Source organism: Engraulis encrasicolus, chromosome 21 (assembly GCF_034702125.1).
Source record: "Engraulis encrasicolus isolate BLACKSEA-1 chromosome 21, IST_EnEncr_1.0, whole genome shotgun sequence".
NCBI lineage: Eukaryota > Metazoa > Chordata > Actinopteri > Clupeiformes > Engraulidae > Engraulis > Engraulis encrasicolus.
In genome coordinates, this window is record NC_085877.1 from 30,573,942 (window position 1) to 30,646,030 (window position 72,089).

General features: G+C 43.1%; 3 protein-coding genes and 2 long non-coding RNA genes across 6 annotated transcripts in view; 2 read left to right on the plus strand and 3 right to left on the minus strand.

Annotated features, from left to right (window-relative positions):
• Positions 1–2,868: 2,868 nt before the first annotated feature.
• Positions 2,869–13,557, minus strand: gltpd2a (glycolipid transfer protein domain containing 2a). The gene is made up of 5 exons (XM_063186847.1): positions 13,003–13,557; positions 11,153–11,223; positions 5,007–5,179; positions 3,340–3,693; positions 2,869–3,171 (listed from the first exon to the last, which is right to left on the minus strand). The coding sequence occupies exons 1-5, from the start codon at positions 13,079–13,081 to the stop codon at positions 2,898–2,900; spliced, it is 951 nt and encodes a 316-aa protein (XP_063042917.1). The 5' UTR covers positions 13,082–13,557; the 3' UTR covers positions 2,869–2,897.
• A 5,766-nt stretch (positions 13,558–19,323) lies between these two features.
• Positions 19,324–28,696, minus strand: LOC134437355 (proteoglycan 4-like). Its single transcript, XM_063186848.1, has 6 exons — positions 28,679–28,696; positions 27,924–28,101; positions 27,112–27,261; positions 25,982–26,131; positions 23,418–23,621; positions 19,324–20,470 (listed from the first exon to the last, which is right to left on the minus strand). The coding sequence occupies exons 1-6, from the start codon at positions 28,694–28,696 to the stop codon at positions 20,265–20,267; spliced, it is 906 nt and encodes a 301-aa protein (XP_063042918.1). The 3' UTR covers positions 19,324–20,264.
• Positions 28,697–36,580: 7,884 nt separating this feature from the next.
• On the plus strand, positions 36,581–37,604 carry LOC134437814 (uncharacterized). Its single transcript, XR_010032484.1, has 3 exons — positions 36,581–36,683; positions 36,922–37,145; positions 37,222–37,604. It is a non-coding gene; the product is annotated as an uncharacterized LOC134437814 (long non-coding RNA).
• Positions 37,605–46,836: 9,232 nt separating this feature from the next.
• On the plus strand, positions 46,837–59,225 carry LOC134437815 (uncharacterized). Of its 2 annotated transcripts, none has more exons than XR_010032485.1 (3): positions 46,837–46,958; positions 57,317–57,416; positions 58,937–59,225. It is a non-coding gene; the product is annotated as an uncharacterized LOC134437815 (long non-coding RNA). The 2 variants fall into 2 exon arrangements; XR_010032486.1 differs by lacking the exon at positions 46,837–46,958 and adding an exon at positions 57,194–57,210.
• A 4,400-nt stretch (positions 59,226–63,625) lies between these two features.
• plod3 (procollagen-lysine, 2-oxoglutarate 5-dioxygenase 3) overlaps positions 63,626–72,089 on the minus strand; it is a 50,003-nt gene continuing 41,539 nt past the window's right edge. The window contains exons 18-19 of the mRNA XM_063186570.1: positions 71,943–72,068; positions 63,626–67,255 (exon numbers count right to left, since the gene is read on the minus strand). Of these exons, the coding sequence (XP_063042640.1) occupies positions 67,100–67,255; positions 71,943–72,068 (282 nt within the window). The 3' untranslated portion in view covers positions 63,626–67,099. The remainder of the gene's footprint in view (positions 67,256–71,942; positions 72,069–72,089) is intronic.

Consider the following 72,089-nt stretch of genomic DNA (forward strand, 5'->3'; position numbering starts at 1 on the left):
ACAGAATGTCGTTTGGAAAAATGTCAAGAAATTAGCCAAACCACAGAGGAAATTGTAGCATACATAGTTGTAAAATCATTTTCTACAAACTAGTACAGTTACAATATCATCTGGCCTGTTGAACACTGTCATGATGAATTTACTGTTTAATAAAATTCTTAAAATATTATGTTCTTGACTCTTTTGACAATTGTGTAGACTACTTTGCATATGATGACTTACACAATGAAATCATGCTGACATGGTTTGGAGAGGGCAACCATTACACTGAGAATTGTCTAATTCGTTTAGATAAGCAAGGGCAATTTATTTGGAAAATGTGCTAAATATACAGTATGCTCAATGTGTCAAATGTCGGGTATCTGTACATGGCCATCTGCAGAGATGTAGGCTACTTAACATTTGAGACATGTACAAAGCATTTGATATTTGATGAAAGCAATGAGAAATGCCATTCTGTTTTGGAAAATTGCAAGTTGGTTTGAGGATTTGTCTATGTTGTTTTGAGAACGTCATCTCAGTTTTGAGAAATTAGCCAAACCAATCGAGAAAAACTTTAACATAGCCTTTACCATAGCCAACTTATTTTCTTAGGTAACTTAGCCAACTAAAATATAGTCGAAGATGATGTAGCCTGTGTTAAAGTATTGCATTTTTTGGGGGATGCTGTGGCGCAGCGCACTACGCCCCCCACACTTGGGCTTACATGCCCATGGGGACCCCGGTTCGAGTCCAGATGGGGCCATTTTCCAGCCCTACCTCATATAGGCCTATCTCTCCTGCTCAATTCCTGTCTCCTCTCACACTGTCCTAATAAAGCCCCAAAAACATACTTTCAAAAAAAAAAATATATATATAGGCCTATATATATATATATATAGAATTTTCCATATGGACAGTGATTCTTCATAATTGTCTTTTTTCCCAGGTTGGTCGAATGAGCAATTAGTTAGGCTACTGTAAAGGGGCGGGGGAAATCCCATGTAAGATAGGCCCTACTCTGGCGCAACACTGCCTGTGCAGGCTTCAATAGGCCTACATGATTTCATAGGTTACAGGTGGAATCAGATGGAAAGACGCTAAGAACATTGTCCTATCTCAAATAGACACTGGAACGGCAGTTATTCATAACCTAATGTAAGAGTGACATGTGCGCCGCGAGCACGCATAGACTACCACACGGGGCAGGATAGAGATGAGAGTGAAGTGGGCATGAGCACGGATTGCAGTGGTGCTCGGTAATATTTTCAATCTATCGTTCGTTCTAACCGCTGCTGCCTACTCAAAGATGTGCGTGTGAGCGTTCCCAGTGTTGCTCCGTTTCTATTTTTACATCATCTCCTTCATCCATATCCCCGCAGTGATTCGGCATGAACAGGAAAATCACCATCGGGATCGCGCCTGCCTCCGGTAGGCTACCGGGCAAAGAACGTGTGACGTGGTTGTGTTATGTCACAGATTTAGACGTAGCCCAGGCCTAATTCATTTTAATCCATCCCATGAACCGTCTCCTGATAGCACCGCCGTCTCCATCTGGTGGTGAAACAGGGGAACCCCGTGCAACCTTCACAAGAGAAAGAGGCCGATTTAGACAGGCCTATTTGAAATGTTTGGCTGACATGCATTGAATGATTAAAATTAGTCATAATTTAAATAATGAAATAATGAAAATGACACTTAAAACCACTTAGCTATTAATGCTGCGAAAATTCTCTTTAAAAATGTTTTAATTGATAATTAAGAGCTGCCACTGATGTGAGTCAATTGTGAAAATTGTGAAATAAACGAACTGTGAAAAAACAATATTACTCTATCTATCTATCTATCTATCTATCTATCTATCTATCTATCTATCTATCTATCTATCTATCTATCTATCTATCTATCTATCTATCTATCTATCTATCTATCTATCTATCTATCTATCTAGGCCTATCGATCTTCAGTATCTACACGTCTATACATCGATACAGCCAGCGCTCCCACCGAAAAGGCCAAAGCTGATTTTGAAGCACTTTTCAGTAACAACAATCTATCGTTTTGCTGTGGAATAACTGGTGTAACTAACAACCATGTAATATCACGTGCTAGTGTTGTACTTACACCATGAATTCACTTTTGACGCCTGGCTCTGATCACAATAAGCACATTTTGATAAAGAACAAAGTGCAACAATCCTTGACTGCTTTGTAGAAGTTGCCATGTATAATAATACCTCACAGGTGCCCCCTTTTTTTGAACAATGTTTGTAAAGTTTGCGTCATAAAGTGCCATCTAACAAAAAATCTTTGCATCTAAAGTTGTTTTAATGATGAAAAGTAACAGTTTACATATTACAGATAATGTTTTAATTTTTTATGACAATATTTTGGACTGTACATCTTCGCACGAACATATACAGCCCAAAATGTGTGTGTTGTGTGTGTGTCTCCATACTGTAGTTATGACAGTTGTACAAGTGTGTGTGTGTGTGTGTGTGTGTGTGTGTGTGTGTGTGTGTGTGTGTGTGTGTGTGTGTGTGTGTGTGTGTGTGTGTGTGTGTGTGTGTGTGTGTGTGTGTGTGTGTGTGTGTGTGTGTGTGTGTGTGTGTGTGTGTGTGTGTGTGTGTTGTGTGTGTGTCTCCATGGTTATGGCAGCTGTAGCATGACGTGCCCTTCCAGTGCCCGCTGGGTCTTGGGGAGTGTGTGTGTGTGTGTGTGTGTGTGTGTGTGTGTGTGTGTGTGTGTGTGTGTGTGTGTGTGTGTGTGTGTGTGTGTGTGTGTGTGTGTGTGTGTGTGTGTGTGTGTGTGTGTGTGTGTGTGTGTGTGTGTGTGTGTGTGTGTGTGTGTGTGTGTGCGTGTGTGTGTTTGTGTGTGCGCGTATGTGTGTGCGTTGTGTGTGTGTGTCTCCGTGGTAGGTTACGGCAGTTCCAGCATGCCGCGCTGCTCCAGCGCCCGCTGAGTCCTGGCGTGCACCTCCTGGATGGCGCGTGCCAGCGTGCGCATGACGGGCGTGGCGCGCCGCTGCGAGCGCACGCACACCAGCTCCAGGAAGACGCGGCGCGGCGGCATGGCCCCGAACGCCACCTCGGCCGCCTGCCGCAGGAGCCAGGGGTGGTGGGGCGCCAGCGCCTCCCTGTACGCCTCGCGGCACAGCTCGCCAGGGCTACGCAGCGCACTCTCGATGTCATCCACGTCATTGTCATCGTCATCGTCATTGTCATCGTCATTGTCATCGTCTGTGTTGTGGATACCTCCCCCTCCACCTGTCCTCTGACGATGGTAACCCCCACCTCCACCACCACCACCGCGGGGGTCGTCGGGGTCAAAGTCGGGCCCCCGTTGGGGTTGTTGGGGGGCCCCTTCGCACAGCTTGTCCAGCAGCAGCCGAAGCCACAGCAGCGAGCGGTGCAGGCGCAGCAGCGTGCGGCTGCCGGACGGCGTCTCGCGGTGGAAGTCCACCAGGTTGGAGCGCAGCTCGTAGTCCAGCATGGAGAGGACGGAGCGGTAGGGCGCCGCCGCCCCACTCCTACTCTGCCTCGGCCTCTCCCTCACTGAAGCTGCCCCACCACCACCATCGTGGTCCAGCTGGTGGTGGTCACCCACAGAGGCGGCAGTGGAGTTGGAGGAGGAGGAGAGCTCGCGGAGGACTGTGATCTTCTCCTGGACCTTGTGGGAGAAGAAGCTGACCAGAGGCCCGAGGGCATTCATGAACCTGTGTGGAAGTACACAGTGAAATCGCCACAGTTAAAGGAGAACTCCAAGGGGGGCGCTGTGGCGCAGCGCGCTAAGCCCCCCCACATTTGGGCTTGCATGCCCACCCACGGGGACCCCTGTTCGAGTCTGGCAGGGGTCATTTCCCGATCCTCCCCTGTCTCTCTGTCCCATTCGCTTCCTGTCACCATCTTCGACTGTCCTGTCAAATAAAGGCATAAAAAAGCCCCTAAAATATATATATATATAAAAAAAGTAGAACTCCAGCAAATTTCAACATGCAGTTGTAATGTTCACACGTCCCTGGACTTGTCAGTACCTGAGATTTGTTTTTCTTCTTCAGCCTTTTCCAAGATCCTGGCCATTGTAATGGGGGCAGGTGTTTGTTTACACTTCAAAAAAACATCTTGATATATTCCCAAAAACATCCAAAAGCTTACGCAATATCAGCGGACAACTAGTAAACAGCGATAGCTTTTGGGAAAATATTTGGAGTAGGCCTATGTTAAGAATTTTAAAAATGTAAACAAAATCTGCCCCCATTAGAATAGCTCAGATCTCAGAAAGGGCTGAGCCGAAAAATGCAGCATCAACGGGTACTGACAAGTCAAGGGTAGTGTGAGCATTACAACTGCATGTTGAAATTGGCTTGAGTTAGCCTTTCATACCAACTCTTAAAGAGATGGAAGCACAGAGTGCTGTTACTGTAACACTGAAATATTCCTAAGGTTCCTTTCTTAAAGGGACACTGTGTGAGATTTTTAGTTGTTTATTTCCAGAATTCATGCTGCCCATTCACTAATGTTACCTTTTTCATTAATACTTACCACCAGCATCAAATTCATTATGACTGGAAAAATTGCACTTTTGTTTTCATACATGAAAAGGGGGATCTTTTCCATTGTCCACCATTTTGGATTTCCAAAAATAGCCATTTTTAGCTGCAAAAATGACTGTACTTGGACCATACTAGAAAATATTTGTTTAATACTTAGTAAACTTTCATGTAAAGATCAAATTTGGCAGTAGGCAGCCCAATTTCAATAAGCAGCATAGTTGCAGTACCTTTTTTGACCATTTCTTGCACAGTGTCCCTTTAAAACAAAACTAGGCTACTGTATGTCATCTTTCACTTTCAAGCAATAATGACTCAAAATTCAACTACATGACAAGTTTTAATATATATATTTTTTTACATTTTTGCAATAATTTAGCATCCATTCAGGTATATGAAAACAAGATAAAAGAAAAGTTTGGGCAAGAACATTGGACAAGAAATTGAGCCCTGGTATCACTTGATGCCACTGGTCTTACTTGATAAGCTCCTCCCAGCTGGACAGATATTCATCCAATAAGACGTCAGAGCCGGGCCCCAGGGCAGAAGTCAGGTGCAGGAAGAGGCGGGACACCTGAAAGTCTTGGCCAGGACACTCCCCCACGAGGACATCACCTCCATGGGCCCAGTCGTGGCCTGCCTGAGGCTTTGGCTGGATAGCGATAAACAATGGTAACACTTCAGGGGTGCATGCGTTTCTTGAAAGTGCCATTGCTAATTAAGTTAGCAACTCACTTGGTTGCAATTCAATTTCCCGGTAGGAACAAAGCAAGTTGCTAACTCACTCGAGTGTGTGTGGAGATATGTGAATGGAAGAGAGTTGACTACACATGTTCTTTTGTATAGTCTGTATCTATTTTGACATGTTTATTGTTTGTTGTATGGAAGGCCCATAGTGGACGTGAATGGTAGCTTAACAGAACCAGCGGCTCAAATTCTGGACTATTTTTTAAAACCATATGTGCTTGAGCTTCCATCCTATGTGAGAGATACTACAGATGTACTGAAAAGTCAAAGACACAAACTGGGATTATAATGGACGTAGAAGCACTGTACACCAACATTGACCATTCAGATGGACTGGCAGCTGTCAATCACTACTTGTCGGACAGAAAGGAAACAACGCCCCCTACAGCCTTTCTAGTGGAACTGACAGAATGGGTACTTCAAAACAATGTTTTTATGTTCCAAGACCAACTTTACAGGAAGTGCAAAGGGACCAGCATGGGAGCCAGTTTTGCCCCTGTATACGCATGCCTTTACTTGGGACTCTGGGAAGCTACAGTAAATATGGATTCAACAGTGAAAGAAATGCATTTTTTGACAACATAAAACTGTTCTGTAGATATATAGATGATCTACTTATTTTGTTCAAAGGGAGCCCAGAGAGTAGGGTGACCAGACATCCGGTTTTCCACGGACATGTCCTACTTTTGAGACCTAAAAAAATGTCCGGGGGGAATTTCAGAAATGTCCGGGATTTTGTTGGACTGCCTGAAATATAGACCCAATTCATCTGCACTGTAATTTTCACTCCGTTCCATTTGACTCCACTCCAGGTTTCTCTCTACCGTTCACAAATTAGTCACGCCCTTCTCATCAAATCTAGCCACTTCGCACCATGTGTCCGAAAGAAGTAGCCTAGGGCTAGGGGACTAGCCAGTGCGCCCCATGTTTACAAGCGAAAGCGCATCTGTCCGCCGGTTCGACGGACTGCAATGCCGATAGAAACGCAAATGCACGTTCGCGGTGGAGTTGAAAAAAATTCCCGCGTGTGAAGCCAGGTATAAAGGTAATCTAACACAGGAGTATGCCTAGTAACACCACCAAATCCATCATTTAGGGAGGTACAAGTTTTGTTACACCTTGTCACAAGACTTAGCCTAAAAATTCTTTCATGATCTGACATTTCCAAGTTATTTGCAAAAGCAATTTCTCGGAGCTAGAAGGACTCATTCCTGAGTTAAGAAATTAAGCTTCTTCTTCATCAGCGTCTTCTTCTGTCTATAGAGCTCTTCAGTAACGCGGAAGCATGTAGTAGACTGTAGTCTTTCATGTTAGCATTTAAGGACTTCCTGGTTCGTATCGGCTTCCGGCCTCCCATTGGGAATGAATAGGGGCCAGTTTCAAATAAGCTCCGAGTGCAAGCACGCGCTTAGCGAACCCCCGCAAGCTGTCGAGGGTGTTAAAAATAGGCTGTAGGTATGACATGGTTGATCATTTTGTGTCAAACTTCGACATAAATACGATGTTGCGTCCATATGCTAAACCCGGAAACTTTTGGCGACTACAGAAGCGGCGCCTGTATCTAACGTCATGTACGTGCGGAGGGTTGTACCCATGGCAACCAAAGGAAAGTATGTAGTTCGGAAGTTTTAATGATCAGAAAGGGGTTAGCAATATTGAATTAAAATCGTCATGATTTAACATGTGAATACACCAACATGATGATACGATCCGTTCCACTAATGAGAAAGGGATGCGGGGACACGCTAATGTTCGTTGTTGGCGTGCAACTTATATTTTTGCCAAACCTGAATCTCTATGGCGTGTTGCAATGTAAAAAAATCGCCATAGAACCGGAAGTCCAACCGCCGCATACAAGTTGACGTCAACGCTGAAGAGCTCTATTGCCTTTGCAGTTATTGATAACGCTGTATGGGTTATCTTATTAATGGTAGGTAAAACTCCAGTTCCTCTCTTAATGGCTGCAGTGCCCATTGCTAATCTCTGAGCACCATGCAAATAGCCTATCTAAATAGGCCTAATGGATGACAGTGGAGGGGTAAATTGTGAGGTGTCTTATAAACATAGCCTAATGCCTAAGCCTAAAGCCATATGTAGCCTAATAGAACTTCATTATCAATTCAGTTGAAAACCACAAATGTTGTGTTTTTTATATTTAGTTTCCAATGTTATATAGCCTAATGCTGTTCATCTTTGTGGGGAATGGCTGAGATGGGCCTACATGATGGTGAATCTATTTTTAAAAACCTTATGCAGTAATTAGAATAGGCCTATGAAATTGAGCTGCATTGTTACTGTTAAGCTACTCCAATATAGGTGTTAGGCCTACTATCTAGGATTGTAACAAAGGCACACTATGCATCATATGATCACACAAATTATGATAGGCCTATAGACGTAACTGAAGAGATTTTTATTGTCATTTATGGTAGACAAATGAATGTGCATGCCAAAAAGTTTGAGTGGCTTTTAAACAAATTACCATTTTGGATGCGTTGATACTTTATAGGCCTACTATCATACCTCATACCCATATATACTTTCATACCTGTAGATACACAGATACACCGATGACATACACCGATGACCAATGGCATACACCGATGACCCCCCCCAGAAAAAAAGTGTCCTCCTTTTTACAAATCCAAATCTGGTCACCCTACCAGAGAGTCTACATGAATTCCACAACTATATTAACAACACCAATAAGAATATAAAACTATCCTTGGAATACTCGAAAGAGACCATCAACTTCCTTGATCTAACCAGAGACACTGATGGAAGCCTTCATGCCACTCTATTCAAAAAGCCCACTGACCGTAACACCCTGCTACACTTTGATTCTTTTCATCAGAAACACCTTAAAGACAACATTCCATCTGGACAATTTCAAAGATTGAGACGAATATATGTGACAAAGACACAGATTTCAACACCCAGTCTGACACACGCTTCCTCAACAGGTCATACAAAACAACTGTCTTAACTACAGCTCAGAAAAGGGAGTCAGAGGCAAATCGCTCACAGCTCCTCAAGCCCTCTAAAAAGAAAAAGAAAAAGCAAGCAGCATCCAACATCAGGTTTGTCATGCAATACAGCACTCAAAGTCACCAGATTAAAAACATTATCAAGTCCAACATGGGATATCCTCAGAAGTGACCCTGCACTAAAGGACACTTTCAAAGATCAGCCAACATTCTGCTATAAGCGTGACCCGAGCCTGAGAGACAAACTGTCTCACAGTTACCTACCAACCAAGACGGGAGACCAGTGGCTAAACGGCGTCCAACAGGTACATACAAGTGTTTACAGTCTTCTTGCAACTATTGTATGAACATAATTCAAAGTAAAGAATTCATGGACATTAAGACTAACAAAGTGTATAAAATTAAGCACTTCATTAACTGCAACACAACCTTTGTAGTATACTGTACTGCCTCACTTGCCCCTGCTTCTACATAGGTCACACCAAGAGGAGACTGAAAGACAGAGTGGCTGAACACAAATATGCCATCAGAACTAATAACCAGGATTATCCTATGGCACGCCACTTCTTCACACACCCCATAACAAAAATGACAATCTCCTTTAAGTAGAAGCCATAGAGCATATACAGGAGCCTATAAGGGGAGGAGACAGACTGAAAAGATTACAGACTTTTTGGATTCACAGCATGGATACTATGACCTACCCAGGTCTAAATGATGAAATTGACTTCAGGCCTTTCTTATGATGCTTGTAATGTAAAGAGATTGATATTTTGAATATGACCTGTGTCTGATGTCTATCCTCCATTATGTTGTCTATTATGTTGTCCTTTGCCATTTTATTTCCTACTATTCAGCTTTTTACTATTCAGCATTTTTATTATCCAGCATTTTCTTACCACTCTTTCAATGCCTCTATATATGAAGGCCAGACGGCTGATGAAGGCCAGACGGCTGAAACCGGTCTGCGTTTTTAACATGTTTACCCCGATGTAAAATAAAGGGTTTTTAATGCTTTAACTACCTTGACTCAAAGGAGAGTGCTTTGGGTGCAGTTCAAAAGTCTGTCAAGCCGTAAAAGGAATAAGATGCACCCCTTCATCCTGGAGAAAATACTATAGAGCGCTGGCTACTCTTTCCTGTTGCTATTGTTTATTGTCTTGGCTCTTTATATGTGTTTATATGTGTTTATACTCTCTCAGTGTCCATAAGAAATTTCTCTCTTGAAGAGACAAAGCAGTAGATTTCTAAAAATCTGACCCAGGAGCAGGGCAACCAAATGACTAGATCAAAAATGGGAGCAAAAAATCCTGGTTCAAGCTGACTTAAAAAAATAATAATTAAAAAAAATCTGTTGACGAGATAATAAAGCCTCACCGTATCTTATCTTAGCTTGTAGAAGCCCTGGCCTGGTCTTACACCACACCCTTACACTCATGTCCAGGCCCACCGATGGCCGAATTGATAAAGGGACAGGTGAACACTTTGGAGGCTTAAGGCATAAGCAGACAAGGTGGATGTCTTCAGACAAGATATCTTGGGACGCCATAGTTATACCAGAAAGTACCACAGAAATAGGATGTCGAGCAAAATGAAAAATTAAACTTTACATTCCCAATGATTATTCATGGGTACTCAGTGAATACATGTCCGTATATAGGTACTAGGTCAGCTGTGCTTGATGAGATATTCAACGATATGTTTACAAATGCCAATTTCTATATGCAAAAAGAAAATTGGTGCTTGCCTATGCCACCAAACTGACTAGAACTACTGGTCCTGACCGTACTATTTCTGGGAACAAACTGTTTTTACTCCTCCTCTTCCGTTAACCCATTGTGTCCTGGAGACACATATACGCTGCAATCAGTTTTTTTAGATTTTAGCTGTTTTATTAAAAATGTGGGTAAGATAGAGCTGAATGAACACATTCTAAGGCAAAACGAGGGTCCTAGCTTTTAAATGCAACTCATCTCAAGTTTGTATGTGCTTCGGAGGCTGAGATATTTAGGATTTAATAGGTAGAGGGTACCCTTTCCCAAAAAGGGCTTAGGACAAAATGGGTTAAATAATGGAGGTGTGTCTTGCACTCCCAGACGTATTTTTTGGTTTGGTGATGTTACTTCTAGTTCCAATGAAAAATGAAAAAAGGTCGCACCATGCATAGGTTTCTTTTTATTTACACAGACTGAGGAAGGCAGAGCGCCGAAACGCGTCTGTGTAAATAAAAAGAAACCTATGCATGGTGCGACCTTTTTTCATTTTTCAGTCTTACAATATTTTGGTCAGCACCCTTAAAAGGAAGAAAAAACTGTTGGGTGACTCCTGCTCCAACCCTGATGAACTTCTAGTTCCAAGGCAGCAATTATATTAGCCTGGTCCTGACCATCCCATAATACTACCGTTTCATTTCGTATTCATGGTCTGGAGGTTGTGTGATCTGACGCGTGAGGTGTGTGTGTGTGTGTGTGTGTGTGTGTGTGTGTGTGTGTGTGTGTGTGTGTGTGTGTGTGTGTGTGTGTGTGTGTGTGTGTGTGTGTGTGTGTGTGTGTGTGTGTGTGTGTGTGTGTGCGTGTATGTGTGTGTATGTATGCATGTGTGGGTGCGTATTTTGTCTCCCTACTCGTGTTTATGTGCATTCTTTGTATGTGTGTGTGTGTGTGTGTGTGTGTGTGTGTGTGTGTGTATTTTGTCTCCCTACTTGTGTGTATGTGCATTCTTTGTGTGTGTGTGTGTATGTGTGTTCTGTGTGTGTGTGTGTGGTCTGTGTGTGTGTGTGTGTGTGTGTGTGTGTGTGTGTGTGTGTGTGTGTGTGTGTGTGTGTGTGTGTGTGTGTGTGTGTGTGTGTGTGTGTGTGTGTGTGTGTGTGTGTGTGTGTGTGTGTGTGTCACCTTGCTAGTGGACTGATACACACTGAGGCAGGGTCTCCAGAGGGAGTCGCAACCCTGCGGACTGCCCTGAGCTGAGAGTCACACACACACACACACACACACACACACACACACACACACACACACACACACACACACACACACACACACACACACACACACACACACACACATATAGACACATGGTCACAAGCTCTGGGACCTACACATGCAGTGTGAGCACACAATATCTACAGTGCAGTTACATACAACCAGAAACGGTCTATTATGAATTAGAATTAAAAGAATCTGTAGGACAACCAGTGTAGCGAAGGGGAGTAGATTTGGCCCAATGGGACTCCAACCCAGACTTTCGGGGGTAGCAAACTGGGGCACTGACCGCTACACCAAAGAGCCAGGCTCCTTGGCGTGACAGTCAGAGTGCACTCACAACCCTAGTGATGGCTACACCATCACACTTCCTACGCCTTCAGAAAGCAGACCCATATGCTTCACACACTCTTGGTGTCCCTCGCGTACCACCCACCATACTTCTCCCATTCCAGGATGCCCCACTATCCATACTTGGGTCCCGCATACCTGGGATCCTATGTATGGCTAACACAGCCAGGTGCAACACAGCCTCACGACAAGCCATCCCACAAGTTATTTTTTAATACATGGTTGTTGGTTTTTTTTTTTTTTTTTTTGGGGGGGGGGGTTATGTATTAATTTGATAAAATGAATTGGAGTGAGAGATGGAGGCAGGGTTGGAAAATGACCCAGGTTGGACTCAAACTGGGGTCCCCATGGTCATGCAAGCCCAAATGTATTCAAGTGTAAATGGAGTATTTCTCTTGAGCGACCAGAGTGAATTTTGACTATTAAACTCAAGCTAATCATAGGCAATTCACTATGACGCGGTTCGGCGAAAACTAATTGGAACGTTTATATCGACGAATGTCCCAGGCTGTCAAGACAGTCAAGACAGAGCCGTTATGTGATTAGCTGAATCAAACATGTCAATGCCACGTCCAGAGCGAATAAAGCAAATTCATGGCGAAACTTCTTCAACCACCCCATCTACCTGGGTCGCGTAGGTAGGTAGCGCCTGGTATACACGGGCCATTACTAGGCTACCAGTTTCCCAGAGCCTGGTTAAGAATGAATTGAGGAATAGAATGCAGCATGGTCGCTGCCATTAAATAAGTAAGGGATAACTGGCGATGAGGTGACCGGTTTGACAAAGTTAATAGCGGAGAGGAGGCTTAGAAATCTGATGACGTGCACAGAACGGAAACGGAATTGCCTCCACCAAGACATTACTGTAGCTTCACCATTATCCACATTCTCTGTTGGAAGCGTCTAACTTGGATGCACTTGGAATCTTCGTTTGGAATGCCAATATTATTATTATTTAATTTTCCATAGGTCATATGCATGATTCCTACAACTTTATCCCTTACATACTGTACGTCGGCATTCCAAACAAAGATTCTAAGTAGAAGTTAGACGCTTGATCGGTTCAATGAATGGTCACCCCATCAGACAATCAAAAAAGAGAGTTCTGTTGTTAAGGGAGGTAATACAACTACTGCTAGTCATCATCATCATCATCATCATCATCATCATCATCATCATCATCATCATCATCATAATCATGAGGAAGAGCATTAGTCAACATGGCCACTGGAAGCAAATAATAATAATAATAATAATAATAATAATAATAATAATAATCATAATAATAATAATAATAATAATAATAATAATAATAATAATAATAATAATAATAATAATAATAATAATAATAATAATAACAATAACAATAACAGTAGCAATAATGATAACAGTAATGACATGTGACTTACGCAGCCAGTATGAGCTGAGGAAGAGCATTAGAGCCAAGATGGCGGCTGGCAGCAGGTAAACACGGAGCAGTGGCCTCATACTTCGCTGTCCACTGGTCACTCACCGTCAAGTCACCAACAGCTGTCCAGCACATAACACCACACTCTCTTTCCCCCCTTCTCTGTCTTTTCTATTCTCTCTCACACACACTCTCTACCTCTTTCTCTCATTCTTTTCTATTCTTTCTCTCCTTTTCTATCCTCTCTCTGTCTCTCTCTCTTGTCACGTGTGGTTCTATTTGGCTTTCTTTTACGCTCCTCTTCTCTCTGGTCAATCACTGGTCATTCGGCGTCAGGCATCGGCAGCTTGACTGCACGTAACACTACCCTCTTTTTCTTTATCTTCCTGTCTTTTTTAAAACTCTGTCTCTGTCCTCTCTTCCTTCATCAGCTCTTCACTCTCTATTCAATGGTCACCGAGCATCATGGACAACTTTGCTGTTAACACCATACATGTTTAATTCTTCCTCCCCCTTACTCTCTAGACATGTATCTGTCTCTCTCTTCCTCTCTCTCTCTCTCTATTCCTGTAGCTATTTTTCTCTCCTCTCTGTCTCTATTCCTCTTGTACTCTTTCTCTCTCTCTCTCTCTCTCTCTCTCTCTCTCTCTCTCTCTCTCTCTCTCTCTCTCTCTCCTTCTTCTGTGATCTCTCTTCCACTCTTGTTTATTCCCGTTTACTCTTGCTCCGTCTCTGTCACCACGTGTTGTGTGTTCGCCTCTCCCCTCCAAACTTACTCTATCAATCCCTTCTCTCCACCTCTCACCTCTCATTTCAAACAGTCTGTCCGTATTGGCCCTACCCCTCCGTACCCATTCTTATTCTCTCTGTTCTGATCCTTCAGAGCCTTCCTGTTCCTCTCCTCTCACTACTTCTGTTCTTCGTCTCTTTCTTGTTATTTCGTGTCTCTCCTCACTCCTGTTGCTTTTTTTCTTAGACATGGGAAGCTGACGTGTGTCTCTGCCTTTTTCCGCATGTCCTCTCCTCTACACTGCTCCCAGAGTTGCCAGATGTGACAGATGATTTCCAACCCCAATACATGCTCAAAAAAACACCCAAAGGCACTACCGGTAAATCCCATCCATTTTGGAATAAATGCGGCTGATTTCTAGGGCCATAAATGTAGGCTACAGAAAAACACGCCCAAATATCTTCTCTTTCTTTCTTTTTTTTTGAACCCACAGATGGCGGTCCTAAACAGCCCTAAAGGGTGGGAAAACGCAAAATCTGGCAACCCTGGTTGCTTCTTTCACCCTTTGGATCCCTGGCTGACCTTTAACCTGTTTGTGACGTAACCCGTGGCAACAAAATGCTCCACACACACACAGATGAGGCAACAGTAGAAGTGGTAGTAGCAGAGACGATTGATAAGGTATACGATTCATGAGGGTCACATTTCCGGGATCCATGTGACCTCAGGTGTACGCCCCTTTCATTTAGAAGACCAGCGGAGGTTCAGAACGAGCAAAGCTCCTTTAGTGCTGGAGATGGCGGTAGTGCACATCATATGCAAGCCGCCACTTAACAGCAGACGGGAAAAAAAGAGAAGAAGAAGGAGAGGATCATGCCCCCTTAGGGGACCAGGCTTGATCCCACTTTGTTGCACTGGTGATGCTATGCTTTATCTTGGTCTACCACAGTGGTTCCCAAACCGGGGGCTGGGACCCCTGGGGGGTTGCAGAGATACTGCAGGGGGGTCGTCGACAAAAGGAAGTTGTCATAAAAATGGTAAAACAATAGGTTAATAGTAACACAATTCTATAACTAGGTTGAATAAAAGTATTTATTTCTATGACTAATACAGGTAGCCTATATACTTTTTAGAAATTACAATTTAAAATGAAGCAATATGGTGTTTGGAATGGGTGGGGATCATGAAAATATTATTGGGTGCAAAAAGGGGGTCCCGGCAGAAAAACGTAGGCAACCAACCACTGGTCTATCATATTGAATAACTTTGATAGCAGTGGCAGTGCAGTGGGAGACCTAATTCTGGGCCCCCTCTCTCCCTGGGCCTGGGCCAACATACCCATTTACCGTGTTTAAGCTATTTCAGCCATATTCGAGTGTTTGTATAATTTGCCTTTGAGTATTAATTGCGTAAATTCACAATATTAACCCATGTCTAAAAAAAAAAAAATCAACGTCATTCCAGATTTTAATTTGGCCCACTGTGAATTTGAGTTTACGACAGCTGTGTTATGTCTGTTCATCTTTATGAATGAGAATGACTGAGAAGGACATAGGCAAACTTTCCAGCTTTCATAGCAGATGCCTAAGGAGAATTCAAAAAGTATTCTGGCCTCAGAAAATATGAAACAGGGAGCTACACAGGGTTACTGGATGCACAGACATGGAGACATGCACGACATCACAAGAGTGGCACTTCGATGGACACCAGAAGGAAAGCGCAGGAGAGGGAGACCAAAGACAACCTGGAGGAGAACCATTGAAAGTGAAATGAATGAATTTCCAACAGAAATTGCTCTACAAGTCACCAATGCAAGGCGTAAGCGGTTGGGGCGTCAGACTTGTAGCCAAAAAAGGTTGCCGTTTCGACTTCCAACCCGCCATGTTGGTGGGGGGAGTAATTAACCAGTGCTATCCCATTCTCCTCCATGACAGCGGTAGCCTGAACATGGTACCGTCCCACCACACTGCTACTTTGGGGTGCCATGGGGGGCTGCCCCCTAGCATGGGTGAAGCATAAATGTAATTTAGTTGTGTGCAGTGTGCACTTGAGTGCTGTGTCACAATGGCAATGAGTGTTGGAGTTTCCCAGGTGGGCTTTCGGCTCTCACTTTCACAATGCAAACAATTGCAATTGCAAATGCAAACAACAACAATTCCGGACTTTTACTTTTTTCCATTTCTGAACCCCTGCTAGTCTCCTAAAGGGGCAAGGCAGCTCATGATAGCCTGATTATCATCGACTTTCAAGCAACGCTGAAGATGTTGCATCACTGGGAGGGCGGGGCTTGGCAGCTCATGCAGATTAGGACCTTACGTCACTCATTCCTGCAGGAAACTCATTAGGAACTGCCCTTGGGTGGTTTCCCACCTACTGTTAAGGATGACCGTCTGTGAGTAAAAAAAAAGGATATTGGGCGTAGAAATACGTAGAATTTTATGCCTCCAGGCGTTTTTTCATTGCCTGGTTAACACCAGACCTAATCACAAGTGAGATTAGGTCTGGGGAGTTGCCTATTGTAAATTCCGTATGGGGCCGGAATACTTGGCTATTATGACACACTGCCCTGCTCTCTGATTGGGCAGAGAAACTGTTAAGGTCGGAATGCTTGGCCATTATGACACAGATCCCATGATCTTGTACGTTATGAGTCATCCTCGCCATACTGTCTTTCAGATCGAAACGATTGTGTAGAACTAAAGGCAGTATGGGAGTTCCCAGGCTAGTTTTTGTCAGGGGGGAGGCTGGAAATCAACGGTCACATCTGGCAACCCCGCCATCTCCTCCTTATCACTGGTCTCTGGCCTAGTCACATGGTCTTACGCCTACCCGTGGACTCTGGACAGATCATTGCTCTGGCTCAGGTAATCTTATCATTCGCTGTCCAAGAAGAACGAACATCTGAACAGTACGAGAGCACGCGCACGCACGCACGCACGCACGCACACACACACACACACACACACACACACACACACACACACTCACACACACACACACAAACACACAAACACAAATGTGTATGTTGTCCCAGACTGATCCAGGGAGAGAGGGGGCCCATAATTATATTGTATGCATCAAGAGGAGGGCCCTTTCAGATGTTTTTGTCCTGGGCCCAGCCGAGTTTGTCAGTAAAATAAAAGGTACATACGTTTGTGTTTTATTGTACGTTTTCCTTGACATTAGCTTACTGAAGCAAATCAATCAACTGGCACAGACCTTTACACACTGTACAATTATAACAATATACTATTGGGTGCATCCAAATGTCTCTCTCCAACTCATATCCTGTCATACTGTCTCTCTGTCTCTGTCGCTCTTGCGGCGACTGCACCCTGTGTGGTGAGGAGGAATTTCCCCTTGGGGACAATAAAGGCTACTACTACTACTACTACTGTCCTAGCCTGAATAAAGGCATGAAAGCCAAAAAAATATCTAGAAATTCATGTCATTTTCTAAGTTTAATAGATAGAATTTAAAGGGACACTGTGCAGGAAATGGTCAAAAAAGGTACTGCAACTATGCTGCTCATTGAAACTGGGCTGCCTATTGCCAAATTTGATCTTTACATGAAAGTTTACTAAGTAGGCTAATAAACAAATATTTTCTAGTATGGTCCAAGTGCAGTAACTTTTGCAGCTAAAAAATGGCTATTTTCGGAAATTCAAAATGGCGGACCATGGAGAAGATCCCCCTTTTCATGTATGAAAAGTGCAATTTTTCCAGTCATAATGCACCTGTTGCTCTGTATATTTCCAGTGTACTTTGTTTTAACTAGCGATGTCAGCTATGATTATGTCCTCGATTGCAAGTCGGTTTGGTTTAAATGAAAAGTGTCAGCCAAATGCATTGTAATGTAATGTAATGTAGTGTAACTGACATCTATTCTGGTCCAGGCACTGTGAAACCCATAGAATTCTCTTGCCATTTCTGTGCATTCACCTTCAATGACTGCGATCAATTTGGAGATCGTTGCGGCTCTCATCGCATACACTTCAGTTTAAGAACAGGTGGTGATAAAAAACAATCAAATGATCTGTTAAGTTACGTTTTGAAATTCAAATGCATTTTAATAAACACCTATTGTAATATAATATAATATAATATAATCATTAGTATAATAACATATCTTTTTCCAAAGCAGTTGCTCTCTGAGCCTACAGAGCCAGGCAAGCATGGTACAGAGCCTCTAAAGCAGGGGTGTCAAACTCAGGCCCGAGGGGCAAATTTGGCCTGCAGAGCCATTTTATTCGGCCCACAAGATCATTTCAAATGTGTATTACAGTTGGCCTACATACAGAACACCATTAATGTATAGCGTAACACAACTTGAACATGAAATTTTCTGTGTCACAGGATGTGCAGACACATTTGAACTGGCAAATATTATGGGAAAGAGTGTATGTGAAATTTAACTAGGAGTGTGAAGTGCATGCATGCACAATTTCAGTTCGTTTTTTAAAATAATTGTTGAGTTTGGCCCGCGACTTCGTTCCAGATTTAGATTTTGGCCCCCAGTCAATTGAGTTTGACACCACTCTAAAGGGTCAAGGATGAGAAAAATAATTGAGGGTGTCAATAAAATGAGAGCTGATTTTGCAAATTGTGTCCTCAATTTATTCAGCTGTGCGTTTGTGTGAATAGAGCATGCACACCTTTACCTAAATTGTGGGCTTAAAGTACTGAATCTGTGAGCTTGCTGAACTCCTGCCCATGTTTTATATCGAATGAGCACAATACACGTATATTAAACTGAGCTAAAAAAAAATTGAACAATCATGATTTATTCTTTGCATATAAAATGACGTGGAGTAGCCTACATTTTACAAATCGCGGATGTGCTTCCGTAAGTTGTGCTCACGAGGTTTATAACGTGGGCACGACTGAACAGCAAGTCAAGTCAGTGCACTGTTTTCATGAGATGAATCCACAATTTAGGTACTGTAAACTTGCGCACACTTAATGTAGACGAGCACACAAAATAATAAAGTGAGGGCAATCTCAAAGAGAATGGTTTCTTAACAACCCCTGAAAAATATATTATCTGGTCTATCCCAGGCTCCGTGGAATGGTATTATCGGATAGGGAGTTGGTGTTGGTATGGGACTCACAGATTACAAAATAACTGCAACTCACTTTGTATTAAAGCACAGGCTAATTGAAAAAAAAAATTAAAACACATTTGTGACCGGCCACAGAAAAAACTACAGCAAGTAGGCCCAGGGGCTTATTGAGTTAATCAAAAACTCTAAGAGTACAGATTCGCTTCTCAATGATACCTTATACTAGCCAGACAGGTCAGACCATTCATTTTGAATTACTTCGTAATTCACGAATGGCCTGATTACACTTCTCTGGGGAGAGTTCAGTCGTTCTCCAGGCGGCTGGCCAATAAGCGAATGCACTTTGGCGCATAATAAAGTCATCATGAAAGTGTAAAACTGTAAAACCAGGCTAACCTTATACATGGGAATCTGGAAATATGTTAGCTTTCAGTAATAGACCTATATTTTTTTCTGAAGCATTGATTATATTATTCAAGACCTCAACTTGCACATTGTGCAAACATCAAAATTACAAAAAAGACGGGGGGAAAAAACAACAACTTTATTTGCTGTGTTCTCCATTTCACTCTGAGAGACATGTGGACAATTTTACTGTGGCTAGTCACATTTCTCACAATCTCATGTATCTACTCTGAAGAAGCATGCACCATGGCATGATGCCCCACATATATCAAGTGTGTGAATGCCACGGTAACGCCAGGGACACATACACGTGAATTTGGCCAAGCGAAGCGAACTTCACCATTCATTCCTATGAGGGAAGCGAAGTGAAGCGAATAGGAGCAAAACAAGTTTAATACTATGCAAATGAGAAGGGAATTTCATCTGCAGTGGTCAATCAAATCAATAAAATAAATGTTCCATCCTATTGGATTCGCCATAACAACCCGATGGCCTTTGAGCTGTCAGAATGGAGCACTGAATTTCGTTTCTCTTTGCTTTCCCTGTTTCGCCTCCATGTGTCCCTGGTGTAAGTAGACATAGGTGTCAACATGTGAATGTGGCAGACACCAGTGAATGGCACTTTAGAAATTTTAGGCTGAGGGATAAAGGCAACGCACACCATACACACCATACATCATACCCACACCAACCTCATACCAAGTTTAAAAACACTTTTAGAACACACATTTTCCCACTTATTTATATGAATTCAACTCACACACGTTCAATGAATAGCTTGCAATGGTGCATGTACAGAGAGAGAGAGAGAGAGAGAGAGAGAGAGAGAGAGAGAGAGAGAGACAGACAGACAGACAGACAGACAGACAGACAGACAGACAGACAGAGACAGAGAGAGACAGAGACAGAGACAGAGAGAAGGATAAAGGAAAGAGAGGATGGTGTCATGTCAAGAACGCCCCCTCTGAATACTTGGGGCAAATACAAAAAACATGGATCCCAGGTTGCAAATAGAAAAACACCAGTGCTGCCCCTTCAACGATAAACTGCATTACAGTACAACATTTAACTCTTTGTACTATTGGATAGAGGCTGCGGTTTCTCTTGTCCCCGATTGGTTGGTGAGCCTGTTGATGATGATAATGATGATGATGGCATCCGGCCCCGCCCAGAAAAGACTGTGGTCAGCCCCTTGTGGGCGGAGACATGTTTGAGCGTGTGTGGCTGCTGCAGCTCTCTGATGAGCTCTGGACTGCTCAGACCACGCCCACCTGACATAAAAAAGAAAAAAAGAAAAAAATACAAACAAACAAACAAAAACAAAACAAAAAGTTTCAAAAGTAATAGTGAAAGCTTACAATTACCATCTTGCAATTAGGATGTGTGTGTGTGTGTGTGTGTGTGTGTGTGTGTGTGTGTGTCTGTGTGTGTGTGTGTGTCTGTGTGTGTGTGTGTGTGTGTGTGTGTGTGTGTGTGTGTGTGTGTGTGTGTGTGTGTGTGTGTGTGTGTGTGTGTGTGTGTGTGTGTGTGTGTGTGTGTGTGTGTGTGTGTGTGTGTGTGTGTGTGTTTCTCTTTTGCACAAGTAGTTTTTATTCAATTCTTCTATACTGTGATGTAAATACCGCCCTTATTTTTATAAATCTCTCTGTAAATAGCTCACTGTGTTGTATAGCATCCCTTAACACTGTAAACCATGGATGGGGAACCCATGGCCTGGGGGCCATTTAAGTCTTAACCGGCCCCTGATATAATTTAATGTTATGCAGTTTTACCTGAAATATGACATGTTTTGTGAAGTAATCTTAAGTTTATTCAAGTTTACTAAATTAAAACAGCAATGTTTCGATCACCCTTGATCTTCTGATCTTCTGCATATGCCTGACGAAGATCCATGATGATCGAAACATTGCTGTTTTAATTTGATAAACTTTATTTTTTTGGAGCTTATTCCGCAGTGTGCAGACCTACCTTCTTCAACTGTATATTTACATCATGACTTAAAGGAACAGTCCACCCTTTTTTGATTTTCAAATATATACTGTATTTCCAAGCATTATTCATGAATGTGCATATCATTTTCTTCTCAGTGTTTTCAGTACTCAGATTTATTGGATCAGAATTATTAGCATAGCTTAGCATAATCACTGGAAGTAAATGGGCAGCATTAGCATCAAGCCACAAGTGATAACAGGACAGGTTTAAATAGCTGTTTTGCACTCTGGTGAATTTTGCATTAATTTTAAAGTCGTTTATAATTACATTTGATGATGTTTTGTTTGCTCGCTATAGACTTGCATTGTTACTTTTTATGTGGCTGTACTGTTAAACTAGGTAATGCAAACACAGAGACGAAAATGATAAGCACATTCATGAATAATGCTTGGAAATACTGCAAATATGTGAAAATCAAAAAAGGGTGTACTGTTCCTTTAACTTCTACTTCTACTACTGACACCACTGTACTTATTTGGAGCAGCTCAATCAGCAATGTTATTTCTTGTCCAGGAGAGAAGATGTGATGAAGAAGCCGTTGGAATGTACAAATTGCAAGACGTTATTTCAACAACAGTGACTTTTACAGACAGACAGACAGACAGACAGACAGACAGACAGACAGACAGACAGACAGACAGACAGACACACACACACACACACACACACACACACACACACACACACACACACACACACACACACACACACACACACACACACACACACACACACTCACACACACACACACACACACACACACACACACACACACACACACACACACACACACCAGTGCTTGACACTAACTTTTTTTGCTTACCAGCCATTTTGGCTAGTGGTTTTCCTGACTCACTAGCCATTGGGCCTTTTCAATAGCCATACTTTTCTTAACCATCATAACAGCTATAATGAATTACATAATAGGCTGTAATAATATAATATAATATAATATGATATAATATAATATAATATAATATAATATAATATAATATAATATAATATAATATAATATAATATAATATAATATAATATAATATAATATAATATAATATAAATATAGGGCATAATAACAATATTTGTTATTAACTGGTCCATGCATGCGTGCTATGGAAAGAACAGAAAAATTTATCTGAGGAATGGCATTTGCTTTAGTCTATATTGACCAGACACCAAGCACAATGTTGTGGGCACAAATGTAAGGCCAAGGCTACGTGAGAGCAAAATATTTTCGTCTTTGATCTGGAAGGCACTTTCATTCTTTTTTTTCCATATGTCTCTGGAGGTCGCCGTCTTTAATGCGCAAAGTAGATAGCACAAAGTTATTGCCAAGTTCGCCTGTCCTCGGTCATCAATGTGGAACAACACCTCTTCTGGAATATTTTCCTTTAAAAGTATACACTAGAAAGGACACATAGATGGCGGTAACTGCAGAAGGGGCTACGACTTCCTTTCATTCCGTTTAATAGTGAGTTGTTAAAAATACAAACGATCGCAAGGCGAACCGGGCACCTGTGAAGGGACATGCTTTTGTGCAGTCTGGAAGGCAACTGCGCGTTGTTTAAGCCAGGTTTGACAGTCAGGAACAACAGTACAAGAAACATGGAGGGATATTATGGTATGAAAACAGGAAAATCAGAAAAGAATGTAAACCGATCATTGTATTTAATGCCATATGTGTCCTAGTCTTAACCCTGTGCTATTCTGGTCTCGAGGCTTTCACAAGACAGACTGACGTGTTGCCTTGGTCATTTTTATGTCCACTAGTCAGACGATCGCAAAACAGGTCAGTTGAGATGAACTTCACTACTTTAATGTCACGTGAAGATACTTTTTTCAGTGACATTTCCAAACGCACGCTGATGTGCCGGTAGCTCGATGTCACTCCTGTTCATGCACAAAAATGTTGACACATGAAACAGGTGCTGATGGGTATTGTAGGCTCGCAACATCGCATTGTACAGTATCGCGTTTGTAGCAGTAACGGACCCGCCAGAATGGCTAGTGAACCTTCGGTATCTAATGGTCAAAGCCAAAATCTACCCACATTTGGCGGGCTGGGGGGGTGTCAAGCCCTGACACACACACACACACACACACACACACACACACACACACACACACACACACACACACACACACACACACACACACACACACACACACACACACACACACACACACACACACACACACACACACACACACACACACAAACAACCTCACCTTGTGCTGTAGGGGAGGGCAGCTGAGGCGGAGTGGGTGTGGTAGGAGAGAGCTGCAGGCTGGTGGGTGTGATTATAAGTGTGGCCGTTGTTTTGACGTGTGTGGGTGTGGTCTCTCTGGGGATTGGGGCTGCAGGCTCTGGGGAGGCGGTCTTGAGGCTGCGTCTAGCGTGAACCTCCAACAGCTCTGAGAACAGCTGAGAACCTGACACATGAAACATAACCAGAAGTGTAGTCATTTGTATGAACACAGTTACTGTTAACATTTCACTAACATGACTGGATAAAAAAAAACATTGACCTAAAAGATAAGCAGGAGTGAGAAGACACTATAAGAGGTTAAAGAGATTTCTTTGAATTTCTTTGAATTTCAATTCTGTTTCCACCAATTCCTATTCGAATTCCAATTACATTTCCTGTTTGGAATTTCCATTCAATACATATTGAAATTCAAGTATTTGTAGCAGTAGTACTGTTAACCCGGCTATTGTGACTGTAAGTGCGATCGAGATGTTGTCAACGCATGCATGCGCATTTAGACAGCAATGCACCCTGGATGAAAATGCTGCATGACGGTTAGATTTCCTGTCAAACTTCGAAATTTCGTCGATGTTGCGTTGACGAGGTGACATGTCACATGGTGTCAAATTATCGCGGGATGAATGCGGCTGCAGTCAGATCTTGCAACCTCTGCAGTTGCTTATCCCCTTCAACGCTCGTCTGCGGACTGCCTCCGAGGTCACGCGCCCATGAACTGGTTGGTCAACAACTCACTCACGTGTGTATATGGGTCTTGTCTCACACCTCTACACAAGTTTGCGCAGGTCCCCACTTCAGCTCCTCCTCACTGCCTGTCCCCCCACTCCTCACACGTGGTGTGTTAGTAGAGCAAATCGGTGCGAGCTCATCGTCTCGTTCATATTTGTGGCCGACTGTAAATGCGCTGTATTTAATAACACCCACATCGTGACAACAAGTTCTCGCTCACGTGCTTCGTCAATGTTGGTCGACAGCAACACAAGTCGTATGGGCCTTGTGTCTGCTCATCCTGTGTGTTTTTAAATGAAGTGGCAATTTGGTGACTCCCTTAGTTCTGTCTCAACTAGGTTGTGATTGGGCAATTAGGAGCCACACCTGTATAAAACCAGGTGAGCACATGCTCCTGGTTTGGTGGAGAGGAACATACAAGGCAACGGCTCAGGCCGCTTCAATCCTCCTTGCTGTGTCCCGGAGGACACTCCTCCGTGGCTCTGCTCCCAAATCCTCCATTGTGCCTCAGACTGAGGTATTTGTTTGGCCACTGCTACAGCCCTGGCTGTTTGCTAACTGCCTAGCAGTTGAGCTCCATAATTCCCTCTGATTCAAGATTCAAGATTCAAGATTCAAGAATTTATTGTCATTGTCAAAAAAGCAACGAAATTGTGTTTGGGGTACAATACTTAGTAGTAGCAGGTTTCCAAGTAAAGTGCAAAACGAGGTAAAAGTGACACCAGTGCTTGACCCCCCCAGCCCCCCCATGCGCTCGCTACTTGTCTTAAGTGAATTTGCAAAATCCTCACCCGTGCATTCGATATTTGTAGTGAGGCATTGTGTTGATGTTGTGATTGGCTTACAGCATGTAGGCCTATCGCAAGACTGTTTGCTGTGTGAAGTCGTTCTGTTGGTGGCAGGTGCCTCTCCTTCACGACTATGGTTGCCAGCTACATGGTAGGCTCCCACTTCCTATTCCTCCTACTTTTAATAATCAGATGTTTCAGTCAAGTAAATGAATATTTTCATTCCCTTTAGGGCCCATGTGATCTCCAAAGCTGAGATCAGAGGTTGCCGTTTTGTCCTACCCATGGTTCCCTTCTGCTGTTCGTGGTGACTGTTGAATCCTGTGTGCTTGTGTGTTGGGAAGCCAGGTGCATGACACTTGACTGCTGCTTGCTGCACTTGACCTGTCCAGTGACTGCAGTGCTTAAGCTTGGTGACTGAAAACTCACCCAGCTAATTTGGGCCTTCTTCAACCAACCTGGTGTAATACTTACTTTTGATTTTTGTGTTTTCATTTCGGGTTGCTGTGATTTTATTTTGTTTGCAGTGATTTCATTTTGGTTTGCTGTGCCTTTTTGTTAAGTTTATTGTTTTTCATCAGCGTATCTGTATTTGGTTTAAAGAAACCTCTACCAGTACCACCAGTGAAGTGTGTGTGTGTGTGTGTGTGCGCGCGCATGTGTCTGTGCTCAAGATTTATGTTCAAGAGAGAAAATAAAAAGACTAATATTGGTTTATGCTGAACCCACGTCTCTGTTGTTCCATACCCTCCAACCTGTGTGTATCATGATCAACGTTGAGTTAAACAAATTGATTGCTTAAAGTAGTGTCCACCTCTCGGCACTGTTACATATTGAATTGGAATTTTGGGGCAATTCTCCATTCAATTTGGGATTTCGTACAAGCCTGGGTACACACACACACACACACACACACACACACACACACACACACACACACACACACACACACACACACACACACACACACACACACACACACAAACATGCACAAAATCAAACAACCCACCTTGTACAGGAGGTGTGGTTATTTCTGTGGCCGTGGTTTTGACGTGTGTGGGTGTGGTCTCACTGGGGATTGGGGCTGCAGGCTCTGGGGAGGCGGTCTTGAGGCTGCGTCTAGCGTGAACCTCCAACAACTCTGAGAACAGCTGAGAACCTGACACATGAAACATAACCAGAAGTGTAGTCATTTGTATGAACACAGTTAATGTTAACATTTCCCTTTCATGACTGGATAAAAAAAAACATTGACCTAAAAGATAAGCAGGAGTGAGAAGACACTACTAAGAGGTTAAAGAGCACTCAGGAGACTAGGTAGGCCTATACAATATCACTCAGCTGCTCATCTGTACTGAGTTGAGTCCCAAAAAGAAGGAAAGAGCAGAGGCACTCTGATATTGGGGAAAAATATGTTTAATACTTCAATATTAACACTTTAATCATTTGTATAACATGGAAAATCTATTTAAAAACACATGGGCCTACGCGTTGCCGCCATATTGGCCTTCATCAGGGCATCAACCAGGAGTGTTTTTGAAAGAGAACCGAACTAGGGCTGTAACGATATTGCATCGAACCGAGAAATCCATTGAAAGAGTCACGATACTGTATCGCGATGGAAGAAGGCAGTACCCTTTCAAAGTTCTGTTACCCTTCAGTGCAGAAAACAACCACATGATATGATGTGATAGTTCTTTCAAGGTTTAAATCCTCCTCATTATTATTTTGAACACGTAACCTGCTCTACCTACAAATGATTATAGTTATTTTGTGAAAAAACACCACCTATTTGTTTGTATTATGTCATTGCTTTGAATTTCTTTGAATTTAATTCTGTTTCCTCCAATTCCAGTTTGAATTGCAATTCCATTTCCTGTTTGGAATTTCAATTGAATACATATTGAAATTCAAGAATTGAATTGGAATTTTGGGGTAATTCTCAATTCAATTCGGAATTTCGAACAAGCCTGGGTATACACACACACACACACACACACACACACACACACACACACACACACACACACACACACACACACACACACACACACACACACACACACACACACACACACACACACACACACACACACACACACACACACACACAAACATGCACAAAACCAAACAACTCACCTTGTACGGGAGGTGTGGTTATTTCTGTGGGCGTGGATTTCACATGTGTGGGTGTGGTCTCTCTGGGGATTGGGGCTGCAGGCTCTGGGGAGGCGGTCTTTTGGCTGCGTCTAGCGTGAACCTCCAACAACTCTGAGAACAGCTGAGAACCTGACAGATGAAACATAACCAGAATTAGTATATCGCAATACTACTTTTCACAATACACTACACTACATCAATTCATGGCGCCAAAAATAAGTAAAAAAAAAACATTGTTTGAAGGGTTTGCGAGCACCTGCTAAAACAGCTACCACCTCCAGTCCTGTTGGTTGCCATTCAGTTGTGAGATCAGTGGTGTAGTCTACTTGTTTATGGTGGATATACTTTATATTTGAGCATTTTTTGAAGTGGGTATACTGTATATATTTGTGCTATTCAAAATAATGGATCAATCAATTTTAAGTGGGTATACTGAAATCCCTGAAATTTAGAAGTGGGTATACTCCGCATACCCGCGTTCTACGTAGACTACACCACTGTGTGAGATGTAAGACTAATTGTACACAGCAACTGCAATTTAAGATCCTTTTCACATTTTGATGTTGATCGCAATACAGTACATTGTGATAGTATTGTATTGTGACGTATCGTGTATCGTGAATTTTTTTTTATCTGTGTATTCTCCAACAATAATTTTTGTTAGGATTGGCAATGTTTTGGTTGTGTGTGTGTGTGTGTGTGTGTGTGTGTGTGTGTGTGTGTGTGTGTGTGTGTGTGTGAAATTGAAAGAGAGTGTTATGTGTGTGTGTTTGTGTGTGGCTGACGGTCACCTGATGACGGCTGTTTTGGTAAAGACACCGGGGACGTGGGTGTGGCTTGAGGAAGCCCATTAGGTGTGGGTGTGGTTTGTGTTGGGGGGGAGGGGGCAGGTGCCGGGTGGGCGGTGCTCGGTGAGGAGAGGTTGCGGAGAGGAATGATGAGGACCTCTCTCTGTGGAGGCGGAGACGGCTGAAGCAGAGAAGGAGATCAGATCAAGGGTCTATTTTTTCAATATCTGACCGTGACCTCACAATGCGAGGCAAGATGTCATTGACAATATAAGTTCTATTCAATGTCTCCCAAGTTCACAATTCAAAGGCCATTTTCTCATTTGCAATCGGGATGCTGAATGAATCCTCCAAAAGTTGTGCCCAGGCTGACAGTGAAGAAACTACTGTTTTCTCCACGGAGATGGTGCGTCAGTGAAGTACGAGGCCACTAGCACAAGGCAAGGACTGGAGGTTAGATACTGAGATGGAACCCAACATCAGATCAGTCTGTCAGACTATGACTAAGTTACAACCAGGGTTATAAATGAACTTTTTTCCATCACCAGCCAAAACGACTAGTAGTCTAATTTAAACACACTCACTAATGGGTGAAAGTGGCTAGCAAGTTGGTATTTTCTACTGGCCAAACTGAAATTTCGCCAGCATTTGGCTGGTTGGCTGGTGTTAATTTAGAGCCCTGGTTACAACTAAACTAAGATGACCTGATGGGTGGCATTCCAAGAACCTGGCTCAGTAGTAAACCAGGTTAAGTTCACCTTGAGGTAGTGGTACATCATCTAATTGGCCAGTGGTTCTGCACCTTTTTTGAACAAACGCCCCCTTGACCTCACTATAGGCCTGACAACGCCCCCCTTAGTATTAAGAAATGAAATGGAATAATGCCCCTCAATGGCAACTAAGCACCGCCCCCTCTCAGGAGTATCCTTCTCAACGCCTCCCTAGAGCTCCCCTACGCCCCCTAGGGTGCTGTACCACCCCCGTTGAGAAAAACTATAATAGGCCTACAGGGATGTCAAACTCGGGCCCAGGGGCCAAATTTGGTTGGCGCGGAGTCATTTCATTTGGCCCGTGAGGTCATTTCAAATGTGTATGACAGTTGGCCCACACACACCACTAATGTGGAGTGTATGAAAATGAAATTTTGTGTGTCGCAGGAATATGAGTAGGCCCATAGGCAACACAAGATGTGCAGGGCCATTTGAAAGAGTGTATGGGAAATTTAAGTGCAAGCACATACAATTTTAACCCATTTCTAAAAATAAATATTGAGTTCGGCCTGCGACTTCGGTCCAGATTTCGATGTTGGCCCTCATTCAATTTCAGTTTGACACCCCTGATCTAAGCTACAAGACACCCGTGGCCTCTATTAGCAGGTTTACCAATTTCTGGAGGTTATGTTAGCCAGGGTTATCACTTAACCATGTTCTAAGTATACCTCCGGGATGAGTGATTATCTTCATAGACATAAATATCAATGACATTAAAGGGCTGCCCGTTCAGTATCGGCCCACTTGAATAATCCTTAAAAAAAACTGTGGAAAAATGTGAATTTCATTCATGTCAGAGTTCATTTTCATAAACTTTTTTTTTTTTTTTTTTTTATTTAAGATTTTTTGTTGTTGTTGTTGGTCTTTTTTTTACTTAATTTGACAGTACAGTGTGAGAGGTGGACAGGAAGCGAATGGGGAGAGAGATGGGGAGGGGTCGGCAAAGGACCCGGGCCAGGAATCGAACCCGGGTCAGCCGCATGGTAGACGAGTGCCCTACCGCTTGGCCATGGCAGGGCCAGAGAGTTCATTAATTCATTAATAAAAAAATCATCGGGATTGCCTCTGTCCAGGAGGATGTCAGACTGAATTTGCACCCTAGATTTTAGGAGTTACTCTGTCAGAATTGTAGGCTATAGTAGGCTCCCCATACCACTACATCGCATATAATAATACGATTATTTATTAAATATATTACTAAATATTTTATTGCCAATTCACAATAAAACCGACTTGACTTGACTTGACTAAAGGTTTGGTTTTAATCAGGGGTGAAATTAGTTTTCGTTTCTTACTGGTGCTACCCCCACCACCCATAAACAAACAATAAACAAACAAAATAAACATGAGCATTACATATCTATAATCGCTGCATGACTATTTCGGGTGTCTATCCATAGGAGGACACTTGTCTCAAATGGCATAGTGTAGTTTTCTACTGAAACAGCAGACCTTACTTTTTCCAAATGTGGGATTTTGGACAGCATCAAACCTATTCTCTTACCGGTAGCCTACTGCGCACCAGCTGTAGCTACATTTTTATACCGGTGCTGCGTGCGCACCTGTGCCCACCCGTCTACAGTAGCCTAGCTACTTTCACTACTGACTTTAATTCAGCAGTTTAAGAGAGACCCTCAATCCATGCTTATGTCCATGATACGCATTGATAAACCTACAAAAATCAACATATTAATATGTAGTTCTGATCATCTTTTATTTGTGGTCATCCTACCTCACTCTCCTCCATCATATGAAATCAGCTTCCTTCTCCTGGTGAATGAGAAGCCAGGCAGGGGAGGGAGGGAGAGACAGGGAGAAGAGAACAATGTTATCATCCAGTTCCGTCTCCATTCATATGATGAAAGGTCATCCTCCAAGGCAGCATGTCTGAAGTCTACATTGTTCAAATGATAGCCAGTTGTCTGACAGACATCGGGTCATGAGAGGTGTAGGCCTAGGCCAGTGTTTCTCAAACTTTTTCAGACCGAGGACCACTTTCCCTATCAAAAAAAGGTTAAGGGACCACCTGTCAACTGAACTGACAGTTGAGGGGTGCTAATTTGACACTCCAGATCACTCAGTTTTTATTCACAATGCAAGCCTGTCTTATTATGGTGAAAATAAGACTTCAGCTATGTTTAACTTTGTAATAATCTCACAATTATGGCCTACTGCTAGCTCGTCTTGGAAAAGTAGAAATCCACTCACGGACCACCTGAGCTCTGTCGCGGACCACCAGTGGTCCCCGGACCACACTTTGAGTATCACTGCCCTAGGCCTATAGCCTATTCAATCGTATGTCGATTAATATAAACTTTAAACTACATGGTGATGGAGCCCAGTCCCTCGAAAAAATCAACTGTAAGCTTCGTGGTGCCGTCACGAGCCCTAACCTTAAAGGTACACTGTGCACTCACGCTTGATTGTTGACATCCGTCCCCATAATTCTTCCCCCCAGAACCAAACTAGCCCAATTGTGAATTCCCCCTTTCGTCACCCAACCACGACAAACGAGGCAATCTCGTCACGACAATCTCGTGACGGCACCACGAAGCTTACAGTTGATTTGTTCTGTTTTTTTTTCGTAAATATTTCACGAATGGCACGGGATACGGTTGGGTGATGACTGTCGGAGAACACAAATGGTGTAGCTCTCTGCCCCGAAACTAACCACCTCTGTTCCATTTAGTTTCTAAATAAGACTATGGAAACAATTAATTTCTCTGGCCATATTTCGCCAAGTCACACATTAAGTCACACACGCTGAAAAACACCCCATTGACTTCGCACAGCCGGTCCGAGTCACTGACTCAAGCCTCCCAAAACACACCTGTCACACTTCTGTCAGCCGAGATCTTTTGCACACGTAGGCTAATTTACCGCCCGGACCTTGCCAGATAGGCTACTGTCTACCATTGATTAACCAATTTCAGCGAAGGCTTACTAGACACGGTGTAGACCTAGACCTTCATGCTTTCTCAGAACATTTTAGTTAATCGGCTAACATGATTAAAAATAAGCCTACATTTTCAGGTTCTTACCTGGTCTGTCGGTGCCGCTTCCAAGCCGGTGTGTCAGAGAATTAATAATTTACGTCGTTTTATGACTCCGGGTCCAGGGGTTGTTGCCAGTAGCAACCACTTTATTAAAACGAGGTTAAGTTGCCTGTCTATTCTTATCTTTGGTATCTCAACTCGAGTCAGGTAGTCCTGGTTGGCACTGAGACATTGGTCTATTTCGCATGTGGATCACACACAGAAACAGGTAGGCCTACCCAGTGTTCCAGACAGTGTAGGGGAGACCGGGGCTAGTTGGCACACTTTTCAGTTTGAGTGTCATATCATATCTGTCATAGCCTACAATGCTGTAAAACTCCCAGACCCAAACTAAGATTTCTAAATTCTAGATTCTATAACTTAGCCTATATGCATGTAGGCCAAATAGAGTAGCATAAGTAGCCTACAGAATACTGTATTGCAACCATACTTACAGTATTGGATTATTGGTAGATAGCAGAATAAGAATGTTCTAGAAAGAATGCATCCAATATATCCTTATAGCCATGGGGCTAGTTGGCACATGCCATAGAAAGTCAATGGAAGCACATGTGCCAACTTACCCCATACATGAGTGTGCCAACTTGCCCTGTTCACAGGACAGCATTCTAGACTAAAATCATGTTTGTGTGTGTATGTGTGTGTGTGTGTGTGTGTGTGTGTGTGTGTGTGTGTGTGTGTGTGTGTGTGTGTGTGTGTGTGTGTGTGTGTGTGTGTGAGAGAGAGAGAGAGAGAGAGTGAGAGAGAGAGAGAGAGAGAGATGCCTTGGCAAATATATGTAACAGTGAGCTATATATATGATGATTATTTTATGTGTAATATGTGTGTTACGTCTTGTGAGCAATGTCTTCATTTATGTATGTGTGTATGCTACTTGACACCTTAATTTCCCCCTGGGATCAATAAAAGATACTCTACTCTCTACTCTCTCTATGTTATCCTGTTAACACCGGACATCACAGAATTCCAGGTTTAACATCAAATTAAAGCTATTCCCCATCGATCACACATAATATTTATAGGCCATGTGTCTATTCCTTACTAGCTTTCTAAACTAATTTAGTAGAGTAGAGTAGAGTAGAGTAACTTTATTAATCCCCAGGGGGAAATTCAGGTATCCAGTAGCTTACATAAATACACAAATAAACGAATGCCCATATGGACATTTCAAGACACAAATAACACAGGAATAGTCAGGGAGGGGAAAATAAAAATCAAAATAGTAAAGATAAAGAATGTGAAAAAGTAATATGTAAAAAATGTAAAAAGGTAATTGTGCAAAAAGACATTCTGTGAGTTGGGATAGACCATGTGCAGAAAACATACTCTGTCAGTTAAGGTAGACAGTCTTAACATGACCAGTGTTGACAGATACATCTATGATATAGTATAGTTAGTAGAAGTAGGCAGTGTACAGAGTATGATAGGGGTGAAAATGTCTCACAATGTCACAGTAAAGTACAGGTAAGTGTATGGTAGGGCTGTAACGATACACTCAACTCACGATTCGGTTCGTATCACGATTTTTGACCTACGGTTCGATACACCCCACGATTTCTGAAATGTATCTCCACTGAAGTTGGGAAACACTATCACATCAAATCACAAGGTTGCTTTCTGGACTAATGGATAATAAAACATTGAAAGGGCTTGTCATGATACTGCCTCCTTGTATCACGATACAGTATTGTGACTCGGTGTATCACGATTTCTCGGTTCGATACAATATCGTCACAGCCCTAGTGTATACACTCAAAAAAACGATTCTAGCTGGTTGTAAAATTGACACAGGTGCTGCATGCAGTTTTAACTCAATGTTGTCAGTTTAGTGAAATGAAAATGAAAATATCGTGTTAGATTTACTAGGCAGATAGGCCTAGCCTATTTATAGATTGTGTTATGTTGAAAGAACCCAACGCAGTCAGGCAATTTCTTCAAACTACCCAGAATGCCACGCTCCAGCTTTTCAAATTGCAGGAAGGCGCGAGGATTAAACAGACTAGTTCAACTGCAAGGTAAGGACATCTCTTCTAATAAATCCTCAAACATGCTCTAATGTGTAATGTGTTAATATCACAAGCTTATTTTGCTGCTGCACATGATATGTTCAAAGGTTGATGTTATTGATTTGCCAACATTGTTGGGTAGTCGGGCAACATGCTGGATGTAGCTTTACTAGCATGTTCTGGGCAGAAACACGGTGTCCACCTTCTTCTTGCAAAGTGTAGGACGATAAGTTAAACAATATTTTAGGTTGTTTTTTTTTTGCTTATAGCCGCCGAGCTGGTGTTTAATGCCCTGTATTTCATGTCAAACGTGTCGACTGTCACTGTGCATTGTTTGCTAGCGAGCTAATTTATTGGATGCCTGCCACCAATTCCCTTTGAATTCAGAGGGAAATGATAGCCTAACTCTGAAGCAAAAAGCTTGGTGTGCCATTCCTCCGGTGAATTTATGTCATATCATCTCGGCAGGGCATTTGTTTACTAGGCAAAGCGTAACAAATTGTGATTTTAAGGAGAGATTCACACTAGAGTGTGGCTGGACGAAAGCGAGAAGACTGGGGTCTTTCTGTTTAATTTCGGCCGCCGGTGTCAGCCTTTCACAACGACAGCATTTGGTGTGCGCGACCAGTCCTGTTCAAAATCCCCTCTAGCTAGAGGTAGAGCTCTAGACTCTGGCCGAGACCAGGCAGAAAGACGTCTCGCTGCCGTTCTGCCACGCTCTTGTGTGAATCTGGCCCAAGGAAAAGAAAATCCTAATTACAACTGGTCTACATTGCGTCCTACTATATCATTATGCGCGTGCTCCGATGTGTTTGAGTTTATGAGCAAGCCTTTATGCGTTGCTTTGTGGACAGTGAGAGCTTTGAGGCGCATTTAGGGAAATCAGTGGAGTGCGCTTTGAAACGCACTATGAGGCGAGCCGTCATAAAGTTCGTCAGCTTCAATGAGAGCCATGTTAACCCAATCCACAGTCAGACCAAAAACAGTTCTAAGCGGGTTCTGAATACAGACGTGGCGTGTAGTCAATCCGCCTGGCTAATAAACTGCTGTGCTTTTTTGAACGTTGCACACCTGCGTAAACTGTAAGCTGCAATGAATTAGACGCCAAGTTTAAGCTACTTTATTTATGTATGCTCACTTAACCAAGAAGCCTAAATAAGGCAGTGGCCTGTTAATTCAAAATGACTCATTTTAAAACATTGATTACCATAGTGAAACAAAATGTAACTGTAAAAACTGTGTGTAACATTTGATACATATAATCAATTACTGATATTGTTTATTACAGAAATGTACCACGTGATGCAGTAGCCTGTTGATGCTGGCAAAAGATGCAATCTGGAGGATTTCAGGGTACGTTTTACTATGCTTCAATGTTAGGTGAGATGAATGTAATGCAGTGTTTCCCAACCAGGGGTAGGCCTACGTGTACCACTAGGAGTATGTTTTATTTTATGAATAAAAACAAATGTATGGTCATGATCATATTGGGATAGAGGAAGATATGGAACATGAGTGAGGTGGTACTCATAGTATGACAAAAATGCTTAGGGGGTACTCAAGACGAAAAAGGTTGGGAGACACTGATGTAATGCATGCCCAGATCATGTACGCCCAGAGCAAAGTCACAGGCAGTGTGCTTCTCTTGCATTCACAGACTACCCATGTTTTTTTAAAGAGATATAATGCTTTGCATATCTATTTGTGTAGAGTTAATCACCAAGACAATTTCCAGAAGTTGTATCCAGGTGTCAATTGTGTCCTTGTTCTGGTGTTGTTATTTTCAAACAGAGATGGCTCTTGCTCACTGGCAGTGACTTGGGTCATACGAGACAGCATCAGAGCTCGGGTGACATCTCTCGCTCGGGTGAAATCTCTCCTGGAAGATTTCAAGGTATGAAATGTTTTCCTGGGCTGCATCTTCCAATAGATTACTCTTTATATACGGGCAGTCATGGGTGAGCGGTTAGGGCGTCAGACTTGCATCCCAGAGGTTGCCGGTTCGACTCCCGACCCGCCAGGTTGGTGGGGGGAGTAATCAACCAGTGCTCTCCCCCATCCTCCTCCATGACTGAGGTACCCTGAGCATGGTACCGTCCCACCGCACTGCTCCCCATGGGGCGCCACTGAGGGCTGCCCCCTTGCACGGGTGAGGCATAAATGGAATTTCGTTGTGTGCAGTGTTCACTTGTGTGCTGTGGAGTGCTGTGCCACAATGACAATGGGAGTTGGAGTTTCCCAATGGGCTTTCACTTTTTCGCTTTCACTATATTGGTATGTAATGATGTCCTTACCACCAACAAATTCTCTTAAGCATCAATGTGGTCTATAATTCGTCCTGCGACTCCTCAATGCGAGCTCCCATTGATATTGAAGCAATAACTGCTCCGATTATTTTTTTGACTGGAGAAATGGAATCTTGCTACAGTGTCCCAGACCTCTGTGTGCTGGAGCTCCACCAGGGGGCTAGAGCCACACACACACACACACACACACACACACACACACACACACACACACACACACACACACACACACACACACAGAGGTCTGTTGAGAACCAGGCGTGTTTTACTGGGCTGGATCTTCCAATAGTTTAACCTTCATATGGGCATTTGCCAGGCTGTTACCATCTGCCCCTCATTTAGTTTCAGATCGTTTCTACTACTTAAAGGGGTGTAAGAGATTATCACTCTTTTGTTTGGACTTTCATATGTAATTTTTTTTTGTGTCCTGAAAATAGACAAATAAGCTACATACTGTACATGTTGTATTTGTGTTTTATGATTTTATAGGTGTGTGCCGAGTTCTGAAGAATAAAAGTCAACAGTCAAGTTCTTCTCCATATTCTCCAAATCTGACGGAGGCGTTCCATCAGGAAAGGGGGAATGGTTGGTCGATGCCTCCAGAATAATGATACCCATGACCCAGGTATTATGTACAAAGAGAATGTTAATTTGAATCTTGATGCCTACAATTTTGCTGATTTGTTGACAATCGAGATGTATAAACATTAAGTCAGAATAACTTATGTTAAATCGTCTAACTTTTCACCTGGTGTATTTGGTAAAGTGGTAGCATGTTTGAAATGGATGGTTAAGAAGGTAAAATATGTCATGGACATCAGTTAAATATTTACATGTGTATCTGTCGAATTACTTTGTTTCAGGCACAACATGCTGACAGGGAATCGGCTATGGCAGAAAGCATCCATGCCATCTACGTGATCCGCCATGAAGGTTCAGAAGCTACTGACAGTCCTGAGGACATCGGAATCATTTTCAAAGGGGCGACTGCATTTGGCTGCTTGCCAAACATCCTATCCAGGCTCCGCCCTCGCAGTGACGCAACACCTTCGGCTCTGCTACACACACTCAGGAAAACTTTGTTCAGGTTTGCCTGATTGCCATAGACCTCAGAATAGCCGAATGCGCTGCTTCACCGCTAGGGCGGCGCCCGGGTAGTTCAGGTACTTTCAGGTTCCCTCCACAGCAGGAAACTCCACCCACTTTGTCGGGAAGCAATCAACTTTCAGCATCACCAACCGTCCTGGCTACAGGCGTGTTCAAGGAAGTGACAAGGTTTGAGCAGAGACGCTCGATTGGGACTAAGAAAATGTTTGGTTTGAACTTTGGCTCAGCCTGTTCGGCCCTCGACCAGTAGCAAATCATGAGAGTTGGGTCAACCATGCCGTTTGAGAATGTTGTTATGCTCTTGGTCAGACCAAGTCTTGAAGAGATTTGTAAGTCATGATAATCAGGTTACAAATATTCACTTACAGTGGCCATATTTCTTGCCCTTGTTTACGCACTGAACTTGTTAGCCTCCTTGAAAGTTGTGTGTGTGTGTGTGTGTGTGTGTGTGTGTGTGTGTGTGTGTGTGTGTGTGTGTGTGTGTGTGTGTGTGTGTGTGTGTGTGTGTGTGTGTGTGTGTGTGTGTGTGTGTGTGTGAGTAATAATGCAGAAATAATAATAACAATTGACTAGAAGTACAAATACACATTTCTACATTATTACTCACACACAGCTTTTGGTAAAACATTACTGAAATGGCCAAACACTTTTATGCATTTTTTAATAAAGAGTCATTGCATTGAGCAGATCATTGAGAGGCTCTGAAGTCCACTACACTATTCTTAACTTGTGTGCGTGTGTGTGAAAATATAGTACACAGACAAAGGAGAGCCATACCGTACACCTGCATGTGCGCTGCTTTTTCCAGTGTTTGTTTTGGCCTTTAAGAGACACTTGCTCTGTAAACTAGAGGCTCTGAGTAATGATATAGCAATGTGCACTCTCAAATATGACACACTCTAGACAGTCCAGAGACAGTCTAGAGAAGGGGTGTCAAACTCAGGCCCGGGGGCCAAATCTGGCCCGCGGAGTCACTTTATTTGGCCCGCGAGATCATTTCAAATGTGTATTACAGTTGACCCTCATACATCATTAATGTACAGTTTACCAAGACTTAAACATGAAATTTGGTGTTTCTCAGAAGTATGAGCGGGCCCAGGCCAATGACACAGCTCACACTCCTATACAATACAATATGTGCCAGTGTGTGTGAAATTGAACTATGAGTAAGTGCATGGATTTTAGTCCATTAAATAAATAAATCTTGAATTCGGCCCTCGACTTCATTCCATATTTTGATTTTGGCCCTCGTTCAATTTGAGTTTGACACCCCTGGTCTAGAGACACTCCAGACAGTCCACTCCAGACAATGTTTTCACCATGAAACAAACTTCTCCAGGGTTCCCACGGGTCATGGAATTTCTGGAATATCATGGAATTTCATGAATGTTTTTCCAGTCATGGAAAGTCATGGAGTTTTCCCATTTTGTATGCACAGTCATGGAACGTTATGGAATTTTCTTAACATTTGTGTACAAGCAAAACCTTTTTTGTTTTGTGTATAACATTGTTTCTTACTGGTTATACTACAACTCTTCGCCAGAGACCGTTTGGTTTCGTGCAACATTCTAGAATGCAATGAGCCCACTTAAGTCTTCAGTCTTAAGTTTTTACACTTTTTAAAACATTTTAACATCGTTTCTTTTTCCGGAAGTGGTCATGGAAATTGCTTTTTTTTTTAATCTGGAAAGTCATGGAAAATCATGCAATTTTTATAGCTGAATTAGAGTGGGAACCCTGATTCTCTCTGTCTGTCTGTCTGTCTGTCTGTCTGTCTGTCTGTCTCTCTCTCTCTCTCTCTCTCTCTCTCTCTCTCTCTCTCTCTCTCTCTCTCTCTCTCTCTCTCTCCTCAAGCACTTATACAGCAGTCTATTTTTAACATTTTGTTTCTTTTTTTTTGGACTTAACCTGTTAAAAACACAGCGTTAAACTTCAGCTTTTTTCGCACACCTCAGCTGGTAGGTGCGTCGGAGATGGCACCATGGGTCACTCAGCAATAGTTTAAAGAAACTCCCGCACCGGGACCATTTCGCTGTTCTTTAGGGCAGTCATGGATGAGCGGTTAGGGCGTCAGACTTGCATCCCAGAGGTTGCCGGTTCGACTCCCGACCCGCCAGGTTGGTGGGGGGAGTAATCAACCAGTGCTCTCCCCCATCCTCCTCCATGACTGAGGTACCCTGAGCATGGTACCGTCCCACCGCACTGCTCCCCATGGGGCGCCACTGAGGGCTGTCTCCTTGCACGGGTGAGACATGTGTGCAGTGTTCACTTGTGTGCTGTGGAGTGCTGTGTCATAATGACAATGGGAGTTGGAGTTTCCCAATGGGCTTTCTTTCTCTTTCTTTTCTTCTTTCTTTAATAAACTTAAATTTATTAAAGAAAGAACAGCGAAATGGTCAGTGTTTCTTTAAACAAAAACACAGCGTTACAAATTTGTTGTTACTAGAATGGCAAGGACAGTCATAGTGCATTACTAAAGGCCCTGTGTTATGTCATCGTAGACAAGTATTATGGTAATTAACCTTTCAATGACTGGTGTGCTACTGGTGGTATGGAATGCATTATTGGCCTACAACACACGTGTACGCTCTTGTATGTAAGTGTTTAAAAGGTTTTTTTTGTTTATTTTTTATTTATTACCCTCAAGACAATTTTGTGTTTTGATTAATGGCCTGGAGAATGTGTTGATTAAAATAAAAAAAACAAATCTTGAACATCTTGGGTTTGTAGTGTTGTTTTCCATAGCTTTTATATCCTTTTCTGTGTAAGCTTAAGTGTAATGCTTTGAAATTACTTAATAAAAACATGGAAAGTATTTCCACATGATTCAATAGCACATATACAACATTATGAGTTCTTGTTGGATCAACTTGAGAGAATTGGGATAATCAAACCAGTATCAAACATGTTGGATGAACATTATAAGATCCTGTTGGATCAACTTCATTGAATCAGTTTTGATACCCTGACTCAGTTATGTTGGATCAACTCAAGAAAGTAAGGTTACATGAACAGAGGGTAATCCTGTTAAATCAACAAAGTTGCCTAATGTTAAAAATAAGAAAGATAATCATGTGGAAATACTTTCCATAAGATTCTTAAGTAAATCCAACAGAATTTTTTTTTGAGTGTAGACAACCGCACGCGCACGCACACACACACACACACACACACACACACACACACACACACGCACACGCACACGCACACGCACACGCACACGCACACGCACACACACACACACACACACACACACACACACACACACAAAGAGGTTCCCAGTAACTGGGCCAGCTCCGCCAGATCACAGTCTTTGCTTGTGGTAAGCAGGAAAATAAGTATGTCCAGTGGTAAAGAGTCAAAAGTTCCTTAAAAGTTCAGTGATTGGACAGCACACCCACACACACAACACACACACACACACCCACACACACACACACACACACACACACACACACACACACACGGCCATTCTTAGTTAGGACATCACAAAATAAAAAAGTTTCACTCACTTTAAGATTTTACAATATTCATCACTCTGAATTAGATGGATTAACTCTATTCAAGATGGACTTCATTTTAGAGTTGGAATTTTGAAGATGTGCCCTGTCATGGCCCAGGAAACAAGTCAACTTGCCCCAGCCCAAGCCCCGGTCAAAGCACTGGGTGGAGCAAGCACAACAGGCAACAGGATTCCATTCGCTACATAATACATGGGTTCTAAATGTTGTTTATAACCTGACTGCGCGAACCTTACTGTGCAAAACGCAACCTCTGATTGTTAGAAACCGCTGTCGGTCAAAAAAGTGTCTTGCCCCTCCTCATAACATTGTGTTGATAAACACTCAGAACCCATGTATAGCTTAGCCCTTTGGGGGTGTTAGAACCAAACATCTTCTATTAGTGTAAGATAAGCCCCTGCATTTCCTGGATCCAAGTGATGTCAGGTGAATGCCCCTTTTAGTCCATGAGCCAGACCACCGATCGCAATCGAAAGGGTGGGCAAAGTCTTGTTGGTATTTTATTATTGCTATATATGTCCAGTTTATGAATTGGTATGATAACCTTTGCAGAACAGTAGCTTTATCATATTTATCATGCATTTCTTATTTGAACCATTTTACACTAAAAACGCCTAGGCTAATTTGCTAATATCTTGATAAATTGAACATAAAAATGACTGTGAGGTAAATATATTTATAGGAAAAGTTGTTATACAAAATTCTTAGATAGTTCAAAGGGCACGTTACACATATTTCCCACTTAATTTAGTTCAGGCCCCCATTTTCACTGACTTTTCATTTAAAAATGAGGGTTTATTTCTCAAGAGTGAAAAAAAAACTTCTATGCATCACCACACAATTTTCCCAGTACATTACAATACAGGTGGGTTTTATATTACAAGTTTCCTTAAAAGTTATCTTTCATTATCCAAACAAAGTGTAATGTACTTAAATGTGAACTAATTTACATACACACTCGAATTTGATATGTAGACAAAGACCTATTGGATAAAGCAGAGACTACACTTTTTACATCGACTAAGGGTTTGGAGAGGATAAAGTCACTTTTTGTACCATGCTGTTGTTGAGAGTGTACTACACTATACAATCCAATGCCATGCACAGACATTTTTGGGGGCAGGTGCTCAAGGTGGGGGCGGGGGGCATGTGGAACTTCCAGTTTCCTTGCTAGGTTAGAACAGGAGTGGGGGAGCCGTTTTCATTCGTGGGCCACTTCAAATTTTATAAAAGGCTGCACTATGAACACAAATCAGGATTTCCCCCTGCAGTTTAGGCCTACATTGAAGGTGGGCACCTTCACAACAGACCCCACCTCCTCTAGGTCCCCTGAAAACATAACTTAATTGTATTGCAAATTCAATTTCTAAGAGTTCTTTACAAAGCATGTCAAATTCCATGTGAAACTGCATAACATTAAAATTACATCAGGGGCCGTAAACGGCCCTTGAGACATAAGTTAGATTCCCCACCCTTGTATTATAAACTATATTATATCAGTGGGAAATTGTCACATGCTTTTGATCTCAAGAATTTCTACCGTAGATGATCATGCCAATATGGAACACATTGTGGCAAAATAACAAGAACTTTCAAAAAGGGCCTTTTTTCGTCCAATACTGCGAAGGGGCAGATGCTTTAGCACCAAATTTTGATCATTCCACACATTACCAGAAACCCAGAGAAAACACATAATGTGCATGCATGTTGGTGTGGCAGTGGCTGTGTGTCTGTGCCTGACAGATGGAGTTGACTCTATGATTCTGCTTGCATTTGTCTTCTTCTGTTCAAATATCTACCTTCATATGGCTGTCCCTGCTGGTAACTCTTGTAATATCGTCTGAGTTTCCCAAAAACACTTAAGTAGTAATAAGTAGTACTTAAGTATGAGGCACCCTTTAGACAATAGCAGGGATAGACATCAATTCAAGCTTATACAATACCTTTTCTTGTACATGCATGCTTGAACATAACACATGTGTGAGGAAAAAGGCCTATATACACTTTTAGTGGTGATGTGTATATTCCTGATATACTGACAAGGGGCCGCCTCATACTTAAGTTCTTTAACCTACAGTAATTGCATTTGCTGAAATTACTGTAATTGAGTACTTTGATGAGTAACTTGTAATTTCCAAAGTAGTTATTTAAATGGGTGATTTTATTTTTACTCAAATTACAATTTGGCCCAAGTATTTTACTTATATCTATCTTGAGTACTGAGGAAGGCAAAATTGAAATAAAGGGGAACATCTGTCAGACATGAAGGGGAATTGTGTGTTATTACCATTTACCATAAATGATCTATTTTGGACTAATCTATTGGATGACTCTAGGGCCCGCTGGCCCAATACCATTAGTCCGACAGCCCATAGACGGTACACAATAGAGTTGCAAGCAACTGGCTGAGAATAGTAGAGCACACACCAGGGACTAGATCTGAGGGAGTAGCAACGCAGCCTGAAAACTGTTTTTTAGAAGATATACAAGACTTATTATTTATTAACAAAACTTATTCATGAATTTAATCTCTCAACTGGGAATTAAATGAAATCCACCAGACTATTTCCTTTGGTAGACTTCCCCGCCTTTGAAATTGAAGGTCCCAGACCCAAACACAATGAAATCCAGACCCCTAAATTCAGAGTAATGGGCTGTTGTATCAATGAGCTGACCCTCGGCCTGCAACTTTGCCACAACAGGGCACACAGAATTTTGTTGTCACGATCAAAGCCAGGTTTTTGGAAGATGGCATGTGTAGAGATAGACAGAGGTCACGAAGGGTGCTATTTAAGGAAAGCGATAGAAAGACAAACTGAAAGTAACTAACTTCTACTCAAATTACATTTTTAAAGTATTTTTTTTTTAAACTTTTACTCAAGCACACTTTTAAAGAGGTAATTTTACTTCTACTTTGAGTAGAATTTGAACCAAGTAATGGTATGTTACTGTTTTTACTTAATTACATTCTTTAGTATTCTTTCTACCTCTGATGGCCTCCTACTGCAAATGAGCCTGGCAACAGGCCAATTCACTCTTGACTGAAAACACTCAACTACATTATAACAACATTGCTAACAATTCAGGAAGTCTTAGGTAACCGATTAAGACTTGGCCATTACCATTTGGTGACAATAAGGTTATAACAGAGGGACTGCGTTACAACCTTAAAGCCAGCCGGTCGAGGTGCACCACATGACAGCCAGGGTACACCACGTGACAGTTTTCTTGAACTACTTGAACTATAATCATAAAAACACAAAAGGACAGTGCAGGCCGTGGAAAGCTCAGAGCCTTAAAGCTCACGATGAGTTCAGAGCTCTTTCAAATAGTTTTTCATAAGCTGGGACAGGACTTGGAGCTGTCCATGGATGTATTCATGAAGCATTTAGGTGCCAACTCTACATAGCATCGACAAATACGTAGAACATACATACAACCCGTTACCAGCTTTTCTGCACTCAGCATGGAGAGTGTGAATCAAGCCAACTTCCACCATGTGAGGACTGCCTCCTCATGCATGCTATGTTTGCCAACTATCAGGCTGGCATCTTGAGAGCAAGTCTTCAGCAGCATCCTCAAATCCCAAGAACACTTGACCATGGCTGGGCCAACTATGAAAATGACCAGCTCACTATACAGTGAATGCGGCAATCTCCAGCCCCTGAGGCAGTGCTACAACTGATGTCTTGCAAGTGCAGCCATCAATGTAAACTGCAGGATTGCCAATGTCTGAGAAGTAGCTCAAAATGCACAACCCTCTAAAAACTTAAGACATGCGTATATCAGCATGAAGAGGATCATTATGGTGACATACCGTGAGGAGAATAAGTATTTGATCCCTTGTTGATTTTGTTGGTTTGCCCACTAATGAAGACGTGACCATTCTATAATATTAATGAGAAAATGTATTTTAATATAGAGAGACAGAACATCAAAAAGAAAATCCAGAAAATAACTTTGAAGAATATATTTTAATTGATTTGTATTCCATTGTCCTGCAAGTTTAATAATAAAAAGAAAACGATTTCATATGTTGTCATTTTTATCACATTTTCTCATTCACATATAGCTTAGGTGATTCTATTAGGTCTATTGGTATGGTCTAACAACCTTTTTGGGCTCTTGATTGAAGGGAAAGCATCTCTGAGGAAATGTAAGCACCCTGTGTGGTCAACAAACTGCATAATAACAAAAAACAACAATAGAGTTTTCACATTTCCGTTTTACTGGTCCACCATTTCAACGCATGATCTTTCACTAACTACCTCTTTGCAATGGTTATCATGCCATATTAATGTACAGTATATGGTTATCACATGTTAGTATGTGTTTGTTCATTATGTTTTTTGGTGTTGTTTTGCTGTTGGGGGTAAAAGTAAAAAAGTTTAAAAAAATAAAAATAAAATCGGATTTCTTATGTTATCCTTTTTATCACATTTTGTCATTCACACATTGCTGAGGTGATTCTATTAGGCCTATTAGTGTGGTCTAACAACCCCTGTAGGGTCTTAATAGAAGGGAAAGCATCCCTGAGGTAATTCAAGCACCCTGTGTGGTCAACAAACTACATAATAGTAAAGAACCACAATACCGATTTTCACATTTCCATTTTACTGGTGCACCATTTCAACACATGATAACTACCAAAAAGCTACCTGTTTGCAATGGTTATCATGCCAAAATGTTTACTTGAGATGTCCAAGAAGTCAAAAAAACAGATTAGAACTTGCCCACCCGTTCGATTGCGAGAGGTCAATTTTTGGGTTCTGGCTCAAGGCCTATTTAGGAGACCTTCGGTTAGGGAGACCTTTGAAGTGTTATGGATGAGAATGAAGGGAGAGAGTTCCCTTGGCACTGTAGATGGCAGTGGCACACATCTCATGCAAGCCATCACCAAATGCCACAGAAGGACAAGAAGAAGGAAGGGACAAGGCCCCCTTAGGAGACCAAACTTGAGTACACTCCTTTGCCTTGGGTGGGCGGAATTTGGGCTATCTTGCTCTAGAAGACGTTTGGTACAACTTGTCCATCTTGAAGGGGTTGAAAGGAAGGAGTGCCCATTAGTGATGGCAAGATGAAGCCTTATAACACGTTGAGGCCTTCCAGCAAAATGTGTTGGAAAATGATTCATTTCGCGAGGCCTCAAGTGCACCTAGTGGTCAACTAAATACAAAGATAAAGATCTGAATACTTTGGTCAGAGTGCAACAACTTGGCGTGGAATTTGAAAATAGTCTATATGCATCTACTCTTCATTTACTAGTATTTAAATATCTACTTACCCTTCCACATGCAACCAACAGCCAGGACACATGTATTGCATTAGCAGCTCTCATGGCGCAATAATTTGAATAAATCCCCCTGCAAAATCTGAACCTCGGTCACTGGCATAGCAGTCCATGTCCTTAGCCCCGACACCACCATGCTTGTCTTCCTCCTGTGGAGATTTGACAGGGATTCATAGGGATTATTAAACAGTTAGATTACTTGATTTATTGGCCTATTATTGTAAATCAACATTAATTGTTTCATTGCATAGCCTAACACATTGTGTTGCAGCCCACGCCACGTTTGTATTGATGAATGTGAGGTTGCGCACATAGGGCAGTAATTGGCTTGGAGTAATTCGGAATTTAATTTAAATGCATTAATTATTCACATGTACAGTATGTAGTTAAGCCCTGGTACAATGACAATGCGTAGGATTTTTTGCTTTGCATACTTTAACAATATAGTTTTTACTATATTGTATTAAGCCTAACAATGGAAGTCTATGGAATCAAACAAAACATCAAATTACTTATTAACCACTTTAAAACGAATGTGATTCACCAGAGTACCAAAACTGCTATTCAATTCCGTCCAGTGATCACTTGTGGCTTGATGCTAATGGTTCCTATCACTTCCAGTGACTTGCGCTAATTTTAATAGTCCTACGGTACTAATAAATCTAAGTAGGCCTAATGAACACTCTAAGAAGTAAATTATACATGTGAATAAAAATGGTGGACTGTCCCTTTAAACAAGGTGTCCCCTTTTGCAAGATGTAGAATAAAACTTCCATCAATGGCATCACAATTCCAAAAATTGGACAAGGCAGGGGATCAATGAGTTGGACTAATGGCCTTTACTTTTTTGTTTTTGCTTCAGATGCGATGCTCCAGCTTAGGTGGCAATCTTGCATCCATCCGAGACTTCAGTGACGTTCAGGATGTGAGTTGGTTGACTAACAATTGGCGTGGGTTCTGGATCGGTGGCCACCACGAATGGGTTCGTATTTTTAATTTACATGTTCCGATGTTATTGCTGGCCCTGCAGTTTGATTCTGCAAGAGCTTTGCCATCTATCAAATTCAAGCCTGTTGTGTGTCCTTGTGTGGTGAGCAGAACTGTTGCAGTGCTCCAAGAGTCCAGAGCAGGGGAATATTTGGCATTGACTCCCAAGTGGTACAAATGGCTCTCATTGAGTGATGCTCTGACTCTCCTTCCTACTTTGAACTCTGTCCTTTCCTGTGACTCGCCAGAGTGGAGAACATGAGTGCAGGGGATGCCTTGCTTTTCTGTGTAGCCCTTATTGCACCCCAAGTATCCATCTTGCAAAGCTTTATTAGGAAGCAATGTCTGCTGTCAAAATTAGAATCAACCTGTGAATATTTGGTTGGTTTAGTCTATTGAAGCCTATCTGCACAGAAGTGCTTTCCATGATGGGAAGTGTCCATCTTGAAAATATTAGGAGCCAGCCCTCAAAACCTGTCTGGGAGCACTAAATCCTGTCCAATTTTAACTAAATTCTATTGATTTCTAGGCATCCTAAGCAGCCCAATTGGGCGGGAAACCACCCAATCTGGCAACAGGCATGGGTTTTGCATACTAATGCTTGTGTAACCAAGTGGAACTTTAGATGTTAGTTTTCCTAAAATAATAATCATCAAACTGATACTTGTAATTGCACGACTACGCCACTGGGGGACTTCCACCCCAGAGTATATTTTGATTTCAACCAATAACGCACAACAGGTTCGGATAGAATGCACAAGAGACGTACCTTTGTTTAAAGGAATAACAATATTTTCTTTATTAATACAATTTAAGTCAACAGTTAAAACCCTGCGCCGCTGGGATAAAAAAACCAGTAATGTTCATTAGAACGGGGTTGGCTGCCACAGGATAAAAGGGGTTCACCGAGCTAGGCCAGCCGGGCAGGCTTACTAGTTGAGAAGAAATTAGTTCACCACTCGTGCACGAAACCAAGGGCCTATGGTAAACACCAGTCACACACGCTCATAGGCTCACTACGCTATGTAAGTGATTAAATGACAATGCGTGTGGATATCCACTACACACAGAATAAATCCGTAGAATAATACACCCTCAAACTACTAGTCTACTGTATGGCTGCCCGACTAGAGCAGCGTACATAGGCCTAGAACTGTGACAGCCAAACCCCGTACAATAGCAAAGTGACAAGCTAAGCGGCGGACAGGCAAAATAAAATCAAACAAACAAACAAAGTCCTGACAATTTCGCTAAGGGCAAAACAGCGGTGAGCAGGTGCCTCGCAAGCAGTCTGCCCACACTATAGAGACCCTCGACGTACTCTGAGGTGTCTGGAATCAGGTGAACACACACACACACGGATCAGTACATGTTACATAGTGGACAAATGTTTTAAACATGAGCTACGCATATGACAAAGGATATTTACAAGCTCACCTCCACAACACTGAGAGGGGGGAAAGCCACAAGACTGGGGTTAGACGCCACGGGAACTCTGGCTCCTGAGAATGAACAATATATGTTTAAATACACATCTCTAGATGGTTGCAGTCATCGAGACAAAACTGTGATCACACATAGGCCTACCTTGCTGCACCAGTAGCAAAGGCACCGGGCATCATCAGCGAATACCGGCACACCGGGAAGGCTCCAACGAGCCGGTCTAATTCATCTGATTTTATAAAAACAATGGCATAGCCACCAATTACAGATTAGCCACTGAGCGGCTACCTGAGTCCCGTGACGTCATTGGGGTATGGGAACGTCTGGGTCACGACTGTGACCACGGTTCCCTTAGCAGGGACCAGATCTAACACATGGGACGTGACGTATGCACGGATCCAATCGAAGCACTTTCTACTCACGCCGAATGGCTGAGAGGCTGTCAGTCATCCCCAGGGCCCGCCCTTAGGGCATAAATAGCTGGGTATGACGCAGCCTCTGCCTCTTTCAATACTGAGCATTATGCCCAGCAAGGCACTGTAATCGCCACGCAGTGTTAGATCTGGTCCCTGCTAAGGGAACCGTGGTCACAGTCGTGACCCAGACGTTCCCTATCGCAGTGGACTGCGATCTAACACATGGGACCGTATCCCATCACGCGTGAATTACAGTGGAGGCCTAAACACCCATCTTATGGGCTTATTATTAATAGGGGCAAATGCAGGGATCATATGTGGTGATTAAGCACATAATAGACCAACATGTTATGCATTTGTTACACTTCCAGAGTTGTAAATCTGGGTAATCACAGGTTCCCTGCTCCCAGAACACCCTGCAGAAAGCTAGGCTCACTCACATCTAACATGTAATAACGAATGAATGTGTGATGAGAATTGCAACTGGCTGCTCTACATATCTCTTCTATGGAGACACCCTTCAGTAGGGCCCAAGAAGAAGAGACTCCTCGAGTCGAATGAGTGTGCAGTCCCTCTGGAGCTTCCAGGGACTGGCTCCTGTAAGCCAGCTCAATGGTTTCCACTATCCAGCGTGATAGGCTTGGTTTTGACAGTGGCCTACCCTTAGCCTGAGTGCCAAAACACACAAATAACTGATCCGACTGTCTGAAAGACCTAGTGCGCTCCACATAGCAACGGAGAGCCCGCACCGGACACAGTTTGTTCAACTGCTCCTCCTCTGCTGATGCAAAGGGAGGAGGTGAGAAGCTGACTAACTCAATGACTTGATTACGGAAAGGAGTAGATACTACCTTGGGTGTGTATGCGGCATTTGGACGCATAATGACCCTGTCACCCGCACCGGAGAACTGCATACAAGTCGAGCTCACTGAGAGAGCTTGAATATCACCTATGCGTTTTGCTGACACCAGGGCCAGCAAGAAAGCCGTTTTTAGGGAAACAAGCTTCATGTCCACCTCACTCAGGGGCTCAAAGGGAGGCCCAGTAAGAGCACGTAACAGATCCCATGAGGGCACCAGCTGTTTGTGAGGGGCCCTGAGCCGTCTCACCCAGCCATAAATCGTGACACCAGAGGGTGATTACCAGGTGTCGCACCACCTATGCCCACATGACAAGCAGAGATAGCTGCCACATACAGCTTTAGTGTAGAGGCAGCCTTACCCTCATCAAACATGTACTGCAAAAAATCCAATATGACACAGCACAGTTGATAGGGTCATGACCCCGTGAGATACACCACTGCTCAAATAAACGCCATTTCAGCGTATAGAGAGAGCGAGTTGACAGGGCCCTAGCACTCTGAATAGTATTGACTACTGCCTCAGATAGTCCTGATGCTAACAGCCTTCCCCTTTCAGGTGCCAGGCCCTGAGTTGCCACAGCTCCGGCCGGGGATGCCATATGGATCCCCCCGCCTGTGACAGCAGGTCCCTCCGTAAAGGCAGCTCCCACGGTAGGTCTGCTCCACAGTTGAGATGACCTGGAATATAAACTGCTCTGAGAGACAACAAGTGATCTGCTGCCCATAGCAGTAAACTGTTCGCCAACCGGTGTAAAGCCAGGGAGCGCACGCCCCCCTGGCGATTTATGTATGCCATGGCCGTGGTGTTGTCGGTCCTCACCCGAACATGATGGCCCTTCACCACTGACAAAAGGTACCGTAGGGCTAGAAACACTGTCTGCAGCTCCAACACATTTATATGGGCTTTGGTCTGGGCTGCAGACCAACGACCGTTCACCGATCTCCCGTTGCAGACTGCCCCCCAACCAGTTGTATACGCGTCGGTCGTAATTACCACTCTGTGCGTCACTATGCCTAGAGACGCTCCCGCACTGAGAAATTGGGAGGATCTCCATATTGTGAGGGCCTTTCTGCACTTCGAGTTCACTACTATTTTGCGGTATTTGTCTTTGGAGGGGTTGAGCTTCAGAGACAGGTACCACATTTGAAAAGGCCGCATGCGCAGTAGCCCCATTGGCAGGGGGACTGCGGCTGCTGCCATCATTCCCATCAGCCTCTGGCAGAGGTGAGATGACACCCATTGGCCTATTCTGAATTGGGCCACACAGGCCTTGATTGCGGCTGCTCTCTCCTGAGAGAGGTGGGCTGTCATAGTCACAGAATTCAGTGTCATGCCTAGGAACTGTGAAGTCTAACTTGGTTTGAGAACACACTTCTTCCTGTTTATCACAAAGCCCAATTGGCCTAGATGTGCCTGCACAAGACTGGCCTGCTGTGCCGCTAACTCTTGTGAGTGGCAGCAAAGAAGGCAGTCGTCTAGAAAGTTGAACAAGCGCACGCCCTGCTGACGCAATGGTGCGACTGCCGCTTCCAGACACTTTGTGAAAAGAAAAGGGGATAGGGCTAGACCGAAGGGGAGACGAGAAACTGATATGCTTTCTCTCTGAATGCAAATCTGAGAAATTTCCGATGCCTCGGCACCATCTTTATGTGAAAATATGCATCCTTTAGGTCTATGGGTACAAACCAGTCGTTTGGTTTTACAAATTGAAGGAGCTGGCGGTTGGTCAGCATCCTGAATTTTCTTTTCATAAGTGATTTGTTCAGCCACCTTAAATCTAAGATTGGCCGAAATCCCCCGCCTTTTTTCGGGACTAAAAAATACCGGCTGTAAAAGCCTGCGTTTTCTTCCCCTTGTGGCACCATCTCTATTGCATTTTTTGACAACAGGGAGTCTATTTCCTCTTGTAGGAAAGGGACCTGACCCTCCGGAACTACGGTTTGAATCACCCCGCTGAACTTTGGTGTGGGGCGAGCAAACTGTATTGTGTATCCCACTGAGACTGTCCTCAAAACCCAAGGTGATGCCTGTGCGCATTTGCGCCAGTTTTCCATGCATGCCTCTAGACATGGCATGGAGTCTTTTAATTGGTCAGGGACGCTCCCGCTCATCGCCAAACCTTTTAATCTTTGATCTAGACTCAATTGGTCGGGGTTTTCCCCGCTCATGGTCAATTTGTCTATATTCGGCTTTATTCCCGCCCCGTCTAAGGAGGGGGTCAAGCTCTGAGGGCAGCTTGTCACACTGTTTAGGTAAACATGGGTGAGAGAATGCTGGTTTAATATCGGATACAGAGAGGGGGACAAAACATTTTCTGTTTGTGTGTGTAGTGCTTGTGGAAAGTGGCACAACGTGCTTGACATGAGCGGTGCATGTGAGCAACGGGCAGTCCTTTTTCGCTGAGGGGAAAACTCCTCCCCCCCCCTCTCTCTTCAGGACGTGATACTCAGGTCCGCGTCCTGTTCGCACCACCACGGCGGGCAGTAGTCTGGCGCGGGACGAACGGCGCGCTCTGCTGCTGCTGGGGTGCTGGCTGTGGGGCCTGTGGCTGAGGCTGGGGCGGCGGCCTAAACGGGTGTCGTTGCCATCCTCTCCTTGCCGGCATCTTAGCTGGAAGAGCTGGAGATCGGGATCCACTCCCCCGCTTCATGCCAGGAGCTGGAGCTTGTCCACCCGGGGGGCCCCGGGGTTCACCTCTGCTGCGTGGCATCCAGGCCATGAAAGCCTCCCGGCTTTTCTGCTCCACCTCAAATTTAGCAGTCATTTTCCCCACAGCATCACCAAACACCAACTCGCCGGGGCATCTAAGAGAGGGGCCTTCTCCCGTTCCGACAGCTGTGCCAGAGACAGCCACAGAGAACGCTGTGTTGCTACTGCCGCCCCCATAGCACGGCCCACTGCCTGAGATGAACAGCGCGTGAGGCGGAGAGACAGGTCAGTCGCCCTGCGCAGTTCCACCACCAACTCACTCTCAGCATCCAGCGTATTAGACAGCTCTGTGAGTAGCTTGGCCTGATATCTCTGCAGCAACGCCGCTGTGTTGATGGAGCATGCTGCTTGTCCCGCCGCCAGGTAGGACTTTTCGGCTAGAGTGGCCTGGAGCCTGGCCACTGGAGAAGGCAGGAGAGGTTTGTGGCCCAGGCGCAATGCAGGTGAAAAGGGTGACAAGTAACTCGCCACCGTATCCTCCACCGGTGGGAAGGAGAGATAGCCACACTCCTTGGCCTGGTCCATATGCATGTAGGCAGCAAAACCTGGGACTGGGGCACGGGCCGAATAGGGGTTGCTCCAGGTCTTGGTTAGCTCCCTGTGCACTTCAGGAAAAACGGGATCGGGCAGGGCGCCGGTGTCTGGGGCCCAGCGTAGTATTCCCCATCCAGCAACGACATCTCTGTGCTGGAGGGGGGTGGGGAGAGGGAGGCCGAGTTTACTAGCTGCTCTGGTAGCCACCTCGTGCAGCTGCAGACCCAGTGTCCTAGAACCTACCAGGGGAGAGGATGCCCGGGACTCTTCGGCCACCTCCTCCTCATATTCACCATAATACCCATCTGCATCCATGAAGTCCTCTGGCTGTTCCTCTGACTCCTGCCCAAATACCAGCTCTGGCAGGGGCAGGTCGTGGAATCCACGCGGTAACTCCATCGCCTCGTGGTGTAGCTAGGAGGCTTAGAGCCTTTTTAAGGCCCGATACTTCAGTTTGTGATACAAGCGCCAGAATCGGTACAGATACTCCTTAGATATTACTATTTTCAAAAAGTACGCGGGCCACTTGAAATTCAAGATGGCTGCCCATTTTCCAAGATGGCCGCCATGCAGATATGAATTAGCAACTGAAACAACTGTTCAAATGGTGATACAAGCACTGGAATTGTCATAGATACTCCTTAGACACACTTCTTTTGAAAAGGCATGCAGGCCACTTGAAATCCAAGATGGCCGTCCATTTTCCTAGATGGCCACAATACATATATGTGGAATCGGTTATGGGAGAAAAGGGCATTACTGTTACACAGCTGACAAAAGCGTGAAACTTTGCACGATGCTTCCTTAGGACCCCCTCAATGATTTAAGCCTAGGACCCCAAGTGAAATATTCAATTTTCATATCAATCAAGTGAATAATACATGTATTTATCATGTGTCAGCTTGGATTATCTACCTCTATAAGGCCATTACAAATACTTTATGTATTGTATGTATTAGCAAAATGGTCTGTTTTCTGGTCTACTTTGTGCTTAAACTTAGATGACATGTTGGCTACCTAACCACTTAATTTATTGATTGCTTGTTATTTTTTATTTGTGCGTGTGGTCCTTTGTTTAAAACATATCTGCCTGCCTTCCCTCTCTCACACACTCAAAAAGTCTTTCAAAAACTTTAAACAACAGCATGTGGAAATGCCATTGGCTTTGGAGGGATACAGCTGTCAAAGTAGCCTACAAGTCATCAAGACTATACTGTACTGTGGCGTAGTGTACTCTGCTATACTGTACTGTACTGTACTGTACTGTACTGTACTGTAATGTGATATACCATACTGTACTGTACTCTACTGCACCGTACTGTATGCTACTGTACTTTTACTTTACTATACTGCACCGTACTGTTGTATGCTACTGTACTGTACTGTACCGTACTGTATGCTACTGTACTGTGCTGTACTGTAGTGTACTGTACTATACTCTACTGTACTGTAATGTACTTTACTATACTGCTCCGTACTGTATGCTACTGTACTATACTGTACTGCACTGTACTGCACTGTACTGTACAACACTCTACTGTACTGCACCGTACTGTATGCTACTGTACTGTACTGTACTGTACTGTACTGAAGTGTACCGTACTGTATGCTACTTAACTTTACTGTACTGCACTGTATGCTACTGTACTGTACTGTACTGTACTGTACCGTACAGTATGCCACTGTACTGTGCTGTACTCTACTCTACTGTACTATACTCTACTGTATTATACTCTACTGTACTGTACTTTACTACACGGCACCATACTGTATGCTACTTTACTGTACTGTACTGTACTGTACTGTACTGTACTGTACTGTACTGTACAACTACACGAAACTGAATTCTGAGGTCATACAATATGATGCAAAAAGGTGTAGTGGGAATGAGTTATGTTACTGTTACCACTCAAAATCTTGAAGGTTAAAAAAGCCATATGGCATTTTGTGTATATATATATATATATAATAATTATATATATACATAGTATATACCATATGAGAATTGTTGTTTAACATAGATATTTCTCTTAAGGGTGGCAAAAACCTACGGTAACATGTTGTCCATCAGCTGTCATTTTTGAAGTAGCAATTGAAATACTCAATGATTACTGAGTTTACTGCAATGCAACTTGTGACACAAGTACTAGGTGAGGAGGACTTGTTTGCAAATTCAGGGGGAAAAAACAATTCTCACACCTCTGTACTTACTCAACACCTACTTAGAAATCATTCCCATTTGATTTGAACTGAAGATATGTACTGTATATTGAGTGATCTGTAATGCCATTCTTAAATACTGAAATGCTACTTGTGAAAATTTAGAATTAGGTGATCTTATGGGTTCTTCATACAAAAAAAATCTGTTATGGAAATTAGAAGATGGAGAACCTGCTACCTTGGACATCATCTTGCAATGACACTTCCCCATTCAGATGCAGCTGAGCGAGCATTAGCAGCAGTCTATTCTCACCATAGTTTTAGTGTGGGAAATGCTCATTTTAATTCAGACCAAGAATCTTCTCAACTTGTTCACAATGTTACATTTGCTGTCAAGCATGTAAGCACAGACTCACCCATACTTTCACACTATGAACATGTTTGTAGTTTCAGCAATCTGGTCAAGCAGGCCACCCCTGCCCTTGCTTCATCTCTGCTGAGTTCGGGACTACAGGTATATTAACATCGTCAGCTAAGTATAATGTCATGTAATAACAATGTAATGCATGACATATTGTATATGAAATGGTAAAATGTTTTTCTTTTTCCGAGGGCTCCGAGGCTAGAATTACAGCATATACCCTAAAGAAACACCATGCAAAGTTTGGTGCTTTTGTCACTTCCGTAACGGTATCTGTATTATATCTGTATTGCGGCCATCTTGGAAAATGGGCAACCATCTTGAATTTGAAGTGGCCCGCGTACTTCTTGAAAACAGTAATGTCTAAGGAGTATCTGTACCGATTCTGGCACTTGTATCACAAACTGAAGTATCGGGGCACCTATCTCCCTTGCTAGTGAGACCTCACGCTTGCATGTGGGACAGGTCCAGCTAGCTCCCCTGCTGCCTCGTGGCGTGAACTCCCGCCAGATAGCAAGGTGGGAGCAGGGTTGACTGTGGCGGGCTCGTGGCAGTCAAGCCCCTCCATTTCGTGTTCTGTTCTGCCTTCGGCTGCGGGTATCGCCTCAGCCTGGGCAGTCTCTCTCGCCTCTCTGCGAGTCCAGTAAGCCGAGCGCTTAGTAATTTTAGCGAGTGTCATTTCTGCACAGTATTCGCAGGTGGAACCGACCGACAGCGCCGCCTCGGCGTGTTCTCTGCCGAGACAAACGATACAACATCGGTGCCGGTCCCCTTTGTCCCTGCTGTGCGGGCACTCTGGGTACAGCACCCTCGACATCCTAGACGCACAAGAGAAACAATTAACACTCACAATCGGTACGAATTCTAAAGAACAACCGAGTGAATGCTCCAGTTTGCTAACGTAGCAACAACGAGCAAGCAGAGCTAACAGAACTAGCAAACTTGCAAGCTAGAAGCTAAGTAAGCCAAATACAAGGAAAAATTCCAACTCGTGGCACCCAAAGCCTGTGACCAGAGAAAATCCACTCACCGGCTTGAAAGAGTAAAAGCACACGGTCGAAACTCGAATCTGAGGAGTTGTAAGTAAGTTGCTTGACGGACCACTTCAATCGAAGTATTGAAAGAGGCCGAGGCTGCGTCATACCCAGCTATTTATGCCCTAAGGGCGGGCCCTGGGGATGACTGACAGCCTCTCAGCCATTCGGCGTGAGTAGAAAGTGCTTCGATTGGATCCGTGCATACGTCACGTCCCATGTGTTAGATCGCAGTCCACTGCGATAGGGAACTGCTGAGGGACACACCTTACTGGACAGACAGTGCGCCCTGTTACACAAGTTTTAAAAGTTACCCCTTTCTCTTATACACATGGCTATTGTCTTTGGAGTCAAAGCTATGCTGTCATCACAGAGATTCGGCAGTTTGACCAATCTGACACTCAACCAGAGAGGAAACTACGTAACAAACATGGCGGCCGTTGAGTGCGAAAAGTGTACTTAACTCCACACTTCAAAAAATGGCCGGTTTGAGGGCGTTATCCGGGTAGTTTACAGTACACTTCACCGCTGCGATTAGAAATGGAACTACCCTGCGTACCCAAACACAGTGCGGGAAGGGCAGACAGTACGAAGATTGGAACAGCCTCCTGGTCTGGGATCAAGTGATCTGAATATTAAATAATGTCTACTTTCCTGGTCATTTAAAGTTGGTATAGATTTGTGGTACACCCTGTATTATGAATTTGGAGTCTTACATTGCCTTTTGCTTGGAATTTGTGGCAGGATTTAAAAAGCCTTTTGTTCTGTTCCAGTTATTTAGATGGACTTGGACTGATGGCTCCCTTTTTGGCTTTCAACATTGGTACAAAAGACATCCACTATTCCGCCGTGGCGATTGCATTGCGGTGAATGGTAAGTCTGAAAATTTGAATTCATTTGGGTTTTATTCATTCAATTTATTCCAAGAACATGGTAAGTGATCACTCTGTTCAAGTTAATTTACATGAACCCAGTAATGCAGGCTCTTGTATTATCTGATGGACCACTGGCTTAAGGTTTCCTACTGAGGCAGGATCTTGGAATACTCCCCACGTTATCCCTGTGAAGTGGTCAGCTTAAAACCAGAGACTGTCTAAGGAGACGGAACACTTCTGAAAGCATCCATTGGAATGAACAAGGGCAGTTTGTTACGCTAATATGGTGCATGCTTGCACATATCCCACCTGGCCGGCAACAAGAGACAATTGCTTGCTGATCTGCGTTGTCATTTATCCAATCATCTCGGCGCCTCAACTCACCTGGTCTGACTAATCTGAAATTGCGCCACTGAAGCAGCCAAGATGGCCACCGAGTGAAAGGACTGATTCTTAATGACTTTGCTTGAAACAGGTTTAGTCTTTCGACTATCAGTGGTACTTTCTACTTAAATCAACCAAAACTGAAATCCCTTTGTATGCTCTCTGGTACAAGATGGCAGGTGTGGATGATTGCTTGACGCATTGGTGTTGTCAGAGGTATGCCTCCCATCCAGTTTACATTTTGTTACATTAGCTCTATCAGACATGGGGTTACTTTTCCAGGATTCATTTGACATGGGGTGTAGACCAGCACAGGTTGAGGATTAATGAAGTTCCCTTAGTGACATAGCTGGCGTATAGCGCATGTAGGCCTAATGCCAGCCACAGCTTAGTGCCACAGGCAAAAAGGAGCCTCGTGCCCCATTTTAGAGACCAGACTTAAATCGCACTCCTTTGGATTGGTGACGTGTGCTATGATTTCTCCATGTCTACCATAATTTTATTTTGGTTGAATAAGATCAAGGTGGCTTTCAATGATTCACTTTCCCACCTTGGAGCCTTAAGGAAAATTTTAATTGCAAGTGCGGTTTGTCACTGCAAATGTGCCCTGGCCTGATTATTGACTTGCAAATCTCTTTGAGACTTGGTCTGACCAAGAGCATAACAATTAACATTTCTCAAATGGCATGGTTGATCTGCCTCCCTAGGTTTGCTACTGGTTGACTGGTTCCTGTCAAAGAGGGAGAGTTCCCATTTTATTTTTTTTAGGGAGATCAGAAACTATAGGCCTATTTACATAGCTCTTGGCCTGACTAGAAGCAACACGGAAGGTGTTGTGTCACTAGGAGGGCGTGGCCTGGCTAAATGTGCACACATTTCAGGCTCTACTGAAGCCCCATGTATAAATTTGTGTAGATTAACTTCAAGAAATGGTATCGTAATATGTCTAATGTAAAGGAAAGTGATGCCCAATATAATTTTGACATTTGGTAACATTGGAAGAGCCAATTGTATGTGAGCCTATCCCCAATCTAATTTCTTGTTAATGTAATGACTGTCTTTAATGTACTGTATATTCTTATCTGGACCATGAGTCTGTGAAATAAACTTTATTTGGTTCTGTCGTCTCCACAGGTTTGGGTTCCTGGCAGGCTGAGAGCTGCAATCTCCTTCTCCCTTATGTCTGTGCTATGTAGGCTACTAAACAGTGCTGGGCAACTTGGGATTCATTAGTTTTACAATCCAGATGACCTGGTTTTACCTGTGCTATTCAACCAGGTAATCATTTTGAATGTGTGCCACTGGATTGTAACTATGACCATCTGCATTAAAATCACTGCGGATAAGAGGACCTGCTTTTGTAATGTTCCCTTTCATAATCCATCCAGCGCTCATGTATAATAAAAATCCTCAACCAAAAACATCTGGTATTTGGTTTTGCTTTTGTCAACAATTACAAGGCTGCACGGCTACCCAACGGAGATTCTAGGCGCGTCAAGTTAGACGCCCGCATAGCAACATTCTATCTTGTTCACAAGATTCTGGTAGGCCTACAGTTTACATGGTTCCTACAACTTTACAGACAATAGATTGGTGGGGCCCTTGACAATTGCGTAGTCTGACACTGGGTGCCATTACTGTTTGAAATGGTGGTGCACTACCGAAGGCAAAAGGTTAACTACACTCCACTATCGCTGCCCAAGCTGAAGAGTTTCAAATACCTTGGTAATGACTTGACATGGACAGCAAGCATCCAAAACCTCAAAGCCTGGCAGCGGTTGTATTTATTAGGCCTGTTGAGAAAATTGAGTTCGAACACTCCTTCTGAAAGCCTCCTCTGCATCAGCAATGGCAAGTGTCTCAAAACGCCTTTAACAAATGGCAAACCACCGTGCATGACCTGCAAGACCCAGTCTCTTGCTCAAAAACCCTTGTTCATTGACAAACTTGCTTTTTAGAGACGCGTCCATGCCATCAGAATGGTTGGTGTGCAGTGACGAGATGGGTCAAATAAATTGATTGTCATGTCACTTCTACTACACATTTGAAGGTCTTTTCTGATGTCAAATGTTTAGATTTGATGTTGTAAATTCGACTTTATGCAACACTGATCAGATAAACTGGACTAGATATAGGCTACTTGTACATTAAGAATATGACCGACAGGCATTCTCATTGCAAAATGGCCAACTCTGGTCTCAAAAATGCGGCCTCAAGCACCCCTTTTTACTTATCTTGCAGTCCCATGTGGAAAAATACTGATGATAAAGTGTACTCGCTCCACTGAAAAATCCTAGGTTTTTAGCTCAATTAAAAGTGCACTGTGTAGGATGTGGCCAGAATGGACACTGCAATGATGCTGCTCATTGAAACTGCTGCCTATTACCGATTTTGATCTTTTCATGAATATTTACTGAATAAACCAATATATTTACAGTAAGTTTTGCAGCTAAAAAAATCTATCTGGAAATTCAAAATGGCAGACCAGGGAGGAGATCCCCCTTTCTCGTGTATGAAAAGTACAATTTTCAGTCATAATGAATACTTAGAATTTGGTGGAGGTAAGTATTCATGAAAGGTAACATTTGTGAATGGGCAGCGTGGATTCTGAAAATAAACTACAAAAAACATTACACGGTGCAACTTTAAACGGGGCACACAAGGCATCTGTATTGCAATGCAGTGCCTATTGTTAGTGCATGCCTGTTTTTCTTTTTGAAATATTTCCTTTTCCTGCCTTTGATCAGAGTCAATATTTATCTGGGACAATTTACCAACTCAGATCATATTGACCATAAAAATCTAATGGAAATTAGGTGCCGCTCAACACATGACAATTTGGTAAATCATTTAGCATGTCATTCTTCCGGAGGCAGCAAGACTAAGCACATCTCTTGCAGCCTTCAAGAAACAAGACCTTCCCCTTTCAAGAGTATCTACTAGACTAATGCTTGAGCTGTCCTAGCCCCAGGGCAGACTCTTGACATGATGCTTAGTTTAGTTTGTGTGTGTGTATGCATATGTTTGTGTGTGTGTGTGTGTGTGTGTGTGTGTGTGTGTGTGTGTGTGTGTGTGTGTACTCGTTATTTACTCTTTATTTACTCTTGATGTTGGCTTGATTATGTCCTCTTTAGAAAGTCGCTTTGGTTATAAAGCGTCTGCCAAATGCAATGTAATGTAATGTAATGTAATTCAAGACTTATACAAGGACCTGGGGCCTGAATGTTTTTTGGGGGGTGAGACGATTTCATATATTCAGTGACAAAGCTTTTTGAGTAGCATCACAACAGCAACTGATGATGTACAGAAAAAATAGAATTGTACACAATCATTTGCATGGATAGACAAAAGCAGAATTATGCAATTACAGTTAAAAGCAAAGAAAAACTGACTTGTCTATCTGCACAAATGACACGATGATGTGACAACTTTTGAGAATTGCGATTCTAATGTTTGTTTAATTGCATCAAAAGTTAAATTGCATCAAAAGTGAACCCTATTGTGAAGGCAATCTAAATGAGGAAGCGATTCATTTTACACCCAATGAGGTTGTGTATGCTATAGAACATCTAGCTGATAATAAATCTAGTGGCAATGATAATATCACTGCTGAGCATCTTAAATTAGCCAGCCCCAGAATTGCAGCTTTGCTGTCTATTTGCTTCACTGGTCTAATGACACATGGGGTGCTACCCGACACTATGCTCACTGTTACATTAGTACCAGTCATTAAGGACAAGACAGGTAAAATAGGGAGCATGGATAACTACAGACCCATTGCCTTAGCCAGTATTCTTTCTAAGGTGTTGGAGAAACTGTTGCTAGATAGGTTGAGTGAGTTTATCTTTACCACAGAAAATCAATTTGGTTTTAAGCCTATGCACAGCACAGACCTATGTATATATGCCTTGAAAGAAACGGTTGGATCCTACAGAAGTCATGGTTCTACACTATTTCTGGGGTTCATTGATGCGTCCAGGGCATTTGAGAGAGTGAATCACCATAAGCTCTTCACTAAACTCATGCTTAGGGGTGTGCCTGGATGTATTATACGTAGGCTATTCTTGTTTACTGGTATGCTAAACAACACATGCAGGTGAAATGGGGAAACAGCCTATCTTCCCCTTTCAGTGTAGGCAATGGTGTAAGACAAGGGGGGCTTCTATCCCCAGCACTGTTCAACCTATACATGAACAACCTCTCCAAACAACTGGGGAGATGTAAAACAGGATGTCTGATAGGGAACAATGTTTTAAACCATTTGATGTATGCAGACGACCTTGCTATCATGTCCCCTAGTACTGTTGGATTTCAGCAGCTACTCAATGTGTGCTCTGAGTATGGGGTTGAGTTTGATGTGCAGTACAATGCAAAAAAGAGTGTTGTGTTGATGTAGAATCAAGGAGGATCATAAAGTGCCTTTTCCAACGTTCTACCTGTCAGGGCAACCAATATGTGTATCAAGCAGTATAAAATATCTTGGGCACATCATCACTGACAAGCTGGAGGATGATGCTGACATGTATAGGCAGAGACGAATGTTGTATGCACAAGCTAACATGTTAGTAAGAACATTTCATTACTGTCCTGATGATGTGAAAGTAAGCTTGTTTCGTGCCTACTGTAGTCCTATGTATGCAGCTCCATGATGGATCAACTATAAAAAAGAGACAATGCGTAAACTCCAAGTAGCATATAATGACTGCCTGAGGATATTGCTGAAAAAGCCCAGGAGTTGCAGTGCTAGTTAACTATTTTGTGACTCAGGACTATGTACTTTACAGGCTCTCCTGAGGAACCTAATGTTTAAGTTCATATGCCGTTTGGATAAGTCTGAAAACTGCATTATAATGATGCTCACAAGTGCCAGATATAGCTCTGTCCGATACCAGTCATATATGTGGAAACATTGGTATGGCTGCCTTTTAAGACCGTCATGACATAGTTTGTATATGCTTTGGCATCATTGCTGTTTTTTTTTTTTTTTTTTTAATTATCATTATTTCTTCTTTTTCCTGCACATTCTATTTCTATGTATATGTTGTGTGTCTGCCTATTGGGCTCAGAGCCTGTAATAAAGTTTGTATAATGTGAGAAATGTACCAAACCAATTGAGAACAACTGTAACCATTACAACAGTGCTTCCCAACCAACCAGGGGTATGTGTAGCCTATGGTACCACCAGGGATACGCAATCATACTGCAGGGGGTACGTGGAAAAATGTAATGGTGACAAATGTATGGAGCAAAATGTTGGGATGGAGAAAGCAATATAGAACATGAGTTAAGGGGTACTCATGGCACAACGTAAGGCTTAGGAGGCAGCCTACACAAGACAAAAAATGTTTGGAAACGCTGTAATGCACTACGATGACGAGAAGCACAATGTAACCCTGCACTGAAGGATATAAAGAATACATGAGTTAAGTGCAGAGGCCATAATTCACATTTCTCATCCTAGCTATGAACTATTTAGGAAACTAAGGTCTGGAAGGAGACTCTGCTGTCTTCAGAAACATTTTTTTGGAACCACTGTTGTAGAACATATTCTCGGACAACGTTCAAACATTCAAAGGTTTAAAAAAGAACTCAAAGGTAATCGTTATCGCCAGTCATTGGAACCAGCCTCCTTTCATCTCATGGAAGTGGATTTTTTTTAGATTTAACAAATATTCTTAAAATCTGTATTTTAGATTCAATGTAGCCTACAGTATCTCTATACAATGCTCAATATATTGCTACATAAACAAACAAAATGGCTATGAGAATAAGGAATGGAAGGATTTTTATGGACATGAAGAGATTCAAAATCCCACACAGAGCAATTATTACAATGTCAAGTCTTTATTTCATTATTCGACAAAAGGTAATAATTTAATGCACTTTGTACAGATAGGAGTAACATCATAGGCAAAGCAAGTTTATTTTCAAAACACTACAAAAATTGGAAAACCATTTCTCAATCTGCAACGTGTTCCCATTTGTTACGGCTGGTCATTTAAAAAATAATGGGTTGTTTTTTGTACTCTTGTGTTGAGCTTCTGTTGGCTAGTAAAATAAAGAAGTACAATAAAAAAAAGAAAAACATTGCATCCATCATACATTTACGACAATACTAATCACCCAAATTTAAAAAGAAACAATAAATCCTGTGTTTTAAGCTTTGAATTACTCACAAATACATCTTTCATCAATCATGATCATACAGTATAAAAATCTGTTAAACTCAACTGCCATGGACTTCTAGCACATCTAAAATGGCACATATCCATTCAAAATAGTTGACATGTACACATATCATTGGAACATTAGAGCAATGGGGGGCTGGTAAGGCCACCACACATCACCTCCGACACTGCCAACAATTCCATTTCATTGTTTTAAATACAACACTACACACTGGCGTCCATGTCCATTGACGTCGGTTGTTGAATACCATTGAGCTGCATTTTTGTCTGAGCTGTTTGTTAGAATCCCTTGTTGAATCCATCTGCTGTCGGAAGCGATGTGCTGTGGCCTTAAGAAATTATTTCTCAAACACTCAGGTTATTTTGTTAACACCAAGGTCTGTTGGTAGGCTATAAGGGCTGTAGAATTTTCGTGTAAAATTCCAGAAGCATTGAAAAGTCTAGAAGCAAGTGATTTGGTCTGGAATACGTGTAATATGTACACGCAACAGCATCTACTTTTTACTTTGTGGCCAAGTTACCACTGTCATGAAATCACTAATCCTGCATGTAGGCTAGTGTTTATTTTTTTTATAACCCAGAGTTGACATTTTGTGTGATGACCACCCGCCGTTTGGTAGCCAATACGTAACTAGAAACTGAAAGCCCAGGCCAGGCCTTATTGAATTAATATCATGATGTCAATATTGCTGCCAAACAATATGAAATTTCATAATATCGAGTTGAATTATTATATAGTCATTTGTTTATACAGCCAAAAGGTAGGCCATGTTACGCACAATAGGCTACATACCCCTCCACTTGAGCCATTGCCAGTACAGAGCAGACTTGCTATCCAACACTCATGCAGAACACCACTGTGTGTTTCTACATGACTTTTCACTCACATTGCTGAAGGGAGGGAAGATTGTGAATTGTTTGGCACAATTATTTATCTTTAAAAAATATATAGTTTAAAAATATTGTGATATCAATATTGGCTGAAATAATGGCGATACTGATTTTTTCCCCTATTATCGAGCAGCCCTAGCCCCCAGACTGTGGGAAGTTTTGCGCAGATGGTACGTCACGACTCTGCTCAGCACACAGCGATGAGCTCAATTTTATTGTGCTGGCTAATATTCAATTATATTTTTAAATGTGCCATCGGCCACCAAAAATGGAACCACAGACCGCAAATGGCACTTTGGTCATGATTACTTTGTTGGGTAATGCAGCTTCAGAAGTTACAATCTTGCACCCAGGGCCTAGGCATATGTGATCCAGTTGCAGTGTATGGCTGGATCGACAACTGTGTGCAGGATTGTAACTTCTGAACACTGTTTACATAATCTCAACAAAGCACACAGGAGGCACTAAACACAGTGTTGCACATATGGGGTGGGGTGGCCCGCAGGGTTGCCAGATGTGTCCGATAATTCCCAGGCCAAAAAATGATCAAAAACCGCTTGGAGGCACTAAATCCCGCCCAATTTTAACCCGATTGCGTTGATTTCTATGGAACATAGATCTACAGGAAAACCCGCCCAATGGTTTTCGACCCTTTTTACACACAGACAGCCATCCTAAGCAGCCCAATTGGGCAGGAAACAGCCCAATTTGGCAACACTGATGGCACGATGTACATAGAAGAGAATAGTAAATAGAACAGTTCACAGAATAGTAATAAAATATAAAAAAACACAAAACAAAACAAAAAAACTGAAAGTGGGTCACAGTGGCACTGCATAGGTGTACTGTATTGCAAATGTTGACATGGCACTCTCAATCATGTGGCTGACCCAACCCCTTTTTAAAACAAGTCTACCTTAGACTTGTAACCCATAGCTATGACCACTAGATGCCGTGTTGACCACTCCTTTGTATTGGAACGAATGACTCAAGTCAGATTGCCGCCATGTTTATCTGACATAATGCTATCAATTGGTGACAAGACAATACGCACATTATCCTGCAGGTGGCGGTAACATCTATGAAAAATATCATGATACCAGCCTAAGATGGTGGTGCATAGGGTTGGGCAACGTCAAAAGGCTAAACATCTACTAACCTACTGAGTGTCACATAGCCACTTGTACACCAGGGCCCCTGTTTCTCGAAAGCATCGTTGCTGACCGTTTAGCAACTTAGTCGGTTGACAACGGGAAATTAGCTGACTATGTTGCTAGCTAGCAACGACACTGTCAAAAAAAATGCACCACAGGGCAGGGGAGCTGTAACACCACCCGAGGGCCTTGGGCTACATTTTTTTAAGGCCTTTTCGCACTTGTGATTTAGCGTATGATTCTAACAGTTTGTTATTTTATTACCATGAGGCCCCTGAGCAGCTGTGGCCCAGGGCTTCCGCTCCGCACTCCTTAGCCTTACAATGTCATCAGTCAGCGTTGGACCTGTAATCTGACATACAGGGCATTTTCCTGGTGGGCCGACAGTCCTCAGGGGCCGATACGATTTTATTTGTTTGTTTCTTGTTTTTTTTTCCTCCTAAGAGACCACAATGGACTGATCATAATATCACAAAATTACGAGTTATCAGATTACCAGTCCAGCCCTGGCACCGAGGCTGTCCCAGAGGCGGTGTAGACAGCATTACCAAAGAATCGTGCCCTTGGAGAAAAAACTAAAAATAAAAAAATAAAAATCATGAACACGTTTGTGTCACCAACACACACCCACACACAGGGTTTATGAAGTCATTGAAGGTGTGAAGGTGTGTGATGTACTGAGTATTTGTCTTCCACATGAAGTCACATACGCACAGTCCTTGTAAAACGCATATACACACATTGCAAGTGAATCACTGAGGTAGTCCCTCTGAAAAAAAAAAAAAAAGCCAACACTCAAGTCACACACACACATTCACAGAGACGCACACGTGTGGAGTGTCAGTTAGGGACAAACGATGGACACATGACAAGGCCCTCATGTCTGAAGGCAGGCATGCACGCACACACACACACACAGCGTTAATTAGGGATCTACAAAGATCATGATTCATCATGTGCCCCTGCATGGTGGGCAGGCCTTCGTGGTACACACACACACACAGACACACACACACACAGACACACACACACACACGTGTGTGCGGAGCAGAGCAAAGCGTTGGTTAGGGGTCTACAAAGGAGACCATGATGTATCTGGTGCCCTCCGTAGTGGGCAGGCCCTCGTGGTAGTGCGTCAGGCGCCCCGGGTGCATGAAGGACCAGCCCTTACGCGGAGACTCCACCTTGCAGTCGTAACGCAGGAACCGGCAACCGCCACCCTGGGGAAGACAAGAACACACACATATGCAAACACACACACACACACGCGAGCCATGAGTCAGTGTCTTGTGCCTGTGCTTGTGCGTGTGTGTGTATATGTGTTTGCGCAAGTTTTTTGTTTGACTGACAGCTCATTCGTATGTGAGAGAAAGCTTCGTCATGTATATGACAGAGAGAAAGAGAGAATGAGAGCGAGAGAGACAGTTTCAGGGTTCCCACACCTTTTTCATGAACAAATTCAAGCACTTTTCAACCACTTTCAAGCACCAATATTTCAGTTTTCCAGCACCTTTAAAAGGATGCGGGAGGGGGGTATGGGGGGGTCCTCCCCCAGAAAATGCTGTGTTTTTAAGATGCAATGTCCTGCATTCGAATCAATTTTAGGGTGTCGAATGGCTAATCCCATCTGACATCTCACTCCCTCAGATTTTTTATGTACCTGTTCAATTTATTTCCATCATTTGGCTTACTGAGTTTGACTTGACACAAATTTCAAGCACTTTCAAGCACTTCACCAAAAATTCAAGTATTTTCACAACCTTAAAAACACTTAATTGAAATTCAAGCATTTTCAAGGAATTCAAGCACCAGTGGGAACCCTGGAGTTTGATAGGGTGTCAGCAGGAGTTTGATGGTCTATGGCGGAGTGTCTATTGTATAAGTGGGCATGTGTGTGTGTGTGTGTGTGTGTGTGTGTGTGTGTGTGTGTGTGTGTGTGTGTGTGTGTGTGTGTGTGTGTGTGTGTGTAGTAGTCTATGCCTTTGCTATTCAGTGCGATGTTGATGGTGTGTGTCAGTGATGCGCGGGTCGACGAAAAAACAAAATGCAACCGACCGCTTTTTTCGCTAGTCCGCCCGCTTGCCCTGACCGCAAGAAATATTTATGGAAAAATGTTGACCCGACCCGCTTTCCGACCCGCTTTTAAAATAAAGTACCCGATGATCGTAATGAAAATCCTTGCGTCATTGGCAACACACGACTGACCTTATAAGTGCATGCAGGCTATTTTCTAGGTGTTAAACTTGTAAGATGGCATTGTTTGTAGGCCTATGTTTATGTTGACAAGCTAACTTTGCCCCACGTAAAAGAATAGGCTATAGGCCTAGAGGTATAGCCTACAATAATATTGTACCGGTAATAGGCAACTTCGTAACGTGAATGCATGAATGAATGAGGCTACAATTGTGCTTCATCAAATATGACAGCCTACCCGTTCATGTAGCCTAACAGAACGTGATAAAGGATAGGGCCTAGACATTGTCTGATAACGCGTGTCTCATTTTAGACCATCAAAATAAATGTGCTGGACAAAGACCCATTCAAGTAGGCAAACAGAACATGATGAAGGAAGCATACTTAAAACGAAGCTAATGCCTGCACGATAAATAATAAGTAGCCTAGGCCTAAAACAAATAGCCTAAGTAATAGCCTAATAATAACAGGCATAATAGGCCTAATAACAATGATAATAATAATAATAATAATAGGCTAATAATAATAAAATAAAAATAATAAAGATATATTTTACTTCAAACCTGTGATCAACTTTTTTTATTGAATAACATTCAAAGCGTTGTAACGACATGAATGAAATGCTATGAGTAGGGATGGAGTCCCCACGTGACATGCAGCATGGAATACACACATAAAACAAATGAAATAATAACTATGAATGAATGACTGAATGGTTATCAAAACATTGTAGGCCTATTGGCCTAAGCATGTAGAAATGCAACATTTAAAACGAATGAACGAATGACTATGAAGGACGTCTATGCATAATAGTCAAGACAGTGTCGTCGAAACAGAAAACATAAAAGTCAGAGGGAAATGATATAGGCCAACAAATTACAATGCAATTATTAGGTTATGGGGCCCTCACCCCACCCACTCAATTCCACCCAAAAACTAACTCCAAAAAATCCACATAAGTCATAATAATAATAGGCCTGCACGTATAAAACAGATAAAAATGAAAACTAGCCTACGACAAAAACAAAGCAGAGCAGCCCCACGCACGTCCGCCTTTGTGAAGGAACCGACAGGCAAATAAACATCATGTAAAACACAAAGACAATCGTTTAGGCCTACTTCAAACCTGTACCTCCAACAAGTAGCCTAAATCTAGGATGATCCTTAAACAGAAAATTACTCATGTTTGGACTTTCTTGCACTATGCAAGAACAGTATGGAGTCAACTGTTCCCGGGTTCAGGCGATTCCTCCTTGCTTCAATCACACGGCCAGCTGCGCTGAAAGTGCGCTCGCTGGCTGCACTGGATGCGGGAACGCAGTGAATCCTCTTTGCTAGTGCGCGGAGCCGAGGGAAGGTGACTGACTGCCTCTGCCAAAACTCCAGCAAACGGTCTTCGTCACAGTCGTCCAGCGTGAAGTGGGCAGCCAGATACCTCTCCACTTCACTCTCTTGGCCAGCATCAGCGTTGTGATCATCAGCCCATTCAGCGAAGTCCAGTCTAGGTCTTTTCCCACGCTGGCTTTTGTTGGTGGCGGCTATGAAAGGTGCAATGACATCTGTAAATAATGTATTTTACCACACATGTCAGCATCAAATTAAAACATTTCCAATAAGTGGCCAATTGATAATAACGCTGTCACTTACCATCGTCTGTTGTCCGTGGTGCTGAAGTAGTGGAAGGCAGGGCCTCAGTCTCGTCAGCCCTTTCCGAAGTCATATGGTGTGTGGTGTCTCTTATCACATTGTGGAGATTTGTCCTGTCAGCCTCGGTCATCATTCTCATGCTTTTGTAGCGGGGGCAGAGGAAGAGGGCAATTTTGTGCGTCTCTGTGAGAATGAACTTTTCGTGTAGAAGACCAAGTGCGCGCCTGCGAATCAGAGCCATGTACTCGGGGTCTCCGAAGACTGGTTGGCAGTGTGCGGTCAGCTTGTAAAACCAAAGCATCGCCAAATGCAGGGTGGGGTAGTTTTCTCCCTGTAACTCTTCTGATGCTTTCTTGAAAGGTCCAAGAAGTCGATCACGGTTTGCGAGGTGTTTTGGTAAATTCCCTCCATGCGCTCTGACTGTCCCCTTTCATCGAGTAGCTCGATGATTTCCCTGTATTGCTTGCTCACAGACTTCAGCATCTCGACCTTGCTATTCCAGCGCGTTTCACAGTCTTGAACTAAGCCATGTGGGAGAGCCGTGGTTGCGCTGGCCTTTTTCAGGTATTTGACAAGACCCTTGCATCCGTCAATCATCTCCGTGACCTCATCAATGTCAGGTCCACTGAACGTGTGTTTTAGGATGGTGTTTAAAACGTGCGCTGCACACGGTATCCAATTATAATGCTTTAGGGCAGCTTTAATGTTGGCACCCTGGTCACTAACGAACACAACCTGCTCCAGCGAAATGCAGAAGGAGGCCAGTTGCTCATCAATCTGGTCCAGGATGTTTAATGCTGTTTTGGGCAATGTTGCGTCGAACTCCACGATACACAATACCCGACTTGCCAGCTGCCAGCTCTCCGTAATGTAATGGCATGTCAGCACGGTGTAAGACCGTCTATTAAAATCATCAGTCCACATGTCAGTGGTTATGGCAACCCCTCCGTCGTCACACAAAACAGACTTCAGCACTCCTGCCAAGTCTTCTCTCTCCACCGTTGCCTGTTTTTTTGCTCGATCACACACGGTTTGCCTATGCGGAAGCACTCCGTTGGCATCAACTGCGCCGTAACGGGCTCCAATGTTGATAAGGCCTTGGGCCATTTTTGTGAACCCTTTACCCGACATAATGTCAAAAGGGCGCAGGTCTGCGCAGCAAAATTCCACACAGTCATCAACAAATTTACTCTTTACTGGCAGAGGAATTTTTCTATGATCAGGTCGCATGAAAACATCTATGGCAGCGTTTGGTTTCGATGACTTCTCGTCACACTTGTGCCGGGCCATGTTGGTTGTGCCAGTTTTGTGGCTATCGAACGCGTACATGGTTTCACATGAGTTGCACAAGACAAAGCCTGCACTTTGCTCATCATCTTTAATAATCTCCGCGAATGAATCCCAAACCTTGCTTTTTCTGTTGGTGTATTTGCGGAGCTTCCACTCCCCCAACTTCACCTTCTCTCTCGCTGTCTCCATACCTACTGATGTTCTGATCACGTGGAGGTCATCTCTACGGAAGTTATTTAGCTAAAATGTGTATATTTAATAGAAAAATATTTGGCCTACTGGTTGAATTACAAAAGTTAACCACATTATTATTAGGCCTAAATGTTTATCTCAAACGACCCGACCGATTGCAACCCGAATATCATTAAAAATATTTTTTCATGACCTGCAATTGCGGGCAACCGCAGTTATCTGCAAGCGCCCGCTGACTTCGGGTCAGCCCGCGCATCACTGGTGTGTGTGTGCACGTGTTGTACTTGGTAATCTATGCCTTTGCTTTTGAGTGTGATGTTAGAGTGTGTGTGTGTGTGTGTGTGTGTGTGTGTGTGTGTGTGTGTGTGTGTGTGTGTGTGTGTGTGTGTGTGTGTGTGTGTGTGTGGTGTTACCTGGTAGTCTGTGCCTTTGCTGTTGAGTGTGATGTTGATGGTGTGTGTGTGTGTGTGGGTGTGCGTGTGTGTGTGTTACCTGGTAGTCTATGCCTTTGCTATTGAGTGCGATGTTGATGGTGTGTGTGTGTGTGTGCGTGCGTGCGTGCGCCTGCGTGTGTGTGCGTGTTACCTGGTAGTCTATGCCTTTGCTATTGAGTGCGATGTTGATGGTGAATGTGGATGAGTCGTGGTGTGGTCTGAGGAAGGGCTGCTCGTCCGGTCTGTAGCGCACCACGAAGTTCATCACGGCCGTGGCCTAGTACACACACACGCACAC

Excerpts from the sequence above, each read along its gene's own strand:
- gltpd2a (XM_063186847.1), bottom strand. The coding sequence starts at position 13,081 with ATGAGGCCACTGCTCCGTGTTTACCTGCTGCCAGCCGCCATCTTGGCT. Across the intron at positions 11,224-13,002 it reads CCTCAGCTCATACTGGCTGC|CTCAGGGCAGTCCGCAGGGT; the intron begins GTAAGTCACATG and ends TGTGACTCTCAG. Across the intron at positions 3,694-5,006 it reads AGCTGGGAGGAGCTTATCAA|GTTCATGAATGCCCTCGGGC; the intron begins GTAAGACCAGTG and ends ACTTCCACACAG.
- LOC134437355 (XM_063186848.1), bottom strand. Across the intron at positions 26,132-27,111 it reads AACCACACCTCCCGTACAAG|GTTCTCAGCTGTTCTCAGAG; the intron begins GTGAGTTGTTTG and ends TTCATGTGTCAG. Across the intron at positions 20,471-23,417 it reads GCCCTCCCCTACAGCACAAG|GTGGGCGTGGTCTGAGCAGT; the intron begins GTGAGGTTGTTT and ends TTTTTATGTCAG.